This window comes from Aegilops tauschii, chromosome 4, assembly GCF_002575655.3.
Source record: "Aegilops tauschii subsp. strangulata cultivar AL8/78 chromosome 4, Aet v6.0, whole genome shotgun sequence".
Taxonomy (NCBI): Eukaryota; Viridiplantae; Streptophyta; class Magnoliopsida; order Poales; family Poaceae; genus Aegilops; species Aegilops tauschii.
In genome coordinates, this window is record NC_053038.3 from 412,054,175 (window position 1) to 412,126,263 (window position 72,089).

General features: G+C 44.7%; 2 protein-coding genes across 7 annotated transcripts; one reads left to right on the plus strand and one right to left on the minus strand.

Annotated features, from left to right (window-relative positions):
• The first annotated feature begins 18,427 nt into the window (after positions 1-18,427).
• On the plus strand, positions 18,428-27,845 carry LOC109738630 (uncharacterized). 6 transcript variants are annotated; one of them, XR_002226848.4, is made up of 14 exons: positions 18,428-18,716; positions 18,790-18,838; positions 19,534-19,711; positions 21,534-21,856; positions 23,990-24,089; positions 24,169-24,472; positions 24,551-25,042; positions 25,128-25,223; positions 25,320-25,368; positions 25,453-25,575; positions 26,505-26,606; positions 26,691-26,782; positions 26,924-27,019; positions 27,240-27,845. XR_002226848.4 is itself a non-coding variant. In XM_020297726.4 (14 exons), exons 1-14 carry the CDS (start codon positions 18,562-18,564, stop codon positions 27,483-27,485), a joined length of 2,463 nt encoding a protein of 820 aa, XP_020153315.1. In that variant the 5' UTR covers positions 18,428-18,561; the 3' UTR covers positions 27,486-27,845. The 6 variants fall into 6 exon arrangements, 3 of the variants coding, with proteins under 3 accessions (XP_020153315.1, XP_073352957.1, XP_020153314.1); XR_012182320.1 differs by having other exon boundaries at positions 23,990-24,074; XM_020297726.4 differs by having other exon boundaries at positions 26,866-27,019.
• Positions 27,846-33,243: 5,398 nt separating this feature from the next.
• LOC109738631 (homocysteine S-methyltransferase 1) lies at positions 33,244-36,665 on the minus strand. Its single transcript, XM_020297727.4, has 7 exons — positions 36,326-36,665; positions 34,862-34,918; positions 34,533-34,738; positions 34,299-34,428; positions 34,006-34,209; positions 33,802-33,873; positions 33,244-33,686 (listed from the first exon to the last, which is right to left on the minus strand). The coding sequence occupies exons 1-7, from the start codon at positions 36,479-36,481 to the stop codon at positions 33,537-33,539; spliced, it is 975 nt and encodes a 324-aa protein (XP_020153316.1). The 5' UTR covers positions 36,482-36,665; the 3' UTR covers positions 33,244-33,536.
• Between the last annotated feature and the right edge of the window lie 35,424 nt (positions 36,666-72,089).

Sequence of the window (72,089 nt, forward strand, 5' to 3'; positions counted from 1 at the left end):
ATGGTACCAAAGAAGGACAAATCCTGGCGCCTGTGTGTCGATTTCAAAGACCTCAACAAGGCTTGCCCTAAGGATCCCTGACCCTCCCCCGCATTGATCAAATCATTGACGCCACCGCAGGACACGACTCACTGTGTTTCCTCGATGCATATTCTGGATACCATCAAATCAAAATGAAGGAGTCCGATCAAGTTGCAACAGCATTCATTACCCCATACGGGCCATTCTGCTTCAACACCACGCCCTTCGGGCTCAAGAACGCCGGTGCCACATACCAACGCATGATTCAAACATGCCTGGAGAAGCAGATCAGCAAGACAGTAGAAGCCTACATCAATGACGTCGTCATCAAAACTAGGCACGTCGAAACACTAATAGACGACTTATGTCTTACATTCGACAACCTCCGTGCGTATGACATTAAGCTCAACCCGGAAAAGTGTGTCTTCGGCGTCCCCGCTGGAAAATACTGGGCTTCATCGTTTCCAATAGAGGAATCGAAGCAAATCCAGCCAAAATTCGAGCTCTGTCACAGTTGGCTACGCCAACAGACCTCAAACAAGTCCAAAAACTAGCTGGTTGCATGGCAGCGTTAAGTCGCTTTAGCTCCAGATTAGGAGAAAAGGCACTACCACTCTATCGCCTCTTACAGCGCACCGATAACTTCGAATGGACAGACGTGGCGACTGCCAGACTGGAGGAAATAAAGGCCCTCCTAGCAAGCAACCCAATCCTGGCCGCACCAAACGCTGGCGAACCCATGCTGCTATACATATTGGCAACACATCAGGTGGTGAGCGCCGTGCTCGTCGTTGAACGAGAACAGGACGGACACAAATTCCCGCTTAAAAAACTAGTATACTACGTATGTACTGTCCTCACACCATGCAAATCTCGGTACCCCCATTACAAAAAGATAGCATACGCGGTCTTCATGGCATCCCGAAAGCTACGACACTACTTCCAGGAGTGTCCAATCACGGTGGCTTATGAAGTCCCACTCAATGACATAATAAACAACCGCGACGCCACGGGACGGATCGCCAAATGGGCCATAGAGCTACTTCCATTTGACATAACATACAAGCCACGTTGAGCCATCAAATCCCAAGTACTGGCTGACTTCGTCGCCGAATGGACAGAGGCCGAACTCCCTAAAGAGTATGGCGCATATTCCAATTGGGTTATGTATTTTGACGGCTCCAAAATGCTGGCGGGGCTAGGAGCGGGAGTCGTGTTAACATCCCCCACTGGAGATGTCGTCCAGTATGTACTCCAAATACTATACACAGACTCCAACAACGCAGCCGAATACGAGGCCCTATTGTATGGTCTTCGGATGGCCGTATCCATGGGCATACAACGCCTAGAGGTGCACGGGGATTCAAACCTCGCAATATCTCAAATAAACGGAGACTTTGATGCCAAAGATCCAAAGATGGCAGCTTATCGTAATGTCGTCTTAAAAATGTCGGCTCGGTTCGAGGGGCTCGAATTTCATCACGTCGCCCGGGAAAGAAATCAGGCAGCGGACGTCCTTGCTCGCATTGGCGCCAAGCGCGACCCCGTCCCACCCAACATTTTCCTGGAAAGGCTTTTCAAGCCATCCGTGGTGTGGCAAGGGGAGGGCGGCAACAACGGTCCAGATTCGAATACAACCCCAAATCCCGAACACACCGATAGTATCGGGGGCTTAGCCACCGAAATAACACCGTCGGCCCATCTCATTATGGCAGTCATTGCCCCATGGACCGAACCCTTCTTGGCCTACATTAATAGGAAGGAGCTTCCCGAAGACCAGAATGAGGCTCGCCACATTGTCCGGCGTTCAAAGGCCTACAAGGTTCACGACGGAGAGCTCTACAAGAAAAGTACTACCGGAGTACTTCAAAGATGTATCTCCGAGGAAGAGGGGCGGCAGCTTTTAGCGGAAATTCATGCTGGTCTCGGCGGACACCACGCCGTAGCTCGGGCCCTTATTAGCAAGGCCTTCCGTAGTGGGTTTTATTGGCCGACAGCCCGAGCAAACGCGCAGGACCTTGTCCAACGCTGTGTCAGATGCCAACTCTTCGCCAACCAAAGCTACATGCCCCCAACTGCCTTACAAACTATCCACATTACTTGGCCTTTCGCGGTCTGGGGACTGGATATGGTTGGACCCCTTAAAGGGGGAAGCCATAAGAAAAAATATCTGCTGGTCATGGTGGACAAATTCACTAAGTGGATAGAGGCTAAACCGGTCAAAACAGCTGAGTCGAGCCCGGTGATAAAATTCATATCCGGTGTTGTGCACCGTTATGGCGTCCCACACATCATCATCATCGACAAGGGCTCTAATTTCACAGCCGACGAGGTAAAAACCTGGTGTACTAATCTTGGCATTAAACTCGATTACGCCTCCGTCTACCACCCACAAACCAACGGTCAAGTCGAACGAGCCAATGGTCTTATTATGAGCGGCATCAAGCCCGGACTAGTGCGGTCTTTGAGAGAATCGGACAAGCACTGGGTTGAGGAGCTCGACTCCGTACTCTGGGGGCTGCGGACCACGCCCAACCGTACTACCGGATGCACACCTTTCTTCATGGTGTATGGCGCAGAGGTTGTATTGCCCTGCGATATTATCCACGACTCACCTCGAGTGCGTATGTACGAAGAGAGAGAAGCCGAGCTTGATCGGCAGGACAACCTAGATGCCCTGAAAGAGGAGCGCGATGTCGCAAAAGCCCGTTCAGCATTTTACCAACATCAGGCTCGAAGATATCAAAGCAGAGAAGTACGGGCCAAGACCTACAACATTGGCGAACTCGTTCTACGCCAGCCAGAGAAGAAAAAGGACAAACTTAAGCCCAAATGGGAGGGTCCCTTCATAATTGATGAAGTTCTCACTGGAGGGGCGTATCGTCTTCGCGATGCATCAGACAATCGCCTCGAGCCGAACCCCTGGAATGCGGCCAGACTCCGAAGATTCTATGCCTAGCGTCGAACTCCTTGTTCGTCTCCTTCTCCCCTGTAGTTTCCATTATTTTTTCTCTCTTTTCCGATTACTTTTTTCTTTCCCGCTTTAAAGCTTTCGTACGGCTAGACCGCACACCCCTGACGCATACATCTTTAAATATGTATGTCCATTATACCTGTGGGCTTCTTGGACAGAAGTTTTTTATTATTATTCCCTGAGCATCAAGCTCTTCACATATGAGTTTTTCCATATGTACCTTTTCTTTGCGACTATATGCATCCGTATGACTTAAGTTTTGGCCAAGCTGGGTTGCCTGGCTCCTGTGCTTATGCCCTACGTTCCCGTTAGTTCGGCTAGGTCATAAAGGGAGCACCTCTGCGATTGTTACTGTCGGGTCATCCGGATGTGTACCTCAGACAGGGTGAAGCAGAAAGCTAGCGTTCTTAAGGGAACATTCGGTTGGTGAATTAAAGATGTTTTTCGCACTCACTCCATTGTGAACCCCCAGAAGCTATACACACTGTGATTTTCACATCACAATTCGGACATGTACACTAATGCATGCACACCCAGGGAAAGGAACCCTTAACGGAACTATTCTCTTTAGAAGATGTTTCTTACAATCTCAATGTAATATAACATAGCTAGCCGGATACTGTTAGGGATCGTAGCAGAATTTAAAATTTCCTACGCATCACCAAGATCCATCTAGGGAGTATACTAGCAACGAGGGGAAAGGAGTGCATCTACATACCCTTGTAGATCGCGAGCGGAAGCGTTCCAATGAACGGGGTTGATGGAGTCGTACTCGTCGTGATCCAAATCACCGATGACCGAGTGCCGAACGGACGACACCTCCGCGTTCAACACACGTACGGAGCAGCGACGTCTCCTCCTTCTTGATCCAGCAAGGGGGAAGGAGAGGTTGATGGAGATCCAGCAGCACGACGGCGTGGTGGTGGAAGTAGCGGGGATCTCGGCAGGGCTTCGCCAAGCTTCTGCGAGAGGGAGAGGTGTTGCAGGGGGAGAGGGAGGCGCCAGGGGCTGTCATGCTGCTGCCCTCCCTCCCCCACTATATATAGCCCCCCTGGGGGGGCGCCGGCCCTGGATCCCATCTACAAGGGGGGCGGCGGCCAGGGGGGAAACTTGCCCCCCAAGTCAGGTGGGGCTCCCCACCCCTAGGGTTTCCAACCCTAGGCGTAGGGGAGGCCCATGGGGGGCGCCCCAGCCCACTAGGGGCTGGTTCCCTTCCCACTTCAGCCCATGGGGCCCTCCGGGATAGGTGGCCCCACCCGGTGGACCCCCGGGACCCTTCCGGTGGTCCCGGTACAATACTGGTGACCCCCGAAACTTTCCCGGCGGCCGAAACTTGACTTCCTATATATAATTCTTCACCTCCGGACCATTCCGGAACTCCTCGTGACGTCCGGGATCTCATCCGGGACTCCGAACAACTTTCGGGTTTCCGCATACTAATATCTCTACAACCCTAGCGTCACCGAACCTTAAGTGTGTAGACCCTACGGGTTCGGGAGACATGCAGACATGACCGAGACGCCTCTCCGGTCAATAACCAACAGCGGGATCTGGATACCCATGTTGGCTCCCACATGTTCCACGATGATCTCATCGGATGAACCATGATGTCGAGGATTCAATCAATCCCGTATACAATTCCCTTTGTCAATCGGTACGTTACTTGCCCGAGATTCGATCGTCGGTATCCCAATACCTTGTTCAATCTCGTTACTGGCAAGTCACTTTACTCGTACCGTAATGCATGATCCCATGGCTAACTCCTTAGTCACATTGAGCTCATTATGATGATGCATTACCGAGTGGGCCCAGAGATACCTCTCAGTCATACGGAGTGACAAATCCCAGTCTCGATCCGTGTCAACCCAACAGACACTTTCAGAGATACCCGTAGTGTACCTTTATAGTCACCCAGTTACGTTGTGACGTTGGGTACACCCAAAGCACTCATACGGCATCCGGGAGTTACACGATCTCATGGTCTAAGGAAAAGATACTTGACATTGGAAAAGCTCTAGCAAATGAACTACACGATCTTTTATGCTATGCTTAGGATTGGGTCTTGTCCATCACATCATTCTCCTAATGATGTGATCCCGTTATCAACGACATCCAATGTCCATGGTCAGGAAACCGTAACCATCTATTGATCAACGAGCTAGTCAACTAGAGGCTTACTAGGGACATGGTGTTGTCTATGTATCCACACATGTATCTGAGTTTCCTATCAATACAATTCTAGCATGGATAATAAACGATTATCATGAACAAGGAAATATAATAATAACCAATTTATTATTGCCTCTAGGGCATATTTCCAACAGTCTCCCACTTGCACTAGAGTCAATAATCTAGTTCACATCACCATGTGATTAACACTCACAGGTCACATCACCATGTGACCAACATCCAAAGAGTTTACTAGAGTCAACAATCTAGTTCACATCATTATGTGATTAACACTCAATGAGTTCTGGTTTGATCATGTTATGCTTGTGAGAGAGGTTATTAGTCAACGGGTCTGAACCTTTCAGATCCGTGTGTGCTTTACGAATATCTATGTCATCTTGTGGATGCTACCACGTGCTACTTGGAGCCATTTCAAATAACTGCTCTACTATACGAATCCGGTTTACTACTCAGAGTCATCCGGATTAGTGTCAAAGTTCGCATCGGCGTAACCCTTTACGACGAACTCCTTTTCACCTCCATAATTGAGAAAATTCCTTAGTCCACTAGATACTAAGGATAAGTTCGACCGCTGTCATGTGATCTATTCCCGGATCACTATTGTACCCCTTGACCAACTCATGGCAAGGCACACTTCATGTGCGGTACACAGCATAGCATACTGTAGAGCCTACGTCTAAAGCATAGGGGACGACCTTCGTCCTTTCTCTCTCTTCTGCTGTGGTCAGGTCTTGAGTCTTACTCAATACTCACACCTTGTAACACAGCCAAGAACTCCTTCTTTGCTGATCTATTTTGAACTCTTTCAAAATCATGTCAAGGTGTGCGTTCTTTGAAAGTATCATCAGGCGTCTTGATCTATCTCTATAGATCTTGATGCCCAATATGTAAGCAGCTTTATCCAGGTCTTCCTTTGAAAGACTCTTTTCAAACAACCCTTTATGCTTTCCAGAAATTTTACATCATTTCGGATCAACAATATGTCATTCACATATACTTATCAGAAATGTTGTAGCGCTCCCACTCACTTTATTGTAAATACAAGTTTCTAACAAACTTTGTATAAACCCAAAAACTTTGATCACTCCATCAAAGCGTATATTCTGACTCCGAGATGCTTGCTCTAGTCGATGGAAGGATCGCTGGAGCTAGCATACCTTTTAGCATCCTTAGGATCGACAAAACCTTTCTGATTGTATCACATACAACCTTTCCTTACGAAAACTGGTAAGGAAACTTGTTTTGACATCCATCTGCCAGATTTCATAAATGCAGCTAATGCTAACATGATTCCGACGGACTTAAGCATCGCTACGGATGAGAGAATCTCATCGTAGTCAACTCCTTGAACTTGTGAAAATACTCTTTGCCACAAGTCGAGCTTCATAGACGGTAACATTACCTTCCATGTCCGTCTTGTTCTTAAAGATCCATTTATCTCAATGGCTTCCCGATCATCGAGCAAGTTCACCAAAGTCCATGCTTTGTTCTGATACATGGATCCTATCTAGGATTTCATGGTTTCTAACCATTTGTCGGAATATGGGCCCACCATCGCTTCTCCATAGCTCGTAGGTTCATTGTTGTCTAACAACATGATATCTAAGACAGGATTACCGTACCATTCAGGAGTAGTACATATCCTTGTCGACCTACGAGGTTTGGTAGTGACTTGATCCGAAGTTTCATGATCACTATCATAAGCTTCCACTTCAATTGGTGTAGGTGCCACAGGAACAACTTCCTGTGCCCTGCTACACACTAGTTGAAGTGACGGTTCAATAACCTTATCAAGTCTCCACCATTCTCCCACTCAATTCTTTCGAGAGAAACTTTTCCTCGAGAAAGGACTCGTTTCTAGAAACAATCACTTTTGCTTCCAGATCTGAAATAGGAGGTATACCCAACTGTTTTGGGTTTTCTATGAAGATGCATTTATCCGCTTTGGGTTCGAGCTTACCAGCTTGAAACTTTTTCACATAAGCATCGCAGCCCCAAACTTTTAAGAAACGACAACTTAGGTTTCTCTAAACGGTGTCGTCTCAACGAAATTGCGTGGTGCCCTATTTAAAGTGAATGCGGTTGTCTCTAATGCCTAACCCATAACCGATAGTTGTAATTCGATAAGAGACATCATGGTATGCACCATATCCAATAGGGAGCAGTTATGATGTTCGGACACACCATCACACTATGGTGCTCCAAGCGGTATTAGTCGTGAAACAATTTCCACAATTTCTTAATTGTGTGCCAAACTCGTAACTCAGATATTCATCTTTGTGATCATATCACAGACATTTTATCCTCTTGTCACGACGATCTTCAACTTCACTCTGAAATTACTTGAACCTTTCAATAATTCAGACTTGTGTTTCATCAAGTAAATACACTCAGCATCTACTCAAATCATCTGTGAAGTAAGAACATAACGATATCCACTGCATGCCTCAGCACTCATTGGACTGCACACATCAAAATGTATTACTTCCAACAAGTTGCTCCCTTGTTCCATCTTACTGAAAATGAGGCCTTTCAGTCATCTTGCCCATGTGGTATGATTTGCATGTCTCAAGTGATTCAAAATCAAGTGAGTCCAAATGATCCATCTGCATGGAGTTTCTTCATGCATATATACCAATAGACATGGTTCGCATGTCTCAATCTTTTCAAAAACGACTGAGTCCAAAGATCTATCTACATGGAGCTTCTTCATGCGTTCTATACCAATATGACTCAAATGGCAGTGCCACAAGTATGTGGTACTATCATTACTATTTTATATCTTTTGGCACGAACATGTGTATCACTGCGATCGAGATTCATTTTAGGTGCAAGACCATTGAAGGTATTATTCAAATAAATAGAGTAACCATTATTCTCCTTAAATGAATAACCGTATTGCGATAAACATAATCCAATCATGCTCAACGCAAACACCAAATCTCGATGGTAGAGGGAGCATGCAATGCTTGATCACATCAACCTTGGAAACACTTCCAACACATATCGTCATCTCACCTTTAGCTAGTCTCCGTTTATTCCGCAGCTCTTATTTCGAGTTACTAACACTTAGCAACCGAACCGGTATCTAATACCCTGGTGCTGCTAGGAGTACTAGTAAAGTACACATTCATATAATGTATATCCAATATACTTCTGTTGACCTTGCCTGCCTTCTCATCTACCAAGTATCTAGGGTAGTTCTGCTTCAGTGACCGTTCCCCTCATTACAGAAGCACTTAGTCTCGGGTTTGGGTTCAACCTTGGGATTCTTCACTAGAGCAGCAAATGATTTGCTGTTTCATGAAGTATCCCTTTTGCCCTTGCCCTTTTTGAAACTAGTGGTTTTACTAACCATCAACAATTGATGCTCCTATTTGATTTCTACTTTCGCGGTGTCAAACATCGCGAGTTGCTCAAGGATCATCATCTATCCCTGATATGTTATAGTTCATCACGAAGCTCTAAGAGCTTGGTGGCAGTGACTATGGAGAACCATCACTATCTCATCTGGAAGATTAACTCCCACTCGATTCAAGCGATTGCAGTACTCAGACAATCTGAGCACATGCTCAACGATTGAGCTTTTCTCCCTTAGTTTGTAGGCTTAAGAAACTTGTCAGAGGTCTCATACCTCTTGACATGGGCACTAGTCTGAAATCCCAATTTCAGTCTTCGGAACATCTCATATGTTCTGCGATGTTTCAAAACCGTCTTTGGTGCCACAATTCTAAACCGTTAGCATTACGCACTGAACTATCACGTAGTCATCAAAACGTGTATGTCAGATGTTCCACAACATCTACAGACGACGCTGAGGTTCAGCATACCGAGCGGTGCATTAAGGACATAAGCCTTCTGTGCAGCAATGAGGACAATCCTCAGTTCACGGACCTAGTCCGCATAATTGCTACTTTCAACTAAATTTTCTCTAGGAACATATCTTAAACAGTAGAACTATAGCGCAAGCTACGACATAATTTGCAAAGACCTTTTGACTATGTTCATGATAATTAAGTTCATCTGATTAATGAACTCCCACTCAGATAGACATCCCTCTAGTCATCTAAGTGATACATGATCCGAGTCAAACTAGGCCGTGTCCGATCATCACGTGAGACGGACTAGTCATCATCGGTGAACATCTCCATGTTGATCGTATCTTCTATACGACTCATGCTCGACCTTTCGGTCCTCCGTGTTCCAAGGCCATGTTTGTACATGCTAGGCTCGCCAAGTCAACCTAAGTGTATTGCGTGTGTTCCGAGGCCATGTCTGTACATGCTAGGCTCGTCAACACCCGTTGTATGCGAACGTTAGAATCTATCACACCCGATCATCACGTGGTGCTTCGAAACAACGAACCTTCGCAACGGTGCACAGTTAGGGGGAACACTTTCTTGAAATTATTATAAGGGATCATCTTACTTACTACCGTCGTTCTAAGCAAAAAAGATGCAAAACATGATAAACATCACATGCAATCAAATAGTGACATGATATGGCCAATATCATTTTGCTCCTTTGATCTCCATCTTCGGGGCACCATGATCATCTTCGTCACCGGCATGACACCATGATCTCCATCATCATGATCTCCATCATTGTGTCTTCATGAAGTTGTCACGCCAACGATTACATCTACTTCTATGGCTAACGCGCTTAGCAATAAAGTAAAGTAATTTACATGGCGTTATTCAATGACACGCAGGTCATACAAAAAATAAAGACAACTCCTATGGCTCCTGCCGGTTGTCATACTCATCGACATGCAAGTCGTGATTCCTATTACAAGAATATGATCAATCTCATACATCACATATATCATTCATCACATCTTCTGGCCATATCACATCACATAGCACATGCTGCAAAAACAAGTTAGACGTCCTCTAATTGTTGTTGCAAGTTTTTTTACGTGGCTTGTATAGGTTTCTAGCAAGAACGTTTCTTACCTACGTAAAACCACAACGTGATATGCCAATTTCTATTTACCCTTCATAAGGACCCTTTTCATCGAATCCGTTCCGACTAAAGTGGGAGAGACAGACACCCGCTAGCCACCTTATGCAACTAGTGCGTGTCAGTCGGTGGAACCTGTCTCACGTAAGTGTACGTGTAAGGTCGGTCCGGGCCGCTTCATCCCACAATACCACCGAAACAAGATAAGACTAGTAGCGGCAAGAAGAATTGACAACATCTATGCCCACAACTGCTTTGTGTTCTACTCGTGCATAGTAACTACGCATAGGCCTGGCTCATGATGCCACTGTTGGGGATCGTAGCAGAATTTAAAATTTCCTACGCATCACCAAGATCCATCTATGGAGTATACTAGCAACGAGGGGAAAGGAGTGCATCTACATACCCTTGTAGATCGCGAGCGGAAGCGTTCCAATGAACGGGGTTGATGGAGTCGTACTCGTCGTGATCCAAATCACCGATGACCGAGTGCCGAACGGACGGCACCTCCGCGTTCAACACACGTACGGAGCAGCGACGTCTCCTCCTTCTTGATCCAGCAAGGGGGAAGGAGAGGTTGATGGAGATCCAGCAGCACGACGGCGTGGTGGTGGAAGTAGCGGGGATCTCGGCAGGGCTTCGCCAAGCTTCTGCGAGAGGGAGAGGTGTTGCAGGGGGAGAGGGAGGCGCCAGGGGCTGTCATGCTGCTGCCCTCCCTCCCCCCACTATATATAGGCCCCCTGGGGGGCGCCGGCCCTGGATCCCATCTACAAGGGGGGGGGCGGCCAGGGGGAAACTTGCCCCCCAAGTCAGGTGGGGCGCCCCCCCTAGGGTTTCCAACCCTAGGCGCAGGGGGAGGCCCATGGGGGGCGCCCCAGCCCACTAGGGGCTGGTTCCCTTCCCACTTCAGCCCATGGGGCCCTCCGGGATAGGTGGCCCCACCCGGTGGACCCCCGGGACCCTTCCGGTGGTCCCGGTACAATACCGGTGACCCCCGAAACTTTCCCGGCGGTCGAAACTTGACTTCCTATATATAATTCTTCACCTCCAGACCATTCTGGAACTCCTCGTGACATCCGGGATACACGTACGGAGCAGCGACGTCTCCTCCTTCTTGATCCAGCAGGGCGGAAGGAGAGGTTGATGGAGATCCAGCAGCACGACGGCGTGGTGGTGGAAGTAGCGGGGATCTCGGCAGGGCTTCGCCAAGCTTCTGCGAGAGGGAGAGGTGTTGCAGGGGGAGAGGGAGGCGCCAGGGGCTGTCATGCTGCTGCCCTCCCTCCCCCCCACTATATATAGGCCCCCTGGGGGGCGCCGGCCCTGGATCCCATCTACAAGGGGGGGGGGGGCGGCCAGGGGGGAAACTTGCCCCCCAAGTCAGGTGGGGCGCCCCAGCCCACTAGGGGCTGGTTCCCTTCCCACTTCAGCCCATGGGGCCCTCCGGAATAGGTGGCCCCACCCGGTGGACCCCCGGGACCCTTCCGGTGGTCCCGGTACAATACCGGTGACCCCCGAAACTTTCCCGGCGGCCGAAACTTGACTTCCTATATATAATTCTTCACCTCCGGACCATTCCGGAACTCCTCGTGACGTCCGGGATCTCATCCGGGACTCCGAACAACTTTCGGGTTTCCGTATACTAATATCTCTACAACCCTAGCGTCGCCGAACCTTAAGTGTGTAGACCCTACGGGTTCGGGAGACATGCAGACATGACCGAGACGCCTCTCCGGTCAATAACCAACAGCGGGATCTGGATACCCATGTTGGCTCCCACATGTTCCACGATGATCTCATCGGATGAACCACGATGTCGAGGATTCAATCAATCCCGTATACAATTCCCTTTGTCAATCGGTACGTTACTTGCCCGAGATTCGATCGTCGGTATCCCAATACCTTGTTCAATCTCGTTACCGGCAAGTCACTTTACTCGTACCGTAATGCATGATCCCGTGGCTAACTCCTTAGTCACATTGAGCTCATTATGATGATGCATTACCGAGTGGGCCCAGAGATACCTCTCCGTCATACGGAGTGACAAATCCCAGTCTCGATCCGTGTCAACCCAACAGACACTTTCAGAGATACCCGTAGTGTACCTTTATAGTCACCCAGTTACGTTGTGACGTTGGGTACACCCAAAGCACTCATACGACATCCGGTTGTTACACGATCTCATGGTCTAAGGAAAAGATACTTGACATTGGAAAAGCTCTAGCAAACGAACTACACGATCTTTTATGCTATGCTTAGGATTGGGTCTTGTCCATCACATCATTCTCCTAATGATGTGATCCCGTTATCAACGACATCCAATGTCCATGGTCAGGAAACCGTAACCATCTATTGATCAACGAGCTAGTCAACTAGAGGCTTACTAGGGACATGGTGTTGTCTATGTATCCACACATGTATCTGAGTTTCCTATCAATACAATTCTAGCATGGATAATAAACGATTATCATGAACAAGGAAATATAATAATAACCAATTTATTATTGCCTCTAGGGCATATTTCCAACAGATACAACTTGTCTGTTCAAGCAACTATGACCCCTACGCCTAGTTTCCGCGCATACCCCGGTCTATTCGGCCGTGCGGGTATTTGGAAACACTCCGCACCTTCGGGTCCGGAGGTTGAAGTGAAAAGGTCTGCCATGACAAATGCTATACAATTCAGCTAGAGTTACATATATCAAGGAAAGTACATAGTCACTTGGACTCAAACACTTCCTCCTCTACACCGTCCAAAAGGCGGTCTAACTTACAATCCTGTTGGGAATATTTGGCGGCCACCTCTACTTGGTCATATACTAAACTAACGGGAATTTCTTCCCCATTCGACCCTAGTGGTCCGACACGGGCCATGTGATTAGGATCCAGCTTGGTATATCGCGTCTTCACCATGGCCCAGGCCTCTCGCGCACCCTCTCGGCAGGCCGATATCTTCCATAGTCGGATACGCCGCCGCGCTCCTTTGAACAGCTCTACAAGCTCCTCCATACTTCCTGGAGGGGAGGCGGATGGCCATAGGGCCTTGGCAACACTCCGCATCGCCAGCCGAGCCTGTTCGTGCACTTGCGACAACCCTTGCAGCAGATCACTTGATGATTTGGACACCTCCTCTTCAGGACGGCCCATTAATATACCTGCAATCATAACTATATCAGTTCCATTTATCTCCGAACTACTTTAAAAATAGTTCAGACACATACTGAATATGCCGCCCCGCAGCTTCTTGTTCTCCTTCACGGAGTCGGCTAGCTGGGCTCGCACATCTTTCAATTCTTCACCCAATGTAGTGTTGGAATCCTGTAGCGTGTTTTTCTCCCCTCTGACTCGGGTCAGCACACGCTCGCCTGCGGCGTGTAGCCTTTTCGCCTCTTTTTCTCCCTCTTGGTCGATCTTCAACTTCTCTTCAAGTTGATCGGGCGATCCTATTATGCGATCAACAACAGTATTAGTACAGTTGGTATACAATTATTGTTCCTCGATGGAGGGGAATGTTACCAGAAGACGCCTTCTTGAAGTTTTCCAGTTCGGCGGTAGCAGCATTTAGCTGCGCCCGACACTGCTCCAGCTCTTGGGCTAGCAGGCCATTCTTCTCTGTAAGGACCTGGTTATACAATGATCCTTAAATCAGTTGTACCAACTGTTTTCAGTCTCGGGGGCTACGAGCATATGGTTATCCTTTTTCGGACAAAGAAAAACTTACCTGCACATATGTCAAATGTTGCTTTGTGGCTTTTCTAAGCCCATCTCGAGCAGCTCGGATGTATGCGTCAGCCGAGCTGAAGGCATTGAATGCCTCTCCCGAGAACTTGGGGTCTCGTAAGACAGCCCTGAAGCGCCGATGATTCATGGCGCTCTCTACTTCCGAGTTGGTAACGGACATGTCCTCCGAACCCTCGGCCGAAGGATAGTCCGACATTGTCCCCATAGCGGCCCCCACCTCTCCGGTGGGATCTAAATCCCGGTTGTTGCGAGTGCGACCGGCCGAATCCCCGGACATAGTCCTGCGAACCTTTTTCCTGATACAGGACCAACATAACAATCACGGTTGGGTACGACTGCCAAAGCATACCTTCAAATCCATACCTCTTCGACGAAGGACCGGCCTTGTCTTTGCCGACCTTCCTTTTAGAGGCCTTGCTCGGCGCGGGAGCCGCTCTTCTTGGAGTCATCCCCGGCGTAGCATGACGTGCCGAACGCCTCCCCTTTGAAGCATGGGACAGTGCGGTGGGTGAGGCAGTGCAAGGAAACTCTTTCGAGGGGAATTTCTCCTGATTACTTACGTGGGAAGCTGGAAGAAGACCAGGATAATCGGCGATGATGGCCACTTCTGTGCCGTCATAGCTCGCCTGGTAAAACACCCCTTTCGCGAGTACCACGAATATATCCGGGTCCTCTTTGAACCCAGGATCAAGCTCCCGGTCGTGGTTCTCCGGCTGTGGGGCAGGGCTATTAAGCCCCTCGGTTACCTTCCGCCAGTGCTGTTTCAAAATAGACGGATTCGGAATTCGTTAAATATGGCTAAGAGAGCGGAGTGAATAAAAGCAAAGGGGTTAGGAATTACCCAGCTGGGAGGGTTGTACATGGAGTACCCGTCTCTGCGATTAATGCGGAGAGATTCTTCTTCCTCCCCTTTAAACAGCTCGGCCAGAATCTTGGCTAGAGCGGCGGGGGTGTCCGGACCTTTCCGACCACAACGAGAGGCATCATCCTCCCCATTGTAGTGCCACATTGGGAGCCCTCTGTATTGAAGTGGTTGAACCCCTCGCACTATGGAGGTCACCATTATCTCTACTATTGTAAAACCAGACTGGGCAAGCATCCTTATCTTGCCCAGGAGCTGACGAACCTCCGTGCTGTCCTCCTCTTCAAGACTTCGGGGACGCCAGTTGTGACGTTTCTTCAATGGAACGCTTGCAAATTCTGGGAGACCCTTGCAAACTGGGTCAGGAAGAGCGACATCTTCTATATAGAACCATTCGGAAGGCCATTCTTCAGATGCCTTCCTTGGTGTGCCGGACAGGTATCCGGTATCGGCGACGCGCCATACTTCGGCTCCGCCCACTTCAAATATTGACCCCTCGTGGTTGCGCGGGACAAGACAGAACAACTTTCTCCATTGTTCGAAATGGGCCTCAATGCCCAGGAACAGTTCGCACAAAGCGACGTAGCCCGCAATATGCAGAATGGAGGCGGGAGTAAAGTTATGCAGCTGAAGGCCATAGTATTCCAGAAGCCCCCGGAGGAACGGATGGATTGGAAACCCAACGCCCCTTAGTAGATAAGGGACGAAACAAACTCACTCCCTCCCGGATGGATTGGGAAAATCCTCCGCCTGGGTCTCACCGTTAAGGGAAGCTTGCCCTGCTCGAACAGGGACTAGATCTGCAGGGGGAGGAATCCCTGCATTTGGAGCTTCTCTAATTGGCTGTGGGCCACTGAGCACCTCTCCCACTCGCCTCTCTCTGAGTCGAAGGAGGAACTGGGAATGCTAGCCATGTTGGAATGGCTTCTCCTAGTAGTCTTTGGGGATTTTTCTCCGCGAGATATTGAATGGATCTAAGATCCGATCTCTTTAAATAGGCGCTCTTCCTGGCCTGAACGGGGTGTTATTTGCAAAAATACCCTGACCCCCACATTCGCTCGACACGTGGAAGACGAGGTTATTAACGTGCAGAAGACGAGGGGAGACATTGAATCTACGGCCGAATACACTACTTGAAAATCATTAAAGGAGGAACCCGCCTTGCAATGCCGAGGACAATTTGTGTGCCGAACACCTCGCTATTGAAGACTGGTTCGGGGGCTACTGAGGGAGTCCTGGACTAAGGGGTCCTCGGGCGTCCGGCCTATCATCAATGGGCCGGACTGGTGGGCTGTGAAGACATGAAGGCCGAAGACTCTACCCGTGTCCGGATAGGACTCTCCTTGGCGTGGAAGGCAAGCTTGGCGACCAACTATGAAGATTCCTTCTTATGTAACCGACTCTATGTAACCCTAGAACCCCCCGGTGTCTATATAAACCGGAGGGTGTAGTCCGGAAAGGATATATACTCATTACCATAGTCATACAGGCTAGGCTTCTAGGGTTTAGCCATTACGATCTCGTGGTAGATCAACTCTTGTAATACTCATATTCATCAAGATCAATCAAGCAGGAAGAAAGGTATTACCTCCATAGAGAGGGCCCGAACCTGGGTAAACATCGTGGGCCCGAACCTGGGTAAACATCGTGTCCCCTGTCTCCTGTTACCATCGACCTTAGACGCACAGTTCGGGACCCCCTACCCGAGACCCACCGGTTCTAACACCGACAGGGGGCACCCCATAGACACACAAGTTGATTAGTTGATCTTTTAGCCGTGTGCGGTGCCCCCTCCACCATAATCCACCTCGGTCATATTATAGCGGTGCTTAGGCGAAGCCCTGCGTCGGTAGCATCATCATCACCGTCATCACACCGTCGTGCTGACGGAACTCTCCCTCGAAGCTCTGCTGGATCGTGAGTTCGTGGGACGTCACCGAGCTGAACGTGTGCTGAACTCGGAGGTGTCGTGTGTTCGGTACTTGGATCGGTCGGATCGTGAAGACGTACGACTACATCAACCGCGTTGTCATAACGCTTCCGCTTACGGTCTACGAGGGTACGTGGACGACACTCTCCCCTCTCGTTGCTATGCATCACCATGTCTTGCGTGTGCGTAGGAAAATTTTGAAATTACTACGTTCCCCAACAGGGTCTGGCCCGAGTGAGAATTTGAGGGGTTGTTTGATTCCTAGCAACGATTCCATACGTTGTCACACCTCAAATTAGGGATGTTTTGCAAAGTCGGATGGGAGTTCGATTCTGGCCACATGTATGCTAAAAACTTTAAAAAATGGCAGCACTCTCTTAGGCAAGCTAAAATGTGGCTAAGAATTTCGGCACTAAGCATGATAAGTTTAGCAAAATTCATGTGGCAAACTATGACTAAGCATCCAAGTAGGATATGGTGGACAGAAGCACGGGCGTGAGGAGAAGTTTAACATGTCCAGATGCTTGGGTATTAATTTTCGTTTTCCAACCATGAAAAGTGGACGCCATTAGCCATGGAGTAACTGGATTAACCCCCTCGGTGCGGTACCGTTAGGTGAGAGGATCACAAACTACGTGGCCAGGGAACAACATGGACAATTGCATGAACCATTAATGATTAATTTCAACTATTGCAGGCAGTTGCAAAGCGTCCGAGACCCCCTCCCCTTGAGTTTTTTTGGCAAGCCCTACTGCTAAACTCCATTTTAATCTCCCTAGCATGCCCAATAAACGTTTGACATTTAAACAATGATTAATACAAAGGGAGTGCTGTTGCCGAGGAGAAAGAAGAGGATAAGGGAACAAGAAAACTCATTCTTTGACTCGCTAACTAAAGACATGGAGTCTAAGGGAACATTTGGATTTGTACCTATCCTAACTTTGCTAGGCTAAGCTCATCCAACTAGGTTGAGTTGTAGCCCACTAGAGCATGATTCATTGTTTGGTTGTAAGACAACGGAGCCCATTCTACTCAGTTGGTTGTGATATTTTAAAATAGGAAAAAAACTAGAAATACACGTAAACAACTATACACCTTCCTTGGATAGCGGGTTCATTAGCGAGTAGTTTGCATGGTGAAACCGCATAATTTCTTCATGCTTGCCCACCTGAGAGAGCCACTTTGGCTTGCCTCCATCGGTAAGCCTTCGTTTTTGCGGGGAGTTGGTAAGACTTTCCTTGTAGTAGTGACCAACAAAATCACCACTAAAAGCTAGGATTTTTCATATTTTCCAACAATACCAAACGACAAACTTTGCATGGCAAGTCTAATCTTTGCCATACATCCAAACACGGTACCCTTGAACTTCCGGTGGGAGTTGCTGCGTGTGCGTATCATGCATGCATGGGCGCACCCATGGGATATATGTGCTCTCTTCATAGATCCAAACGTACCCTAAAATACTTCCAGCAAAACCCACTGAATAATTTTTGCCTTGTTTCAGGCCTCTCTTCATCTGAACCTTCTGTAGTTTTTTGTTTTGTTTTTTAAGCTGCAAATCTTCGTTTTACAACAAAACAAGATAGGGAGTACATTTTTTTTTTAGACAAAGTACATTTTGTTTATGACGATCGGGGATGGAGGGAGTACATGAAAACCGATAACAGCCCACGTGTAATCTGATCACGGGCCAAAATGGACAAAACCAAAACCCTAAATTTCATCAGAGGCCTGCCTGACTAGCCCAACTTTGGGCTTGTTGGGTGGGATTGAGTTGAGTGAGCCCTCCACGATCCTATCGCCAAAAAGTCGATCTACCCGCAGTATCACAGTTCTCCTCGCCTAAATCTCCCTCCTTTCTCCCGCTCTAACCCTAATCCGACAATGGCCTTCGACATCGACTCCCTTCCTCCCCTCCTCGGCCCCGACTCCGACTCCGACTCCGACTCCGACCACCTCCCCCCGGCCCCGCGCCGTGGCCGCCCTCTTCGGCCTCCACCGGCGCCGCGGGTGGAACCCTCGCCTCCGGCGCCTCGCAGGTACGTGCGCGCCTTGTTCTTGCCCTTCTGCCGTGCGAGATTTTTCGTGTCGTGATCCCTGTCTGGTTTGCAGGTGCGAGGCTACCCCCGCCCCGGAGGGCACCGGTGGAGCGGCCCAGCAGGTGCGGTTCTTCAACGTCTTATATGCGTGGTTATTGGAAGTTGCAAACTTTGCAGATTCCATCTTCCTGGGTCTCGGGGATGGGTTTAGGCTTTAGAACCACATTTCTTGTTAAGCCTTTCTTTCGTGGATGTGGCAGTGCCCATGAATTCGCTTATCTCGAAAGGAAATTTTGTTTTGAAGTTTGGCAAGTGGATAATTGTGGTCAGCACGGGATTTCCCCAATTTTGGCAACCCTGCATCATCTGTGGACCTAATTCCGTCCACATTTTTAGCCATAAAGATTACTCCATCCGTCTTATAATCCATGCCTGTCAGGGCACGACCTTTACTGTTACAAACACTTAAGATGGAGTATCTTTTTTTTGAAGTAGGGAGGGAGCAAATATGTCATGTATCCTGATACTGCACCCACATTGTCATGCCCTGCTTATCTAGCAACCCATTTCCATGCAATTGCTTTTACTATGCCTATGAACCTTCTTTTATCACCTGATAATGAAGAGAACTTTGTTCTACGTGCGCACTTGCTGAAATTGGTACCATACTATTCATTACCAAGTCGAGCCATTCAATGATCTGCTCTTGTAACCTTTAAATGTGCCAAGCCCTTTCCTACGAAGCAATGGTAGTGGAGCTGCTTAGCAACATGTTAAATTACTTATTGACTTTTGAATCGTGCTTGTCATATTGCAGAGTTGGCCAGGGTTACCAAGGGGTGTCGAATTTAATCCTAGCGACAGTGATCTTCTATGGCATCTGGCTGCAGAAATGGGGAATGGCCTGGCTCATCGTCATCCATTCATCAGTGAATTTATTAAATCTGGTGATGAAGGTGCAAGATTTGGCTGTACCCATCCTCGAGATATGCCAGGTATGTTTACTCTTTATGGGATGTATTTACCGAAAATGCACCTTGAGACATGGTGCCAGGCAATGTCCATATCTTCACCGTTCAATCCTCTAAGGTTCATGCTTTATTCATACAACGATTCACGTATAAACTCAGAGAGAAATGGAACGATGGTGTATTAAGGTTGTATTCCACATCGCAGTAATGACACAGACCCACCTCATTTACCCACTGGCGACACACTCTCATTTAAGCTTAGCAGCTGTTCAACAGGTTTATGCACCAGGGATTTATTACCTCCACCTCGCAGCTCCCCCTCTCTCATTCAGTCATTCTTCTCCCCTCCCCTTCTTCCTCCTCTTGTTTACCCTCGTGCTCATGTGCTGCTGTATGCATATGCACAATAGTTCACCGGCTCCTCCATGGTATCTGAGATCCAATCATAATGTGTGTACAATGTTGTGTAGGATCATTTGATTGTTGTTAGCGGGATATGTCAATTTTGTCGGGCATTTCATGTTTACGGTATGTATTAACATCGAATAGGGACAATGCTGAACAGGACCGCCTTCATTGCTCTCCTCGCAGCAAAAGCATGCCAGCAGATTAGTGCCTCTGATGAATCAGTAGAGCACAGTGATGGCCTAAGGTCTGGCCATGTAATCTTTTGACCAAGCAATGACTAAACAACGCTCCCAGTTCCTAAATTCCAGCTCTGATCTCTCTGAAATCCTGCTACACTATATTTCTCTCCCAGTTGGTTCAACCTCTTAGTCATTTGCATGGTCCTCATCCATCTCCACTGAAGACGGCTACTACCCTAATGGCCTAATCAAGAATCCATCGATCTATTAAGAGGATAACTATGTAAAAGACAATAGATTATATCTCCCTCCTCTATGTAGTTTATTTCTTCTTAATCAGCATCAATCCATAGCGTGTTATTAGCTTTAATTATACATAGTGGGTTATTAGTTTTAATTATGCACACACTGCCAGAGACAGAATTTATGTACCAACCGTCTGGACAACTATTAATTAGTACATAGAACTTTTTGTACCCCATTATTTCCTCTCTCACTTATTACTCTCGTTAGCCGGACGTAACAAAGACCCCATCGACGTTGCGCATACTAAATATTGTCAGTGCATGCACTATCAATGCAAATCGTACATGTTGCTGCTCAGTCGCCAGTGTCAAGGTGCTTTGTATAGACCACCCTCCGACGAATCCTCCTCTGTCACCTCAACCACAGTGTCTAATCGAGTAGTATCAGCACTGAAAACAACTAAATCCTGGAACTGAGCGCAACTCCACGATCCAGATGGATTACCATCTGTCCATCTTCTCTCCTGCTAGAAATTCCAGAAAATTTGTGCAGGATTGTTAGAGAGAGATGCAATCCAGTTAATGCAGACCGTTGATGTGTCCATTAATGGTAAGCGTGTACTCAAACCAGTTAATCCAGAAAATTTGTATTGACGGTCTGCATTGACGGTTTGGATTGGTAGAGAGAGATGCAATCCAGCCAGAAAATTTGTATAGGATTGGTAGAGGGATTACTATCTGCCATCGATCTTTATTTGGATTCCAGTTAATGCAGACCGTCGATGTACGTATTGCGCTGTTTGCCCAGGTATTACTTATTTGCATAACAATCGGCTCCGCGTCGTATTCACTAAGCAGCTATATTAAGTAGGAATCTGCATGCACTGGGAGACAGACTTGATATCATCCTCGCTTGCCGCCATGTCCCAAAAATCCACTCTGATGTATTTACATCTCTTGTTTTGCTTGTTTTGTCACTAACTAGCAATTGTACATTTGGCTGCAATCCTACAGGTATGAGGCAAGATGGACATGCATTGTACTTCTTTCACAAAAAAGTAAACTTAGACAACAATGAGAATGACAAAGATATCAGCTGGCAAAAAAGTGCCCCCTCTAGATCTATTATCTTGGATGGGGGTCTACGAGGTTGCAAGGAAACATTTGCCCTATACGCCTTCAAGAACAGCCCTCGGAGAACTGATTGGGAACTACATCGATATTATATCAAAAACATAATGGAGAATGAGGGCGAACTAGTGCTTTCAAAGGTATTCTACAAGTCGCAGAAAGGTCATTGTGAATGCGCTGCAAAAGCTTCTCTTCAATCTGCACAGGTATTATTTGTTCTTACTTCCATTGGTACATCACAGTTAAATTTTCTCGTGAGGGGGTGACCATTATTATCTACACCATTTTCATCTAGTATTTTGGTTACACAGTATCATCACGCACTGGAAACTGAAAAGTTCCCCTTTCAAGTTGGTGAAAGTGGCACCATGAAATTTACACAGTAGTTAAAAAGAAGAAGAAACGAGTTGCTATTTATGATTGTGCTCAACAGTCAATTAATGGTGGGTTTCAGTATTTGACTGTTCACATCATAATTATATGCATAGTTATTTTTCAAAGATACCAGGAATACATACCATAGTTACCAGATTCGCTGGGAGAGGCCTCGAACTCCGATCTATATCGAACGATCCAGATCGGAGTTCGAATTCGCTCGGTTCGATCTGAAATCGCTGTCTGAATTGTCAAACGCCAGCGGGGACTAGATGGCAGCCTAGACCCGGTGGTTGGCGCAGCAGACGGTGGTCTGGCAGTGGCCAAGATCCGGTGGCCGGTCTGTCGTTGTCATGCAACAGCAGCCCCTCCTGCTCTCCGCGGATGCACGGCGGAGGACATGCTACTCTCCATCTACAGGATTGTGAGCAGGAGGGGATTACAGGAGAGATCAGCGGCGACTTCCGGTTGTTGGGAGCTAGCAGGGAGAACGAGCAGCATACGCCGAATCGCATGGAGGCGGTGGCGCTGGCTTAAGCTAGAGGCTATCGGGAACTACTGGAGCAGGTCGTCACCTCGTGGGCCTGTTTGTGCTGGGCCAACCTACATTCTTTTCTATTTTTCATTTAGTATCGATCTAGGATCTTTTGTGGCCATTTGCATGCGAATCTTAGTAGCCTTTTCTGAATCCAAGATAACAAGTATGCTAACCGGGGCTAGGATCTTCTGTGGCTATTTGCATGCGGATCTTATAGTAGCCTTTTCGAAATCCAAGACAGCAAGTTCGCGAACCGGATCTCCAATTTGCGGATCAAAGATATACCCTCCCATCATGGTTTTTTTGAGTCGCGACTAGTCAAATCGCCGCCAGCCCTGCGGCTCGGCGATTAGTCGACCCAAGTCGCTGTATAGTCGCCATAAGTCGCTGTATAGTCGCGAGTCGCCCTGATTTCTAGAAAACGACTTGGCGATTAGTCAGCGACTATACAGCGACTCAAAAACCATGCCCCCCATCGAACCTGATTCATAGGATGTAGCGAATTCGAATTGTGAACCGAATGAACCGCGAATCAGGTAACTATAATACATGCTATTTATTATCCCGACAATTCTCCATGCAGGGTAATGTTATGCCGATAAGTTGTTACTTTTGATATTATTGTCTAGCTTTTTATTATTATCATGTAAACGTTGTTGCGAAGATACTTTCGCCTATATAGAGATAAACACGACATATCTCCTCATTCTTTTTCTTAGAAGCTAAAAACTTATATCATTCTTTTTTGATGAAAGACCACAAGGTATATCTTCCCATTCTATCCCTGGCTTAGCCAGCTAGGGCGGGATAGATCTTTATGTTATATTTGTTCACTGATAACCTGTTCTCACTAAACTGCCTGTTAGGCTTCATTTTCGGGCCATATTGCAGATTTTTTTGTTTTTTATACAGAATGACATAATTTTGACCCTTTGGCCATTGTCTGGTTCTTTTGAAATGTTCTCTTGTTGTTTTATGTTTACTTTATTTGAACCTTATTATCCTACTTGAAATTGAAAGATGAACTTTTCAAAGTAATGTTGCTCCAGCACTACTTAGAGAAGTAATGATATTGTATTTGGACTTTGGAGCTTTTTGTATCAATACCTGCTCTTTCTCCTATATTTTGTTTTGGCATCAATTTGATTGTCGTTGCACTAGTTATTATTTCCTGTTCTGCATTCCTTTTGTCATGTTTAATGCCTTGTGTCTTAATTTTTCAGTGTAGTTAAAGTTTCATTATTACCCTTAAAAAATTCGTTGTAGTTTATCTGACTGTGGTAAGAGCAACTCTTATGTATTTATTACCATTTCTTGTTAACTTTTAGAAATCATCAGGCTTCCTACTTTCTAAAGCTTACAATGCTTGGTTTTGTAGGTTGTCATTTGTAAATAGATGGTTAATTCTTATGGGGTATATGTGCAGGATAATTCTGTGACTGATGATGATTCAAGAGAAGAAAAAGAGGACACACAATTGGAAAAACTTTCTGTTAATATGGCTACTGAAAGTAATTTTGTTGAAGGTTTTGATCTTCATTTGTAGTTTTCTTATTTTAAATGTACTTTCCGTGCCAAAGATTGTGACAGTGATTTCCTTTCCAGGCAATGGAAACAATCAGGAACAGATGCTGGTTGAGATGTATCCTGATCAGGACAAACCATGTTCCCTCAAACATGTTTTGGATACCGCAGATGTTAATCATGAAAACCAAATTAATGATCAGGCTGAAACTGAGCTGGATCACATGTCTCTGCAAGACCGCTACCGAATCCTTCTAGCAGACATGCGTTCTTGCTCTGCTAGGGCATCTGCTGAAAAGTGTGCTTTGAATGATATGGGAAATTCATCCATGCAAATGGATGCTGAAACAAGTGGGCCAGTTCCCAAAAGTGAGATTGACGAAATGTATGGATCTTTTTTAGCTGTCTATGTCTTTATCCCTGTTACGTTGATTAATTTTCTGTTTTGCAATGTTGGTTACAGAAATCATGAAGGAACAGCCTACAGGGAATGTTCTGTGAATGGCAAGGAAATTCCAGTTGAAGATACTGAAGGTCCAGTAAATGACAAGGCTTTTAATTCTAGTGCTGAGCTCTTATTAAGTCAAACACCGGCTTGTGGAGATGAAAACGTTCAGCTGGCACCGAGAAATTCTGGGACCTATTTGGTTGATGTAAAAACGGAGCCTGCATTGGACGGTTATGCGATTTATCCTTCTGATTCTCCTGTGAAATTTCACCACTCAAACAACGATGGCCTGAAGGTCTCTGGTTCTATTCTGGAATGTGTGCCAAAAGATGCTGAAGACTCACTACCATCTTTAGGAGTAAAAAGTGAACTAAGTGGGTATGAGTTGCCTGGCTTATGTGAGAACAGCTTTATCAGTAGTATGGAGCCTATTGTGAAAAAACTTCACACCAGAACTCTGAACTGCAATGGGGGCCTTGCACCTTGTTCTCGACAAAGGAAAAAGAGGTAAATTGCAATGTACGCAGTATGAGTACTTTTTTTAATGTTCACACAGTTTCATATTTATGCTTATAAAAAATGACATTCACAGGGATTCAAGTGAAAAGGTGCTTGAAGAAGATGGTTACAAAAATGATGAGGGTATTCCTTACCCTTCTAGGCAAAAGAGGAAGAAGAAAACTGCGACGTATGTTACATGGTCTAATTGTTTGGACTGCATGGTCTATTTGTTTGTACGTTAATGCTATCTTTGAAATTATGCTTACAGAAACTATGTGTGCAGGGATTCGATTGAAACAGCTCTTGAAGAAGATGCTCCAGGACTTCTACAGGTACCTTCCCGCTACATACATAATTCTATCTAAAAGCAATAATGTCAGCTTTGTGATTCTTTGTGTGTCCTTTCCTGCCTGTAGATTCTTCTGGACAAAGGAATAGTGGTCAAAGAGATTAAACTTTATGACGTTGTAGAAGACGATGAAATGCTTCCAGATTGCACAGAAAGTGACTTTCAAGACCTTGAAAATGTGATTACAAAAGTAAGCTGTTCTAGAGTGCTACTTAGTATAACACGAACTGATGCTTCTTTTCTTGAAAAGAAAACAGCACTTCAGTAAAACATAGTATATAAAATATTTTTACTTATGATACATAATTTAGCAAAAGGAGGGCGCTTTTTGAACTGCAAAGTCACTTTGCTGAGGGGCGGTAGCAAAAGCCAAATTGCTATACTTACGATTGACTGCTGCAATACCTACTCACCTTACCTTACAGAAGATCATGTGGTTTTCTAATAAATGGCCTGTGAACAAATCCAGAAAAAGAATTGTTGCATGCTATTTCTTTTGTAAAAAGGTTAATTTTCTTATCTTGAATTAATTGTTCTCTGAGTTTAAAAACTCAGTCTCTGAAAAAATGGAAATCATATTAATTATATCCAGCATACATTGATGTTGAAGCTTCCTGTTAGCAAATGCTGTCATTCGCAAATACCAGAAGTACAGAACATTGAGGAGCTGCCAGGTGCCCATCTGAAATTCTTCAGCTTATAGGGAGTGGGACCCTAAACATAAAGCAGTTTGAGAAAGAAGTCTATACCGCTGGCACTGTACGGACATATTGATCTGAAAACATAAATACAACAACAAAGCCTTTCAGTCCCAAACAAGTTTTGGAGATCTGAAAACATAAATGTACTGTAGAATTCCACAAATGGACAAGTGATCTCTTGAATATACTGTTTTGAATAGTTCCGCATTTACCATCGTGTACTCTTCATTGAGGTAGATGCTTCCACGAGTTAATTTATGTAATTGGTAAATTAGTAAACGGATACAGCTCTTGTATATGCATTCGTTGCTGCTGCAGTTGTATCTTGGTATGATCTAATGTATGAAAAGTATTTGCTGTGCATTGGTATTGGTAAATTTTTAATGTAATTATGACACTGCTGCTCGTCAATGTGCAGTTGTTTCCACAAAGAACATCCTTGTTGAAGTCCGTAGCCAAGCATGGGAAGGGGGGAAAGGCTATTTACTGCTTAGCTTGCTTAATTTCTCTCATTGAGCAGGTATGAATCCATCTCCCTGGATAATCTGTGCATTTTCCAGTTGATACAAGCTTTTTTAGCTTGATACAGCGCTATCTCTTGTAGTCACGCTATCTTCAGTTCCGTGATTGTCCTGTGGAGTGGGGATGGTGCAGGGATTTGCAATCCTTCATTTTTGTATTTAAAAGCCATAATAGGTGAGTTTTCTTACCTTGTATGCTAGTCAACATGGTGACTTAAGTGTATGGTTATGCAACTGCTTTGTAATTTTGTTACACAGGCTAGTTCTTGAGCGTCCTGAATATGGTTATGCAACCTATTTCTTTGAAATTCTGCAGTCAGTGCCAATAGAATGGCAGATCCGAAGGATGGTTACTGCTATGAAGCTTAGTAGCTGTGGCAGGACCGCTCTTATTGAAAACAGGCCACTATTGGTAAGCTTTTTTGCTCCCTGTTTCTTTCACCGTCTTGTGCAGCAAAACTGGTCGCTGACAGTGTGTGTACAAATGCTTATGTATATCTTCAACCCATGAAAGCAAATTTAAGGTCGCCATCACCCATGAGTTGTTAACTGTGTGTCCAGTTCCAGCAAATCTTATGTTTATGATGTTCGTTCTGCTTCCATTGGTGTAATCTAATTATCTTTTTGTCCAGATTGGTGAAGATTTATCAGAAGGTGAGGCGAAGGTTTTGCAAGAATATGGTTGGATACCAAACACTGGGCTTGGGACGTTGCTGAACTACCGGGATCGGGTGGTTCATGACAGGTGGAACGAGAAGTACAGCACAGATTGGAGGATGAAGATTGGAAAGCTTCTAATGAATGGTTATTCTGAGGGGGAATTGATCATAACTCATGTTCCGCTGAATTCAGAAGAAATCAAGTCGGAGAATCCTTGATGAGATCTCCACTGTATACATGGACTTGGTGGCGTCCATAGACAACCTTCCTCTCGGTGGGTGTTGTAAAGTTGTAGTGTCCACCATGGATATGTCAAGAACATGTTGTGAGTATTCATGTGCACCTGTATGTATGACATAGTGTTCGTTTAACAGGCGCTGCAAAGATGGGGTAAGGCCAGCAGTCGCCATGTGAATAACCTTGTGTCATAGGAACATGGAGAAGGCTGCTAGCTAGTACTTAGCTGGTCTCATCGAACTGAAATGGTGTACTGTAGCGTTTGGGTCCTGGAATAAATGAACAGTACTGTATCAGCTGTAACAAGAAGATGGTATATCCATGATGACATTAACTTTCAAGTGTTTTGGTGTCCTTGTTGAAACGGCGATGTTAACCATCTGACGTTAGCTGGTACGGAGGAACTGACCCGCCGCCGCACGGGGGCTGAGCCGTGGCAGCGACCTTGGGGAAGTTCCTCTTTTTCTTTTTTAAGTTCATTTCGTGCTGGAGTTATGGGGGATCATCGCAGGTATTGGTTAGTGTGGGATTGACTAGTTCTTTTGGCAGCTTAAAAAAATAAGCCGTCTCTTTGTCAAAAAAATTCATAATTCGTCTTTTTATTTATTAAGACTTCTAAACTAGTTATAGAATAACTAATTTAAGTCTTAACAAATTTTGAGGCTGATTATTTTTGAAGTTAGGAAGAGGCAGCTTACTTTTTAAACCGTCCAAAAGAATTGACCTATGTCTTAGCAATGGTTTGTGCTTGATTTTGATCAAAGGAGAAAGCAGGGTGTGGTCATGTGTTGATGAATCCCATAGGATTGTCGTCCTACTGATTACGACAGAGGGGATCCCTACTGATTGTAACAGAGGGGATGATGAACATTTGCCATGTTCATCATTGTTTGTGTATTCATCACGGCAATCATTGTGTATTCATGACGGTAGTTTCCCTTGTTCATATAGGTGTTGCCTCCTGCTGATTGCAACAGAGGGGACAAGGAAGATCTGCCATGTTCATCATTGTGTAGTCATCATGGCAACCTTTGTGTATTCATGACAGCAATTTTCCTTCTTCATATACCCCCTCCATCCAGATTAAATGACACATTATTAGTACACTAAAGTTATACTAAAGCTGCATCAATTAATTTGGATCGGATGGAGTAGGTATTACCATGGCAAAATTTTGTGACTTCTTAATGCTGGGAACTTGTGGTTTCAAAGCCTTGTTTTCATCTATTTCCCCTTTGATGGCCAAGTTTAGTTGGCAACTTTGGAGTAGATCTATTGTGTATTTGATTGGGTTACGTAGCAATAATAATGTTGCATACATACGCCAAATTACCAACATAGTTACCATACATGATAGTCCATTGTAGCTCCATTTTAACTTAGCTTGGCAAATTTTTTTGCATAGGGGGTTAACACTTTACTATGACTAGTTTTAAACTCTATTATATAGGTTGTCAAGTTCTCCTCACCTAACCCTAGGTGGGTAGGGCAAACTCTTCCCTCCAGACTCCACTGGTGAGTCCGTGGATTCGCCTCCCCTTTGCCAGTTGCTCCGACGGCCGGTGGCAGGGAGGGGAATCCCGATGCCTTCGCATCGGTTAGTAGTTTAGATTAGGTTTTTTTTAGTCCTTGCAAGTGGAGCGCTCGGGCGGATGGCAGCGCTTTTTCTTCAAGTTCGTGTTCCAGTCTCGAATCCTCCTTGAGTTCGTCCGTCCGGACATAGTGGGCGGAGCTCTGACGTATATTCATGTCGTCTCCTTGGGGCGAGATTTGGTGTCCGGTGCTTCAGATCTATCCATGGGTTCAATGGCGACGACTGCAGCTCCAGGCCGATGATCCTTAGGGGCGCGTGCAGAAGACTTTCCGGCTGTCATCGACAAGGTCAAGCCGGCTCTGGTAGAGGAGTGGCGACAATAGCGCGTTCTGGCGGCAGTAGTGGTTGTTCGGTAGTCTCGGAATCTCGATGTAGTTTCTATTATGTTTGAGATGCTTTGTACTTTCGGTGAACTTTTGCAATAGATCTGATCCTTTTCGCAAAAAAGTCTCACTTGGCAAATGTTTGTACTGGTCACATGACAAATGTAGAAAAGGTTTTGTTTACTACAACATAGCAATGTTCAAGAAAAAATGTAGTTGTAACATGGCAAAATTTATGAAGATTCGTTATCTGGAATATGGAAAATTTTGAAAAAAATTTGTAGTGATCACATGGCAATTTTTTTTTTAAAATTTTTTGGTCTCTTATTGTCATGGAAAAATTAGGAAGATTGTAATAAGTCACATGGCAAGGTTGTGAAGAATATTTTAGACCGATCACATGCCAATTTTTAGGTGGAAGTGTGTTCTGTATAACATGACAAATGTAGAAAACTTTGTGTCATACATCATGGCAAAAATTAGAAAAATGTAACAGTCACATGGCAAATTTATGAAAATGTGTTGTTTAGGACATAGCAAGTTTTTTTGAGAGAACGTTGGTCTTTATTGATCAAGCAACGAAGTTACATAGAGTCTCCCGGATACAATCCGGAGCAGAATGGAAAATACAAAGACTCACAGAGTTCAAACTAGATCTAGCTAAAACATGAGCTAAAACATTGCATTGCCGACGAACATGCTTGAAAGTCACAGAAGACAGAGCCCCACACGCCGTCTTGATATCAACGATTATAGAACCCACTATGGAGCGGTCACGTGCAGCCTTTGCACCACCGAGAGACAATCGGATTGGAAAATCACATGCATATAGTTCTCTTGGCGAGCCAAATAAACTGCACGATGAAGAGCCATCACCTCTGCCACTTCCGGGGATGAAACACCCGGCAAGGGTTCTGAAGCAGTGGCAACACACTGGCCCGAATGGTCTTGAATCACCACGCCTATTGCTGACGAGGCCCGGTCCAAAGAAACAACTGCGTCTGAAGACACCAACAAAGAACCATGAGGTGGCGGAGACCAATAAGAGCTAGAAGCAGGGGTCTCACATCCGCATGGTGAGTTTTGAACAGATGCTGGAAGATCAAATCAAGTAAGCACGCGCCCTCGCAGCCGTATGCTTCGGGAGAGGTGCAACAGGTTCATTACGAGTAGAATTCCGAGCCTCCCAAATGTGCCAAAGAGTGACAGTCAGAATAGAGACATCTCGATCAGAACCATAGGATAGGAAATTGAAAAGCCATTGCTTTGGAGATGTAAAGGATGAACGATATAGCTTGATCCCAAAAACATCCTTAATCTCCTCCCAGATAGCACGAGCATGTCCACAAAAAAGCAAAGCATGCTCAATGCCTTCCGATCTGCCACAGAAATAACAGTCAGTCCTCGTTGGCACCTGGCGGCGAAGAAGTTGCTCTCCCGAGGGTAGACAATTGTGAGCAAAACGCCAAAGCATCACTTTCATCTTATTTGGAGCCTTAATATTCCAAAGCTTCTTCCATAACTTCTCTTCCAAAGACCAACTGGAGTGTTGCCCCCCCCCCCCCCCAGCATTTCCACTCCGATCAGACAAAAATCGGTTCGTCCTTGCCATGTTATAAGCGGAACGGACAGTATATTCACTGAACCTAGTGAAAGGCCAGCGCACAAAATCCGGACCGCCCGTCAAGTTTATTGGAATTTGAAGAATATCATTGGCTACCTCCTCCGCGAAGAAAGCTCTCACAGTATCCACATTCCTACATCCACTATCCTCATCAATCAAGCAATGAACCTTGGCAGACTCTGGTATAGGACATAGCAAGTTGTCACGATGCTTGGACTAATCACATGGCAATCTAAGGGGATGGTGTGTTCTGTACAACATGCCAAATTAAAAAAAGTTTGTTACATATGCAAAAATTAGAAAATTTGTAATAGTCACATGGCAAATTTATGAAAATGTGTTGCGTAAAACCTGGCAAATTTAGAAAAAGTTTGTTTCATACATGATGGCAACAAATTAGAAAAACTGTAATAGTCACATCACATGGCAAATTTCGTGAATATGTGTTGTGTAGAAATTGACAAGTTGTGAATGTGTATGGACTGATCCCACGGCGATTTTAGGGGGAAGGTGCATTCTATGAAACATGAGAATTTTTGAATTGTTATGTTTCATACATCAGCCTAATATTTTTTTATTTTTTTGTAATAGTCACAAGGCAAAATTGTGAATGTGTGTTGTGTAGAACATGGTAAGTTGTGAATGTGTTTGAACTGACCACATGACAATTTTTAGAAGGAAAGTGTGTTCTGTACAACATGGAAATTTTTGAATTGTTTTGAATAGATCACACGGCAAATTTTAGAGAAAAAAAATCTTTCACGACAGTTTACTTGTATGGTTGCCATTATCTAACATCCTGAAAACATGACAGTTTACTTCTATGGTTGCCATTATCTAAAATCCTGAAAACACGACAGTTTACTTGTATGGTTGCCATTATCTAAAATCCTGAAAACATGACAGTTTACACATATGTGTATGTGAAAATCCTGGAAACACGGTAACATGGCAAATTTTGTAACTTTTAGAAATTTGTGTCATGGCAGTTTAATTTTGTTTCACGAATTTTGTTCTCTCGTACACGTCAATTTAGATATCATGGCTAATTTAATTCGGAGCCATGGCAAATTACTTTCCTGGACCATAGCAAGTTTAATTACTGAGCCATGGCACATTGCATTGCTGGACAATAGCAAAAAATTAAGAGCCATAGGAAATTTCAGAGCACGTCAAAGTTTTGCCACTCACATGACAATATTTTTAAGAGTCATGGCAAATTTATTATCTACAACACGAAGACTCTTTTGAATTTTTCAACAATATATCCGTGTATGAATGAAATCATGGATATGTGGTACTTTTTTTTGCGAAAAAGATCAGATCTATTATAAAGATTCACCGGAAGTACGAAACACCTCAAACATAATAAATGTTACATCGAGGTCCATGGACCACCGAACGACCATTGTCACCGTTAGAACGAGCCGCCAACGTGCTGCTGTTGTCGCTCCCATACCGAAGCAGGCCTAACCTTGTCGATAACAACCGAGAAGTCTTCATGCACGTGCCTCTAAGGACCAGCGCCCCGGAGCCGCAGTCGTCGCAGTTGAATCCTTAAATCGATCTGAAGAACATGCCACCAAATAGCGTCGTGGCGTACACACGGCAAGAAACCGTAACCTACGCCGGAGTGCCGCCAGTGGCGTGAGGAGAATCCTGGTGTATCAGCTCCCGCTAGTAGATAAGGGGTTTAGTCCTCGCAGAGGCGGGATCAAGGGGAGAAAGGCTTTCCCAAGTCCCCTTGGGAGAGAGGAAAGAAAAGTACGCTAATTGACGCTGATGGATATGTCTTTATTACTTAGAAGCACGACAACTTTTGATCGGTTCTTTTGGAGCCAGGTAGACAGTCGAAAATCGTCGTGCTAAGACATCATAGGACCAACACACGTAGACTGAAAGCATCAAACCTGTAAACATTCAAAAGAAGACGAAAGAGAACCAGATCCAAACAAATCCACTAACAGAATCCCGCGAGATATCACGGAGACACACCCCCACCACGTCTAACTTGATCCAAAAGTTCATCAGATTGTCGCTTTGGTGGTTAGTAGGTGGTAGTCATCAAAGGTGAAATATTCTATGGAAGCGCTTCACTAGTTAACTAGTTTCAGTATGTAACGAGTGCTTTTAATATTTGCATCACAGTCATATTTTCCAAACGAGGCAACGGTTTGTCATTTTCAAACGAGGCTAGGTTAATCAGGTGAAACTCATGATTACTGATTACAGTACATCATAATCTTCTTAGACAACTAACTGATGGGCAAAATATTGCTGGAGCAGCTATCTTAGAACATCCTGAATTCCTGATCGACTGATTTGGTAAAGAACCTGACACCCAAGCGATTAGTAATATACCCGAACCCATGATGACTGGATAAACAGTGCCCAAATACGATTGGTGCACGTCAGCGGTACACATCATGAAACGTTCTACACCTCCTCGGGACTCAAACGAAACCGCGACTCTGAACTTCTGAAGAAGATATCACTGGCCGTTCCTGCTCTTGAGCGCATTGGAGACCGCCCGGATGGTCGACGGCGTCGTCCGGCAGCACCCTCCCACGAGGCTGGCGCCGGCCTCCTGCCACCGCCTCGCCATCACGTCGAAGCTCTTCCGCCCAAAGCACTCCACCGGCTGTGTGAAATTTCGCATCACAAAAGGCATCAGCCGCTCGTTAAAGAACATCATGTGTCAGTAAGTAATAACTGGAATGAAGTACAGTACGACGTAGCGTCAGTCGTCTACTCACCAGCCACCTCTTGGCTCTCCCGTCCCAGACCTCGCCGCTGTTGGGGTACACCGCGATCGCCTTCTTCGTTTGCTGTTGGAGAATCAATCACGAGCAAGATACATTATATTTGAGGTTTCAGACTACCGTAGAACAGGTGTACATTGTGGAGAAAAAGGTGAGCGGATGTATAATTGCTGAACAAATAAGGAAGAAGCTGCGGACCTTCTTGAAGTCGCGTATGATGCCCTCCACGAACTGAGGCGGCGTGCAGTTGACCCCCACGATGGCGACCTTCTCGCTGGCGTTGAGGATCTGGAGGCAGTCCCCGAAGCTCTCACCTGAGCAGAGGTGCTTGCCGTCCACCGAGCTGAAGCAGATCCACGAAGGCACCTGGATGTCCTCCTCCTCCAGAAGCTCAACCAGAGCCTACAAAACGTGTTCTTTCCTTTCAGCAAACGAACTTGACAGGCCTTTTTAAATCAGTACTCTTAGGATCACATCAGCACAAAGCCTACCTGAGCCTCCATCTTGTTGGGAATGGCCTCGAACGCGATCAGGTCGGGCCCAGCGCTCGCCAGGACCTGCAGCCGGCGCCGGTGGAAGTCCTTGAGCTTCTCCGCCGTCACGTCGTCTCCATACGATCCACTGCAACAACGATCACCATGTATATAAAACGCGCGTGCTTCTCAGGATGTTTCAGAGTTCATTAATTTGCAGTGCTCCTACGATGGCGCTGGTGTGTTATCTACCTGTACTCTGATCCATCGGCTAGGTAAGCTCCGTAGCTCCCGATGGACGCGGCCACAAGGGCGCGGTTGTAGACGGGCTTGGAGCTCCGCAGCGTCGACTTCCAGAACTCGTCTCGGGCCTCCCGTGCCAGCTGGACGCTGGTTCGCAGTAATCCTTCTGCCTCCTCGAGGAGCAATCCTCTGGCCAAGAACCCTGGGATAGTTGCCTGCAGAAAATGGAAGATGATAGATTCAGAGAGTTTTTATGGACTATTCATCTGTGTTTGAACTTTGAACTTGGAAGCTATAGAAGACCAGCAGCGGTAGAATAACGGCAATGATGATAGTACCTGGTAGGACGAGGAGATGATGACATCGGCACCAGCTTCAAGATACTGCATATGGACCTGCACTTGTAAAAAAGATGATGTTAGGTTCTTCACACCAAAACTTCTATCTGACGTTTTTGCAGTTCAAATTTGAACTACAAAAACTTCTTATATTTTGGTACGGAGGTAGTAAATTTATATGCATGAGGAACTTTTCCCGTTAATTTTTTTCCTCCTAGTGTCTATTGTGGATCTGGACCATCTGCACACAGCACACACACTAGTGGAATTCCGTTAAGAAAACATATATGTGCCGTTGGACTCAAAGCTAATTCAGTTTTTTTGGGCTAACTACAGGTTTATTTTAAGCATTACTTGCTATCTGTCACTGCTACGGCCGGGTCAAGCTGTTTGATAATCTCCTACAAAATCTATTTTGGTGATGTAGCCATGCAAAAGTACACAAATACCCTTGGCACACTCTTTCTTCCATGCAGCAAAAATATGAAGCCCATTGCAAGCAAATGTCGCCCAAATAAGTTTTTGTAATATAGGCTTGTTATACAAAACAAAAATTTATTAATACTTCTCCCTCAAAAAATAATAATGAATATTTCAAACCGGCAAATATTTATTTGTTTCTTGTTGTGTTGGTGGCTGTAACGAGTGGCTATTGCTTTATATATAAAGTGGGGCAAAAGTTTTTTTCTTTAATATTTATTAGTTTTCTGATGGTCACTTTTTTCTCAATATTTTTCATACACTATTCGTTTCTAAATCAAGTTGTCGGCGGCGGATGGTCATTGACGTGCCGCCGACACCAGAGCAAGTTGTCGAACGTGTAAACGAAACTATCAGGACAGTGGTACTCAACAAGCAATGGCTGAAGTTGAGTTAGCTTAGAGATTCATCTGAAGTTGACGTTTTGCAACGAAATTCACGTGTACGCACTACGAAAGTCATGCGATGAAGCAGTCGAGTCAAATTGGTGAAGGTACTTGGGCCTAAATCTGAACAGCGCGCGAGAGAATGTTGGACTCTCAATCGTTGGTAAAAGTGGGTGATCTCTTTTCCCCTTTAACCTCTGCCCGTCAAAAGAGGCAGGTGATCTCCTCTTCAATTCGTTTTTAAATGCTATATGAAAGGTAGGTAGGAAAATGAAAACAGCGTTATTGTCCTTGTCATCACCAAGATTTGTTCTACTTTTGATCTGCAGATATTAGCTGTAGAGATAGAGTTGACCACCAGCTAATATAACCTTAAAGCAAAAGCCCTGATCACATGCCAAACCGCGTCAGACACGATACTAAGTACGCTACCATTAACTAGGACTAGTAATTTATCAGCTGGTGCATCATATTGTGATGTTGCCGCGAGCACGACGAGAGACAGATCATAGACATGCCTGCCGGCCGGTCACGAGGAGGCATTGTGCAGGCAGGCACGTCTGCCGGTTGAGTGAATGGGTCGGGTTGCGGGCGTTACCTCCTTGATGAGGTGCGGCTTGGTGATGAGGCAGGCGGCGCTCCAGAGAGGGTCGTTGATGTCGGCGCCGAGGGCCTCCAGCTGCGTGGCGAAGCCGCCGTCGATCACCGCGCACCCGCCGGCCTTCTTCACCAGCTCCTCCACCACCCCGGCCATCGTCGCACGCGCGCCGGGACGATCGACGACACGACTGCACAGCTCTCAGCACCAACCGCAGGCCAAGACTCGAGGAGGGCGATGACAAATGGGTACGAGAAAACGGGCAGGGAGACGGGGCGGTATATATAGCGGCGGGCGAACGGCGGTAGCTAGTAGGCTGGCTGGCTGGCTGGCCGGGTGGAGACGGGGATGGAGGGAGGGAGGGATTGAAAGGAAAGGTTAGGTGAGGGGCGACTTAATTTGGGCGGAAGCAATGCAGCAGATCGCGCCATCAAAGGCCCAACGCACGCGGACCGGTTCGTGGGGTAGGTGCAGTCGCGGGCCGGTTGACGTCCAGGTTACTCCCAGGCGTTGGCGTTGGGTGTTTGAACCGAACCGCGCCCGACGCGACAGGACACGTTAGGCGTTACGCATGCAGTTGATAACGTACGGCCGCAGCATGAAACCCGCTGTGCGGCGGAGTTAAGGCGTGCATGGAGCTGCAAGGTGTGGTGCAAGAGTTAAAAGCCTGCATGAAACTGGCACGCTGTTTGCAGTGCAGCAGGCGCCAAGGACCACGCCGAGTAATTTTGTAACTTTGGCGAGCAGTCTTGTAGTGTGTGCTGTATTAGTTTATGAAATTCCCCTTTCATTGTACTTACTCCAAAAGAAAATATTATACTGCTACGAAAATACGTCTAGTTTACTCTTGATAGTGCAAAGGGTGTTCCGGTGCAGTACTTTGTCAGGAACCACAGTTGCTCATGGACGATCACACCGACACGGGGAAATGTTGGGCAGGCCCGAGTATGACCAAGTTTGGTGGTGGTGCCACCAACTCACTCACCAAGAATCTGTTTATTTGTCAATAAGTACACCGTGTGAAGATGGGAAAGAATCTGTTTTATTTGTCAACGATCAACGGTCCAAGCTTGAATCGGTTCACTTTTGACACGGACTGATTAACCAATCAGTCATGGCGCCACACTACTACTCCCTCCGTTCGTAAATATTTGTCTTTCTAAAGATTTCAACAAATGACTACATACGGAGCACAATGAATGAATCTACACTCTAAAATATGTCTATATACATCCATATGTGATAGTTCATTTGAAATATTTAAAAAGACAAATATTTAGGAACGGAGGGAGTACATAGTATTTTCGTCCGGTGAAGAGTGTAGGTTTGACTTAAAATTTATTCATAAAAAAGTATAAAAACATATCTCTCTTTCATTACATGATAATTAAGATCAATAACATTGTACACATGGTCTTTTTAATTTTTTACATGCATTTAGTTCATCAGGGTTGAGTAATTAAAGAGAAGAGATATGATGATTTGCACATTTTCAATGCATTTTTTTACTTTACTTTATAATTTGTCTTAATAATTTTATATGTACATTTTTCACCGGATGAAGGGAGTATTACTCCCTCCGTCTAAAAATACTTGTCATCAAAATGGATAAAAGGGGATGTATCTAGACATATTTTAGTTTGAGATACATATCTTTTTATTCATTTTGATGACAAGTATTTTCGGACGGAGGGAGTACTTGGTAGAGTTTCCATGCGAACCTGATCCAGGAGAAAGACTTTTACCGATCGTCGCGATGTCGATTGTGGTGCGCCTGGTCGTCGAGGAACAGCTATGTGGACTCTCTGAGTTGAATGGAGTAAGAGTCGGTCTGTCATTGGATTTTATTAACGAAACATGGCACCCTGGAGTTGCCGGTACCAACCAACATGGATGGGTTGCCAACGAGAGCTCCGAGGAATGCATGCGCCTTCGGTGTTGGACGGAGGGTTTCCAGCCGGGACAAGAGCCGTTGGTCAGGGGCACACCAACGGAAGCAGACTTTGTTTTGTTTTAGCGATGCGGCAAACCGCACATGCCGGGCGTAGGGCTTTGCGATGTGTGGTACGTTTGGTCCTCGAGGAATATTTGTGGAGTCGTGATTGACAGAGGGGCCTTGAACGAGGTATGTGTCGGCGGCTGATTTTATCAAAGGAATCCATGGTGGCTCGCCGACCCTGGCGTTGCCGGTGCAACGTGGGTTGCAACCAGGGCTTCGAGCAGTGCACCCTGGTTGAGGGCTTGAGGCCAGCTGTATGCTGTACAGTACTACTATCTTCGTCCGGGTTTATTAGTCCTCTTCGTATTTTGTGCTCAATTTTAATCGTATATTTGACCATCAAAATTTAAGTTGTAGCCATAAAATTTATATTGTTGAATTCATATTTAAAAGAGTTTTTGAATGATACTATTTTTATAGTATATAACTTACTTTTTAGTAGTTAAATCGAAGGTCAAAATTTGACCCAAAATACATTTTTGGAATCTTGGTTTTATGCAGACCACAGCCACTGTCGTGCCAGCCATTACTTCTGATCATACACCCATTTTGGTTCAATTCTCTGCGGATGTAACAAGAAGCAGCTTGTTTAGGATGGAAGATCATTGGCTTGAGATAGAGGAAACAAGGAACATCATTGTTGACAATTGGACCAGGGGGCACCGAGCTCTGAATTCCTCTGCTTATGTTTTCAGCTTCAAGATGAGGAGAGTTAGAGCTGCCCTCCGTGCTTGGAGCAGAAAAAAAATCAAGCCTCAGGCTCTACACTGACAACAATAAACACGTGGTAAACTTCCTAAATGCAGTGGAAGAAAGGCGCTCCCTCTCTGTTCTTGAAGTTGTGCTTAGAGAAGCTGCTTCTGCTAAAGCCGAGCAACTAATTTTGTGGCAAACTGCTCTCTGGCGACGTCGCGCTAAAGTGCGTTGGTGTGTGTCGGGAGACGAGAATTGCAAGTTTTTTCACGCTGCTGCCAATTGCCAGGCACGAAGGAATAAAGTCAAGGTCCTTGTCCAGGATGGGGTTGAGTTTTTTCAGAACAACTTGAAGCTAGCACTGGCCGCTCGCTATTTCAAGAATTTGCTGGGATAGGCTGCTGTGTCCTTGCCTACGGTACAACTCAGCTCCTTATATACGCCTTCAGATTTGACTGAACTTGCGGACGATTTCACTTGGGCAGAAATTGTGACTGCCATCAACAAGGCTCCAAATAACAAGAGCCCTGGCCCAGATGGGTTTACAAACGAGTTCTACAAGGCCTTTAAGCTTATACTCAAAGATGACATTCTCAGGTTCTTTGCTGATTTTCATGCAAACACTGTCTCCCTTGAGGGCATCAACAGAGCTTATATCACCTTGCTGCCCAAAAAGGACACCCCTCTTGAGATGGGTGACTACAGACCTATTTCTCTGGTTCATAGTCTGCCTAAGTTGGCCTCCAAGGTCTTAACCAACCGGTTTCAGCGCAGAATTCCAAAGCTTGTGCACCCTTTACAGTCTGGGTTTTTGAAAGGGCGCTCGATCATTGAGAACTTTGCTTTAGCCACCGAACTGGTTCAAACTGCTCACAAAAGAAGGCTGCCGGTTATTGTTTTAAAGCTAGACTTTCAGAAAGCCTTTGATAGTGTGAGCTGGAGCTGCCTCTTCCAAATCTTTAAAGCTAGAGGCTTTCCGCAGAGGTGGATTCAGTGGATCTCCTCCTTGCTTTCCACTGGTAAATCACAAGTGCTAATGAATGGAGAGCTTGGGGATGCTTTCTCCGCTAAGAAGGGATTTCGTCAAGGGGACTCTCTGTCTCCATACCTTTTCATCTTGGTTGCTGATGTGCTTCAGCAACTATGCTGCATGCATTTCCAGGCTGGCAGTTTGTTACACCCCCTTGGCTCGGATGTTTTGTTCCCAGTTTTGCAGTACGCGGACGACACTCTGCTCATCTTCCAGGGGGATTTGCAGCAAGCGCAGGTTATCAAAACCATCTTATCTGCTTTCTCAGATTTCTCTGGCCTGCAAATTAATTTTCACAAAAGTACGTTGGTCCCGGTTTCAGTTGATGCTGATCTTGCGTTAGATATTGCCCGTGTCCTTGGCTGTCCCGTCTCCTCCTTCCCGTGCACTTACCTTGGCTTACCTCTGTCTCTGAATAAGATTACGCATGGTATGCTCCTGCCTGTTATACACAGAGTTGACAAGAGGCTGTCAGGCTGGTTAGCTACTTTCCTTTCATGGGGAGGCAGACTTACTTTGCTTAACTCTGTGCTTGCCGGCATTCCTAGCTATTTCATGACTTGCTTCCCATGGCCAAAGGAGTCAATTAATAAGTTGGAGGGGCTCTTGCGTGCTTTCTTCTGGCAAGGCAAGAGCAAAACCTCGGGAGGTCACTGCCTTGTAGCTTGGGATAAAGTTATCTTGCCACGGTACGCGGGTGGCTTGGGAATCAGGGATCTTTCAGCTTACAATCAGGCTATGATATGCAAGTTCGTGGCCAGAGTTCTTCAGTTTTCTGATATACCTTGTTATCAGTCGTTCGCCTCACAGTACTGCAGGAATAACTTACCTTGTGGCACTCGTACAAGAGACACTGCCTTCTGGAAAGGACTCAAATCTTGCATCCCGCTGGTCATGTTTTCTACCAGTTGCTCGGTTGGTTCAGGGGCTCTGGTCTCCTTTTGGCAAGATCAGTGGCTAGAGGTGGGGAGGCTTATGTTTGTGCTGCCAGTCTTATATTCTTTTGCCAAAGATAAATTCTGTTCAGTTCAGTCGCAAATATCCCCAGGTGGTTGGGATATCCAGTTATACCCCAATTTATCGCACACGGCCTTGCAAGAGCTGCAGGTCCTACATGCCCTCGTTGCGCATGGCAACTGGAGCAGTGATGCCATTGTCGACCATCGTTTCTCCTCTCTGTCTCGAAAGGAGCTTACTACAAGCAATTTCTACAAGCTGATCACGTTCCGAGGTGGGAGGTGTGTTTTTGAAAAGTGGATATGGGATGCGATCATTCCAAGCAGGCACAAGGTCTTTCTTTGGCTGGCTTTCTATGGGCGTCTGAATACCAAAGATAATATGTTCAGAAAAGGCAGGTCTGCACTTGTCTCACATTCAGATTGTGATATCTGTCCTGCTGTGAAGTCAATTGCTCACCTTGTTTTGAGGTGCCGGCCTGCTGAGCATCTCTGGGGCAAGCTGCAATTGGACACGTTGGTGTGCGTTTCCCCTAACCTGCTGTCCTTCTTTGAACACGCTGCTCAACAGCTCACTCCCAAAAGGAAATGGAATGTCGCTTTCGCAGCCTGCGCCGTCACTCTATGGCATGCTCGGAATGATCGAGTCTTCAACAATAAGGTTTGGTCTGGCCCTTACACAAGGTTCTACGCTGCAGATTTGCTTCGTCTTTCGCTACACAGAGCTATGCGGCAACAAGCCAGAGATGATCTAATGACCTGGGTGCATAATTTGACAAGCTAATTCTGTTGTAATCCTGACATTCTCCTTTCTCCCCCGTCCCCTGTTTCTCACGCACTTTTGGTGCGTTTTCTCCTGGTTCATGTAATGGACTTTGCGTCCCCAGGCTGCGGCCTGTTTGAAATATATAAGGTAGAACGATCTCTACCTTTTATTTTCAAAAAAAATAAACCTGGACGGAGGTCTCCATGCTATAGGGTCCTCGTAATACCGTGAATGAACGCAGGAGTACATACTTACTTCGTCAGTTTAAATTTACAGTATATTTTTTTAAAGAATCACATGTTCTTACAAACACACATATACAAAAAAAAGTTACATTTAAATCCTTGGGTGTCAAAGTCTTCTTCCTCCTGCATCCATAGACAACGCGGCGTGAGCATTGGCGGAGCCTCTTAGGCCTTGTACAATTCTAGATGCTTATGGAGGTGCTTAGAAAACTAAACATGATTTTTCCGAAGCACCGGTGCCTATTTCTACAGGAGAGACGCCTAATTAAGCGTCTACCCTCTACAAATAAGCGTCAACCCTCTACATGAGAGACTGATTTATTTTTCTAAGCACCTCACCTAAGCGTCTTGCGGTTCCAGCCAGCCGCGAGATCGTGACGACGCGGCTTCTGGTGAAAGCCACGCCTGACTGTGGTCTTGGCGGACGATGGCAACATCTGTGACGTCGTTTCCTTCTCGAGGCATCGTTGTTGCAGGTTACGTCAACTCGATCGGGATGTTCCAGGGGAAACCCTAGATCTGGGTCTACCAGATCGGAGATGACAATGCCTTTTGGTGTCATTCTCCCTCCTGGGGCATTTTGGAGCAAGTGCTGGCTGAAGGGGGCAACATGAGGAGTGGTGTTACATCTACCGCAATGCCGGTGGTGGATCCCGGCGGCATGGCGCTGTGGAGTTTCGATGACGGGCGCGTGTGTGGATGGATACGTGCAGGATGGTGGCGTTGTCTGGCGCCGTGGTGGCGTCAACGGCAAGCCTGGCAAGGTCGGTGCGTCGGTACCTGCTCTAGAGATGGACTGGTGGAAGATGGCGGCGGCGGCCTCTGAGAGTGCATCGGACTGGTGTGTGACTCAGTCCCGGCATTGTGGCCTGGCTGGGGCATCCGACTTTAGATGTTAGGCTTTGGTGCGATATGTAGGGGAACGCAACAGAAAACAAATTTTTTCCGACTTACGCACCAACCCAGGACCACTATGGAGACTGCATACAAGGTTTGATCTTTTTCGTTACCGACTCGTAGCGCAGCGGGAAGTAGAGTCGATGACGATCGGCGGTGCAGATCCCCGCAGCTAGGATTTTACAACCTCCCAACCGCGAGGATGTATACCCTCATCTGCTCCTCAGACAGCCCTCCGGGAGGCGGTCGAACAGCCCCCCGGACGGTGTCGCGGACAGCCCTTCGGGAGGACCTTCGAAACTCGAACGGTCACTCGGACAACCCTTCGGGAGGACCTTCGAAACTCGGACGGTCACACGGACAGCCCTTCGGGAGGCACTCACGAACTAAGACCGAAACCACGATCTCTCTACAGAGTTGCACACATACGGTGTCATCTATCCGGCAGGGCTTCGCCGTCCAGAACTAGTTCCTGCCGGAACCCAGACAACCTTACGGCTCTACGAAACTCTTTTCGTGGGAGGGAGAGAAGAAGCCAGATAATGCATGTCATGTGTATGAGAGCAAGGGATGAGAGTGGAGGGCTGCTCCTCCACCTCTATTTATAGGAAATCCCAAGGGGTAGGGTGGTTTTACAAGAAAACCCAAAACCCACATGAAATGAAGTCCTTCCCAAGGACCTAAAGAGTGAAAACAAGGGACAAGTGGGGCCCCATGGATGAGCTGCACCCATGAACGTCCCACCCCTTGTGGGCCCCCCCAAAAGGAGGTTCCCACCCTTCCATGTCATCCCTAGATCTTTTGGGCAAAGCCCCAAAAGGTGGCTTTCCATAAAATATCCCAAAAAGCACTTTCACTATTCACGACGACATTTTTCAGCGTCCGTTCGAACTGAAAATATTTATGCGGGCTTAGAACATTTCCAGTACCCACCATAATAATTTTCAACGCGTTCTGGAACATTTCCAGTTTAGTGATTTTCATCCGCGAAAAGCATCTGAACCGGTTCCTGCAGCTCCGGAACATTTCCGGTTTTTATTTTTGAAAATTCCAAAAAGTTTCCAGAATGATTCTAGCACCCTCCAAGAATTATCAGGCATGTGCCGAAACCATTTTGACTTAATGGCATACCCCAAAACAACTATTTCGGTTTCACCGAAACTCATCCGGTGACCTCTCTCTGCGGAACTTTTCCGCTGTCCGAAACTTTTTCGATGATTTTCTCTCAGACTCCCTGTCTAGTATTCAGCAGATAGATGACCCTTAAGCGTGTGACCCTATAGGTTCGGTGAAGTATAGACATGACCCGGAACCCCTTCCGATCAATGATCAACATCGGAGCCGTTGACACCCATATTGACCCCTATACCCACACGAATGAATATTCGAGTGAACCTCCAGTTGCCGTGTGCTACTCCTGTTGCTTCGTGATATGTTACAAATACCCGAGGTGAGATTTACTTGCATCCCTGTGGATCAACGACTTGTCCACTATGCTAGTTACCTCGTTACCGATTTTGTTCTCTTTTCTCGTTTCTGTGTTGCGGCATCCCTGTGATCAAATCACACTGTGTCTGGCCAGACGATGATGGATACCGTAACACCGAGAGGGCCCGAGAATATCTCTCCATCGTCGGAGGAGCAAATCCCAATCTTGAGCTATCAAGTTACTTGACACACTTTTCCATGAACCCGTAAGCCGCCGTAATAGCCACCCATTTACGGATGACGTTTAACAAACCCCAAAGTTCATGAAGCAAGTATGAAGAAACTCGATACTCTCATGGTCTAAGGAATTATGCAAACGTTAACCATCTCTGTGTTATGTATCATTAACTTGTGACGAACGAATCTCATAGCATAACATCAATCCGGGTCGATTCAACACAAATGTTCTCTTAACATTGTGCCCTCAAAGTTGCTGGCATATACATGCCCATGACTAGTGTCGGGGGTATACCCCGCGGCGTAAACCGGCCGGAAGTATAACCCGACCGGACTTGGCAGTTTACTTGAGACCCGGCTGAGAATTGACGATCCACTGGCGACCCGTTTGGACCTGTCGGTTTACGATTCATTGGTAATCCGGCAGGCGGGTCAGAGGAGCGACAAGACCCGATGGCGGGCCGGTTCATGAAGGCCGATTCGTACTATGGTGGGCCGGTTTACAAGGAAAGGTGTGAGGAATATTTGTCTTACAAGGAGTTAAGACCTGGACTTGTATCCGGTTTGTATTAGAGATAGACTAGTCCTAATCCTAATAGGACTCCACATGTAACCCGCCCCTTCAACATATATAAGGAGGGGCAGGGCTCCCCAAAAAGGGACAAGCAAGAAGAAACAATCTCTAGGGCTAGACACAATTAGAGGAGAGCCGGTTTACGGCTACTCCCTCATGAGCGTAATGAGATCTAGCCTCAAACAGCATGTAGGGTTATTACCGGATGATGTTTCCCGGGGCCCGAAGCTGTCTAAATCCTCGTCTTGTGTTGCGTCTCTCGATTCCGCTCAACCCCTCTCAAGCTACTACATAGATGCACTGGCCTCACGACTAAGTCCTCACCCTAGGACATCTGCCGTGACAATTCCACGACAGTTGGCGCCCACCATGGGGCCTGTGCACGGTGGTGTTGAGTTCTTTAAGGGATCTCATCTAGGGTTTCGAGAAGTTCGCAAGTTTCCGGATGAGAAGGAGCCGGTTTGGAAATTCATCAATTCAGCGGGTTTCTGTTACGGACGCACGAGTCAAACAGCAGCAGTCACATGCGCTTCGTCGAATCATTTTCTGTCATGGAGGCAATAGGAATTTTTTCCGCAGATTTAAAAACAAATCCGGCGACTTATGTTTCTGATTGGAACATGTAACACTGATCAGCCAAGTACCAAAGCCGAAGCATGCAAAATAATTGGAAAATTATGCCCGCATATCGTCTAAACGGTAGCATAAGGAGAGGAGTCAAGCAAGTCAATGCAAGTTTCGTAACAGGGGCACGTATACGTCCAAAGTCCCAAGCATGCATACTAGTACAGCCAAGCAGTGTACACACGCACATCCTCCAGGCAAAGTCAAATCAAAGAGGGAAAGGAACAAGCCAAGTACATCCACTCAACGTGGAAATCAAAAAGAAGGAAAAGAAGAGGGTAGCTATTATACCGGTTTGGACACTTGATCGGATGAGAGTTGGAAAGCCAAGTCAACTACGACCCGGACTCTACTGTCGCAACTGCACATTGCTGGCCTGTTTTCCGCCTGAGCCGATCTCCGTTGGCAAGCGGCCACTCCGTCCTCAAGTCGGCCTCTGCTAGTGCCTCGTCTGTAGGTTGCGTCAGCACGCTTTGCCAACTGCCGCGCTGACCCAACTCTGCCTCGGGTTCTACCTCCAAATCACCACAGTCTCCATGATGACTTGCATCTGTCGCTGCGACTCACCTACCAGGACACCTCCGCGGTCTCGGTCTCTATTGTAGCTGCGGCTACGCCTCGACCCGCCTAGTTGGCCTTGGCCGTCGACCCGCTGCTTCACTCCGCGGAGCCGCCGTGCCGTTCTAAGCAGCCGATGTGTTTTTTGGCCACGGCCCACGGCCCTGCCTTCACAAGCCGCCGCAACATTGTTTCACGGCCGGCATTGTTCTGAGTCGCCGCGTGTCCGTTGCAAGCTGGCCCATCATCACTGCACGATACTACGAGGTGCTACCCTTCCTATATATTTTATTAGCACAATTTTTTTTCCAAGAACAATTACTCTGGGCTCTGGTATTTTTTTCGCAGGACCATTATTTATTACAAAGGTGTCGCAAAGGAGCGCACGCCAATATTATTGCACTAGGGCTTGTCCGTGCCATACTGCTGGACGAATACGTGAGCAAGTCGCCGCCCCCCGCTTCATCAACACACGGGACTGACTCGTCGTCCGTGCCCGCGGCCGGCTCACCCGTGTCCATGACGTTTTTCCAACACCGCTGGGGACTCACCCATCCGTACCGGTTTACAACGCCGCGGCCAACTTATTTTATCAGCACATATTAAATCATTTGAGAAACAATTACTCTGGTCTGTGATATTTTTTCGCAGGACCATTATTCCTTACAAAAAGGTGTGGCAAAAGGGGCGTGAGCAAATATTATTTTTGCACTAGCGCTCATCCTGCGCAGGTTGCCACCCCCGCTATATCAGCACACGCGATTGATTTATTGTCCGCCCCCGCGGCCGATTCATATGTCTGCTCCCGCGGCCGATTCATATGTCTGCTCCCGCGGCCGACTCAGCCGTGGTTGATTTCAGCTTCAACGCGGTGATCATCAACTCCGCGGTGGATTATTTTCGGGCTAAACACATCAGGTGATATCCGTCTAAAACATATTTTATTAACACATTTTTTTAAGAGCAGTTTATCTTTGCCTTGGTCTGCAATATTGTGTATGCAGGACAATTATTCACTGCAAAAGCTATGGCTGTATCATGGATGAATAACTCACGCCACCATAAGGCGCTAGTATCTTACCATGCCATCAAGCTCGATGAATATATGTGCAAGCCGCCATTTTGCAGACCGGTTTACATCAATATGATGTGGCTAACTCGCCCATCCACGCCGGTTTTCAGCGCCGCGACCGAGTCATGTGTCTATGCCGCCTGTGAAGCCGCGGTCGTCCTTGTCGTCCGTCTCTCGCGGCCTGGTCTACATCGGCATACCGGGCCGCACCTGTCTGCATGAGCTGTTTATTAAGTATGAGCAAGTCACAGCTTGGGTAGCCCGGTTTTCTTTCAAACAAAATGGAGGCAAATTATCATATACTATCAACCGCCGTCTGCACTGGGTGGCTCAATGGGCAGGCGCACAAGTCGCCGCCACTACAGTTTGGTTAACTTCAAATCACCAGTTGGAAGGAACCATTGGCCGAGTTGCTGACACGGCTCGTACAGGATCATTTACAACCCGCTGCAGTCACCTCAACCTTCTGTGGATTCACATCGTGCTATCAACAACAATGATATACAAGTTATGCCGGTTTATATCACGGTCAAATATGGAGAATCTCAAGCCAACTCCTCGAGTCACTTTGAGACTCGGGGGCTACGATGACATGACTCAGCAAATCTTGCCAGTTTCAGCAAAATTAAGAACCCCAGGACGATGGAGGGAAAGATAACCCGGTCCCAGAGGCTACTGTTATATTGATGAAAATTTAAAGGCCGTCAGAAAATTTCCGGTTTAGAAAGTATATGACAGTTACAAAATCCCGGCTCAATGAAGAAGTCCCGGGTCATCAGAAAGGATTCTAGTTTAAAATCCGGCTCAAGGGAAGTCAGTCTCACTGAAGCTCTCAAATATCCGGTTTACAATTCGGTTCAAGGGAAATCTGTTCTCCCACAAAGCTCTGAAGCGCTCAAATCCGGTTTAAAAATGTCTGGTTCAAAAAGGAATTAACTTCTCGCAAGTTCGAGGTGAAAGGCCGTCAGAAAATTTCTGGTTCAAAATGAAGAATGCCGGTTTGCAATCCGGCTCAAGGGAAATCTGTTCTCCCACAAAGCTTTGAAGCTCTCAGTATCCGGTTCAAAATCCCGGTTCAAGAAGAATTTATCTCTTGCAAAAAGTGAAAAGTTGCCGAAGAGGACCTGCTGCCATGGTGCACGGTTCAAACATGGGTATCATGCCTTATTGGCTTATTATATTATTGATCACTTGGGGGCTTGGTCGTATCCTAACCATAGCTACACCTCTTGATCGGCGCAATGCCACAACATCACTTGGGGGCTTGGTCGTATCCGAACCATAGCTACGCCTCTTGATCGGCGTAATGCCACATCATCACTTGGGGGCTTGGTCGAACCCGAACCATAGCAACGCCTCTTGATCGGCGTAATGCCACAGCATCACTTGGGGGCTTGGTCGAACCCGAACCATAGCAACACCTCTTGATCGGCGTAATGCCACAACATCACTTGGGGGCTTGGTCGAACCCGAACCATAGCTACACCTCTTGATCAAATTTGGGGCCTGGCAGCCCGTGAAAAGCCTCGACTACAATGGTTTTTATTTGCCTTTTGCTGAGTTTTCTTCGTTTTCATAACATTTGTGACGTTTTCAAACCGGCGTTTATCAACCCGGTTATCAAGTTATAATCCGGAGACTATCAGCCTGGTCTGGTTTGACTACAAGTCGCCAGTATTATATATGGTTAATCCGGTGTTTATCACAACCCGGCACGGTTTTATCATAAACCGGCACAATATGAAAGGAGTTATCAGTACTCAAGATTGGGGTTATCACCTTTACTACAGTAAAGTTGGCCAACCAATGATGTGATTTAATGTCACAGGTATGATATATTTCATATTTGATTATTCTTAAGTGCAGCCTTGGTTATCAACCCAGGTTATATGTTGGGCATTATGACCCGTCCGGCGGCAAACCGCCAGGACACTTTAAACTTGTTGTATGCAGAAACAGGTTGAATAAAGCGTGATTATAAATCACCGGCGATTATTAACCCGGCCTGGCTTTGGACTATAAGTCGCCAGTATATATTTGGATTGCGCGATTGGAATCATGCGCTTATAAATCATTGGGTTATATTATTCAAATAGCCAAACTTGGCTGAATTTTCATTATGATACTGAATGAATAAGGTTTTCATACCGGATTATATTATCTTGAATAGCCAACATGGCTGGATTTTTATTATGGTTATTAGTAACCGGTATTATTGAGGTTTTCAAAGTCGCTTTAGCGCAATGGCTATTATTTTATCAAAGGATATGATTTATTCTACAATGGAAGGAATAGTCCCGAGTCGCTGCAGGCTTACGACCCGGCACTTGGGGGCTACATTATTCTAATTGAGATTACATGCAAGTCTCATGTCGCTGCAAGCATGCACCATGACACTTGGGGGCTAATGCAAAGTCATTTTTTATTGGCCTTATTGAAGACCCGACTCATCACATCATAATGAACCGGCCCTTGGGGGCTACCAATTGCTCCTGTCAAACATTCAAGGTATACAAGCCTTAATCCATTATATTAAAGGGTTCATTGCTCAGTTGGTAAAGCACAAAGCTCTTAACCTTGTGGACGTGGGTTCAAGCCCTACGATGGAGCTACATTATAAGATGTTATTTTCATTGAAGTATATATCAAGTCCTGGTTCAGTATTATCTTACTAAGCCGACCCTTGGGGGCTACACTGATTGAAGTTTTTATAAGCAATTACAAGTCCCAGGTTGCTGCAAGCATGACAACCCGACACTTGGGGGCTACATATATGGAGTATTCAGTTTATATGATTGAGATGAACAAACCGGATTTCTTCAAGGTTGAAAATGCTTATTGGAGCAAGTCTTAAGTTATCACTATGTTCTCCTCTTAAGACTTGGGGGCTACAGGTATTATGCATATAAAGGAGGAACGTCTTTAGTTTATCAGTTTTGAGCAAATCAGGAAGATCAATTACATGACCCGGTGTCGACAACAATTATGACCCGGTGCCATCAATATTTATAAACCGGCAATTTTGACAATGACAAACCAGCAAGTTCTACATTTTCAAACCGGCGGATATCAGTTGAATATTTGAAGACCAATATTTTTGTCAAGTCGGAGCATTGAAGGCCGATTCAAATGGATTCTTTATTTACAATATTTATTCTACAAGTAAATTGATTATGAAGCTGGTCTATTGACCCGGATTTTCTAGAAAGAGGAAATGATAAGGACTTAAGGATGATCAGGTGCCGGTCTACAAGAATTCTTAACCCGGAGCACAACCTGTCAAATATGTTCTTGTGTTTGTTTTACAGGATCAGTTTAACATGGATAAATCCAAATTAAACTGGGGGCTAATGTCGGGGATATACCCCACGGCGTAAACCGGCCGGAAGTATAACCCGGCCGGACTTGGCGGTTTTACTTGAGACCCGGCTGAGAATTGATGATCCACTGGCGACCCGTTTGGACCTGGCGGTTTACGATTCATTGGTAATCCGGCAGGCGGGTCAGAGGAGCGACAAGACCCGATGGCCCAACGGGCGGTTCATGAAGGCCGATTCATACTATGGTGGGCCGGTTTACAAGGAAAGGCGTGAGGAATATTTGTCTTACAAGGAGTTAAGACCTGGACTTGTATCCGGTTTGTATTAGAGATAGACTAGTCCTAATCCTAATAGGACTCCACATGTAACCCGCCCCTTCAACATATATAAGGAGGGGCAGGGCTCCCCAAAGAGGGACAAGCAAGAAGAAACAATCTCTAGGGCTAGATACAATTAGAGGAGAGCCGGTTTACGGCTACTCCCTCATGAGCGTAATGAGATCTAGCCTCAAACAACATGTAGGGTTATTACGGGATGATGTTTCCCGGGGCCCGAAGCTGTCTAAATCCTTGTCTTGTGTTGCGTCTCTCGATTCCGCTCAACCCTCTCAAGCTACTACATAGATGCGCTGGCCTCACGACTAAGTCCTCACCCTAGGACATCTGCCGTGACAATTCCACGACAACCAGGAAGACAGAATCATCATGCAACACTTGAGCTAGTCTTAGAGGCCAGACTAGGAATACTTCTTACCGTTTATTATTGCACACATGCATATGAGTCTTCCTCCGAGCCTCGTGTTATTGCAGACTCGAGAACCATAGCAGTTATAGCATGGAACATAAACATAATTATGAACATGGAGATAAGTAATAGCATTTATTATTGCCTCTAGGGCATATCTCCTACACGATATCTGTTTGATATTCGGCTCGGACATTCGGCACCCCTTCATCAAGGGGATGGGAGTAGCGACAGGTGTTGGCAAGATGGTGGCTTCAGACTTACTGGTGTATTATTTTGTAAGATCATTGCGAATAATTAATAAAATGACTGCATGCATCGCCCCAGATGCAGAGACCGGGGATATATCGTCCTTTTCTATGCATTGTACAAGGCCCTAAAGGCTAAGGGGGTTGCAACCCCCCCTCACCCCCTAGCCCTAGTAGGAATGTTAGCCCGTCCCTACTAAGAGAATCTCCACTCGTTCGCCCCCCAGGGGCTTGAAATAGCGCCGTCTGGGGGCGCGTCGGCGAAAAAATCAGCGTGGGGGCGGTCGGTTTCCCAAGCGCCGACCCAAGGTCGTCCCAGACGCCATTTTTTAAAAACCAAACTCGGCCAAAATTCTGCCAAACACGATACAAATTTGGAGGAAATTTAGGCGTTTCATTGAAATTTGTACAAAATTGAAAACATAATTAAAAAACTAAAATCGACTACTAATGCTACTACTACACCGCCGCCGCGACCTTGAGCCTTCTACACGCCGAGGAGGTTGTAGGAGTTGGTGTAGCCGCCGCTATCGTCGTCGTCGCCGCCGCCATCCCTGCTACAGCCCTGACCTGCGCCGCCAATGCGTGGGGGTTGGACGGCCCGGGCGCCTCCTCGTCGCTGTCGCCGAGGATGACCACGCCGCCCTCCTCGGGGCCGCGGCACCGGGTGACAATCTCCTCGAGGGCGCGACGCTAGCGCTCCATTTCCTGCCGGACGTAGTTGTCCTGCGCCCATTTCAGGCCGGTCTCCGCGTCGGCGACCATGGCCTCGTGCTCCTTCTTCACGGCGAGGAGCCCTGGCTCGGTCTTCGGTTTGACGAGGCAGGAGGAGGGAGGAGAGGGGCCACGGCCGCCCTTGTCGATGACAAGGGCACCGCCGCGGGTGCGCCACCCGAGTGACGTCTCCCGTGGCTCCGGCTTGACAGTTGTTCTAGTTGTGCCTATTGCTTATATTGAAAAACCACCTTTCCCTATTAGGATAAAGGAACATGCTAAGGTATCAACTGTGGTTCGCAAAAGTAATATTAAAACACCTAAACTCTCTGAGCAAATTAAAGTAGAACCTAGTGTTGCTATGGTTAAAGATCTCCTGGTAGAAAATATTGATGGGCATGTTATTTATTTCTGTGTTGAAGCTACTAGAATTGCCAAACCCCATGAAAAATACAAGCATAGACCTGTTGTTGGCATGCCTTTTGTCTCAGTTAAAATAGGAGATCAATTTTTTCATGGTTTATGTGACTTGGGTGCTAGTGTCAATGCTATTCCTTTTACCTTATATCAAGAAATTATGGATGAGATAGCACCCACTGAAATAGAAGACATAGATGTTACTATTAAACTTGCTAATAGAGACACCATCACACCACTTGGGATTGTTAGAGATGTTGAAGTCTTGTGTGGGAAAACAAAATACCCTACTGATTTTCTAGTTCTTGGTTCCCCACAAGATGACTTTTGTCCCATTATCTTTGGTAGACCCTTCTTGAACACTGTTAATGCTAAAATAGATTGTGAGAAACAAACTGTCCGTGTTAGTTTTGGTGATGAGTCTCATGAGTTTAATTTCTCCAAGTTCAATAGACAACCTAATAAGAAAGAATTACCTAGTAAGTATGAAATAATTGGTCTTGCTTCTATTGTTGTGCCTCCTACTGATCCTCTAGAACAATATTTGCTAGACCATGAAAATGATATGCACATGCATGAAAGAAATGAAATAGATAGAAAATTTCTTTGAACAACAACCTCTGCTTAAACACAATTTGCCTATTGAAACTCTAGGAGGTCCTCCTCCACCTAAAGGTGATCCTGTGTTTGAATTAAAACAATTGCCAGACACTCTAAAGTATGCTTATCTTGATGAGAAGAAGATATATCCCGTTATTATTAGTGCTAACCTTTCAGAATGCGAGGAAGAAAGATTGTTGAAAATTCTGAAGAAGCACCGAGCTGCTATTGGATATACTCTTGATGATCTTAAGGGCATTAGTCCCACTCTATGTTAGCACAAGATTAATATGGAACCTGATGCTAAACCCGTTGTTGATCACCAACGACATTTGAATTCTAAAATGAATGAAGTGGTAAGAACTGAAATACTAAAGCTTCTGGAAGCAGGTATAATCTATCCGATAGCTGATAGTAGATGGGTAAGTCCTGTTTATTGTGTCCCTAAGAAGGGAGGTATTACTGTTGTTCCTAATGATAAAAATGAATTCATTCGACAAATAATTATTACTGGCTACAGAATGGTAATAGATTTTAGAAAATTAAATAAAGCTACTAGAAAAGATCATTACCCTCTGCCTTTTATTGATCAAATGCTAGAAATATTATCTAAGCACACACACTTTTGTTTTCTTGATGGATATTCTATTTTTTTCTCAAATACCTGTTTCACAACCTGATCAAGAGAAGACCACTTTTACTTGTCCTTTTGGAACTTATGCTTATAGTCGTATGCCTTTTGGTTTATGCAATGCACCTGCTACCTTTCAAAGATGTATGACTGCTATATTCTCTGATTTTTGTGAAAAGATTGTTGAGGTTTTCATGGATGATTTCTCTGTTTATGAAACTTCTTTTGATGATTGCTTAGGCAACCATGATCGAGTTTTACAGAGACGTGAACAAACTAATCTTGTCTTGAATTGGGAGAAGTGCCACTTTATGGTTAATGAAAGTATTGTCTTGGGGCATAAGATTTCTGAATGGGGTATTGAAGTGGATAAAGCTAAAGTTGATTCAATTGAGAAAATGCCTTGTCCTAAAGATATTAAAGGTATTCGTAGTTTCCTTGGTCATGCTGGTTTCTATAGGAGGTTTATTAAAGACTTCTCTAAAATTTCTAGGCCTCTTACAAATATTTTACAAAAGGATGTTCCATTTGTTTTTGATGATGATTGTGTAGAAGCCTTTGAAACACTTAAGAAAGCCTTAACTTCCGCACCTATTGTTCAACCACCTGATTGGAACTTGCCTTTTGAAATTATGTGTGATGCTAGTGATTATGCTGTTGGGGATGTTCTAGGGCAAAGAGTTGATAAGAAATTGAATGTTATTCATTATGCTAGCAAAACTCTATACAATGTCCAAAGAAATTATGCTACTACTGAAAGAATTTTTAGCAGTCGTGTTTGCTTGTGATAAATTTAGATTTTACATTGTCGATTCTAAAGAAACGGTTCACACTAATCATGCTGCTATTAAATATCTTATGGAAAATAAAGATGCTAAACCTAGACTCATTAGGTGGGTTCTCTTGTTACAAGAATTTGATTTACATGTTACTGATAGGAAAGGAGTTGAGAACCCCGTAGCTGATAACTTGTCTAGGTTAGAAAATATTCTTGATGACCCACTACCTATTGATGATAGCTTTCCCGATGAACACTTGTTGCAATAAATGTTTCTCATAATACTCCTTGGTATGCTGACAATGCTAATTATATCGTTGCTAAGTATATACCACCTAGCTTCACATACCAACAAAAGAAAAATTCTTCTTGAAGGAAATATGCCCTAGAGGCAATAATAAAGTTGTTATTTTATATTTCCTTATATCATGATAAATATTTATTATTCATGCTAGAATTGTATTAACCAAAACTTGATACATGTGTGGATACGTAGACAAAACACCATGTCCCTAGTAAGCCTCTACTAGACTAGCTCGTTAATCAAAGATGGTTAAGTTTCCTAACCATAGACATGTGCTGTCATTTTATGAACGGGATCACATCATTAGGAGAATGATGTGATCGACAAGACCCATCCGTTAGCTTAGCATGTTGATCGTTCAGTTTTATTGCTATTGCTTTCTTCATGTCAAATACATATTCCTTCGACTATGAGATTATGCAACTCCCGGATACTGGAGGAATACCTTGTGTGCTATCAAACGTCACAACGTAACTGGGTGATAATAAAGCTTCTCTACAGGTATCTCCGAAGGTGTTTGTTGGGTTGGCATAGATCGAGATTAGGATTTCTCACTCCGAGTATCGGAGAGGTATCTCTGGGCCCTCTCGGTAATGCACATCATAATAAGCCTTGCAAGCAATGTGACTAATGAGTTAGTTGCGGGATGATGCATTACAGAACGAGTAAAGAGACTTGCCGGTAACGAGATTGAACTAGGCATGAATATACCGACGATCGAATCTCGGGCAAGTAACATACCGATGACAAAGGGAATAACGCATGTTGTCATTACGGTACGACCGGTAAAGATCTTCGTAGAATATGTCGGAACCAATATGAGCATCCAGATTCCGCTATTGGTTATTGACTGGAGAGGTTCTCGGTCATGTCTACATAGTTCTCGAACCTGTAGGGTCCGCCCGCTTAACGTTCGATGACGATTTGTATTATATGAGTTATGTGATTTGGTGACCGAATGTTGTTCGGTGTCCCGGATGAGATCACGGACATGACGAGGAGTCTCGAAATGTCGAGAGGTAAAGATTCATATATAGGACGATAGTATTCAGACACCGGAAGTGTTCTGGGGGTACCGGGTACATATCGGGTCACTGGAAGGGGTTCCGGGCAACCCCCGGCAAGCTATATGGGCCTAATGGGCCAAGAGGGGAAACACACCAGCCACAAAGGGGCTGGTGTCCCCCCATATGGTCTGGCCAAATTGGAGAAGGAAAGAGGAAGAAGGAAAGGAAAAAGGGAATAGGATTCCCCCTTCCCCCTCTTCCCTTCCTACTCCGAATAGGAATAGGAAAGGGGGGAGGCCGAATTGGGAGGACCCCAAGTAGGATTCCTCCTACTTGGGGCACCCCCTTGGCTGCCTCTCCTCCCATCCAACCTATATATATGAGGGGGGGGGGCATCTCTAGAACACACAACAAACATTGTTAGCCATGTGCAGCGCCCCCCTCCATAGTTTACGCCTCCTGTCATATTCACGTAGTGCTTAGGCGAAGCCCTGCGCGGATCACTTCACCATCATCGTCACCACACCGTCGTGCTGACGGAACTCTCCCTCGTCACTTTGCTGGATCAAGAGTTCGAGGGACGTCATCGAGCTGAACTTGTGCAGAACTCAGAGGTGCCGTACGTTCGGTGCTTGATAGGTTGGATCGAGAAGATGTTTGAGTACATCAACCGCATTAAGCTAACGCTTCCACTTTCGGTCTACGAGGGTACGTGGACACACTCTCCCCCTCTCGTTGCTATGCATCTCCTAGATAGATATTGCGTGAGCGTAGGAAATTTTTGAAATTGCATGCTACATTCCCCAACAGTGGCATCCGAGCCAGGTCTATGTGTAGATGATATGCATGAGTAGAACACAAAGAGTTGTGGGCGGTGATTGTCATACTGCTTACCACCAATGTCTTATTTTGATTCAGCGGTGTTGTTGGATGAAGCAGCCCAAACCAACCTTACATGACCACGTTCATGAGACCGGTTCCACCGACAGACATGCAACTATTTTTGCATAAAGGTGGCTGGCGGGTGTCTGTTTCTCCAACTTTAGTTGAATCAAATTTGACTACGGCCGGTCCTTGTTGAAGGTTAAAACAACAAACTTGACGAAACACCGTTGTGGTTTTGATGCGTAGGTAAGAACGGTTCTTACTAGAAGCCTGTAGCAGCCACGTAAAACTTGCAACAACAAAGTAGAGGACGTCTAACTTGTTTTTGCAGGGCATGTTGTGATGTGATATGGCCAAGACATGATGTGATATACGTTATTGTATGAGATGATCATGTTTTGTAAAAGTTATCGGCAACTGGCAGGAGCCTTATGGTTGTCGCTTTACTATATGAAATGCAAATGCCATGTAATTGCTTTACTTTATCTTTATGCGTTAGCGATAGTTGTAAAAGCAATAGTTGGCGAGACGGCCACGATGCTACGATGGAGATCAAGGTGTCAAGCCGGTGACGATGGAGATCATGACGGTGCTTTCGAGATGTAGATCAAATGATGTGACCCCTCGTAATATAAATACCAAGGTCGTCGATGTTGCACCTGAATTTAGTGTTGTCCAAAAATACGGTACATATACACCGGATTATGTACGGCCAAGTTACAAACGTGCATGCACGTACGCATATGTTGGAGGGCTCGGTTTGCATGGTATTGGTGCACGTCAAGAATCCATATTTTTAGCAGATGCTCAAGGTGATAAGGCAAGTGACTTTCTGTTTAATTATTTGTTAGTTGCGGCGGGAGATAAGTCAAGTACATTTGAATACAAACAAGAGCATCCTGGAACCGTGTGCTATCCGGATGGAGAAGATGAAAGTAGAATTCAAATAGAGATGTCCTTCCTATTTTTACCAAAGAAAGAGAAGGTTTCTTGTCATGGTAGGAGGCTGCTACGTGAGTCATTCTCGTTAAAGGACATGGGCTGGGGTCCACCTGCAGCAGTACTGCCTTTGTTAAAGTATATGCCGAGATGTAAAAAGCATCTTAATTAGATAAGAGTCTAGTTTGCTTTATGTACTTGAATTTTTATATCTTGTAGGTCAAGTTAGAAGGAGCCTGACTACTATTATAAAGTCTGGCCGCTAGTCCTATAATAATTAGGTTATTTTGAGATGAGTTAGACACGTGTGTGTTTTTCGGCCGTCGGCCATTATCGAGTTTAGAGAAACCTTGTCAAAAATCTCTGTTGGCGTGTGAGTTCCTGTGACGTGGCGCGTGGGAGATTACAAGTTGAGCCTATACGGTTCATCCACGTTATTCCTGCGGATCGAGAGGTTGGCGTGTTGTTTCCGGTGGGATTTGCAAACACCTTCGTAAACCCGCAACTTGTTCTTGCTGCGATGGAGGTTTGTGCCGTGAAAGATCGGGCCATCAACGGATCGACCCTCACCTCAAGGTTCGCTCCTCATCATCAAAGGCACAAGATGATGATGGCCATATCATGTCACATATTTTGATTGCATGTGATGTTTATCTTTTATGCATCTTATTTTTCTTAGTATGGCGGTAGCATTATAAGATGATCCCTTACTAAAATTTCAAGGTATAAGTGTTCTCCCTAAGTATGCACCGTCGCGAAAGTTCTTCGTGCTGAGACACCACGTGATGATCGGGTGTGATAGGCTCTACGTTCACATACAATGGGTGCAAGACAGTTTTGCACATGCAGAATAGTTGGGTTAAACTTGACGAGCCTAGCATGTACAGACATGGCCTCGGAACACTGGAGACCGAAAGGTCGAACGTGAATCATATAGTAGATATGATCAACATAGAGATGTTCACCATTGATGACTACTCCATCTCACGTGATGATCGGACATGGTTTAGTTGATTTGGATCACGTATCATTTAGATGACTTGAGGGATGTCTATCTAAGTGGGAGTTCTTAAGTAATATGATTAATTGAACTTAATTTATCATGAACTTAGTCCTGATAGTATTTGCATATCTATGTTGTAGATCAATAGCTTGCGATGTAGCTCCTCGTTTATTTTTTATATGTTCCTAGAGAAAAATAAGTTGAAAGATGATAGTAGCAATGATGCGGACTGCGTCCGTGATCTGAGGATTATCCTCATTGCTGCATAGAAGAATTATGTCCTTGATGCACCGCTAGGTGACGGACCTGTTGCAGGAGCAGATGCAGACGTTATGAAAATTTGACAAGCTCGGTATGATGACTACTTGATAGTTTAGTGCACCATGCTTTACGGCTTAGAACCGGGACTTCAAAAATGTTTTGAACGCCATGGAGCATATGAGATGTTCCAAGAGATGAAAATGATATTTCAGACTCATGCCTGTGTTAAGAGGTATGAGACCTCTGACAAGTACTTTGCCTACAAGATGGAGGACAATAGCTCAGCTAGTGAGCATGTGCTCAGAATGTCTGGGCACTACAATCGCTTGAATCAAGTGGGAATTAATCTTCCAGATAAGATAGTGATTGACAGATTCTCTAGTCACTATCACCAAGCTACTAGAACTTTGTGATGAACTATAATATGCAAGGGATGACAAAAATGATTCCCGAGCTCTTCGCGATACTGAAATCAGCGAAGGTAGAAATCAAGAAAGAGCATCAAGTGTTGATGGTTAAGAAGACCACTAGTTTCAAGAAAAAGGGCAAAAGGAAAAGAAAGGGAACTTCAAGAAGAATGGCAAACAAGTTGCCACTCCCGTGAAGAAGCCCAAAGCTATACCTAAGCCTAAAACTGAGTGCTTCTACTGCAAAGGGAATGGTCACTGGAAGCAGAACTACCCCAAATACTCAGCGGATAAGAAGGATGGCAAAGTGAACAAAGGTATATTTGAAATACATGTTATTGATGTGTACTTTACTAGTATTCATAGTAACCCCAGGGTATTTTATACCGGTTTAGTTGCTAAGATTAGTAACTCGAAACAAGAGTTGCAAAATGAACAGAGACTAGCTAAAGGCGAGGTGACGATATGTGTTGGAAATGATTCCAAGGTTGATAAGATCACCATCGCACACTCCCTCTACCTTCGGGATTAGTGTTGGACCTAAATAAATGTTATTTGGTGTTTGCCTTGAGCATGAATATGATTGGATCATGTTTATTGCGATACGGTTATTCATTTAAGTCAGAGAATAATTGTTGTTCTGTTTACATGAATAAAACCTTCTATGGTCATACACCCAATGTAAATGGTTTATTGAGTCTCGATCGTAGTGATACACATATTCATAATATTGATGCCAAAAATGCAAAGTTGATAATGATAGTGCAACATATTTGTGGCACTGCCGTTTAGGTCATATTGGTGTAAAGCGCATGAAGAAACTCCATGCAGATGGGCTTTTGGAATCACTTGATTATGAATCATTTGATACTTGCGAACCATGCCTCATGGGCAAGATGACTAAAACTCCGTTCTCCGGAACAATGGAGCGAACCACTGACTTATTGGAAATAATACATACCGATGTATGCAGTCCAATGAGTGTTGAGGCTCGCGGCGGGTATCGTTATTTTCTGACCTTCACAGATGATTTGAGCAGATATGGGTATATCTACTAAATGAAACACAAGTCTGAAACATTTGAAAAGTTCAAAGAATTTCAGAGTGAAGTGGAGAATCATCGTAACTTGAAAATAAAGTTTCTATGATCTGATCGTGGAGGCGAATATTGGAGTTACGAGTTTGGCCTTCATTTTAAACAATGTGGAATAGTTTCACAACTCACACCACCTGGAACACCACAGCGTAATGGTGTGTCCGAATGTCGTAACCGTACTTTATTAGATATGGTGCGATCTATGATGTCTCTTACCAATTTACCACTATCGTTTTGGGGTTATGCATTAGAGGCAACTGCATTCACGTTAAATAAGGCACCGTCTAAATCCGTTGAGACGACACCGTATGAACTGTGTTTTGGCAAGAAACCTAAACTGGCATTTCTTAAAGTTTGGGGTTGCGATGCTTATGTGAAAAAGCTTCAGCCTGATAAGCTCGAACCCAAATCGGAGAAGTGTGTCTTCATAGGATACCCAAAAAGAAACTATTGGGTACACCTTCTATCACAAGATCTGAAGGCAAGATATTTGTTGCTAAGAATGGATCCTTTCTAGAGAAGGAGTTTCTCTCGAAAGAAGTGAGTGGGAGGAAAGTAGAACTTGATGAGGTAACTGTACCTTCTCTCGAATTGGAAAGTAGCTCATCACAGAAAACCGTTCCCGTGATACCTACACCAATTAGAGAGGAAGCTAATGATAATGATCATGAAACTTCAGATCAAGTTACTATCAAACCTCGTAGGTCAACCAGAGTATGTTCCACACCAGAGTGGTACGGTAATCCTGTTCTAGAAGTCATGTTACTAGACCATGACGAACCTACGAACTATGAGGAAGCGATGACGAGCCCTGATTCCGCAAAATGGCTTGAGGCTTTGAAATCTGAGATGGGATCCATGTATGAGAACAAAGTATGGACTTTGGTTGACTTTCCCGATGATCGGCAAGCCATAGAGAATAAATGGATCTTCAAGAAGAAGACTGGCGCTGATGGTAATGTTACCGTCTACAAAGCTCGACTTGTTGCAAAAGGTTTTCGACAAGTTTAAGGGGTTGACTACGGTGAGACTTTCTCACCCGTAGCGATGCTTAAGTCTGTCCGAATCATGTTAGCAATTTCCGCATTTTATAAAATCTGGCAAATGGATGTCAAAACTACATTCCTTAATGGATATCTCAAAGAAGAGTTGTATATGATGCAACCAGAAGGTTTTGTCAATCCTAGAGGTGCTAACAAAGTGTGCAAGCTCCAGCGATCCATCTATGGACTGGTGCAAGCATCTCAGAGTTGGAATATATGCTTTGATGAGGTGATCAAAGCATATGGTTTTATACAGACTTACGGTAAAGCCTGTATTTACAAGAAAGTGAGTGGGAGCTCTATAGCATTTATGATATTATATGTGGATGACATATTATTGATTGGAAATGATGTAGAATTTCTGGATAGCATAAAAGGATACTTGAATAAAGAATTTTTCAATGAAAGACCTCAGTGAAGCTACTTATATATTGGACATCTAGATCTATAGTGATATATCAAAACGCTTGATAGGACTTTCACAAAGCACATACCATGACAAGATTTTGAAGGAGTTCAAAATGGACCAGTCAAGGAAAGGGTTCTTACCTATGTTACAAGGTGTGAAGTTTAGTAAGACTCAAAGCTCGACCACGGCAGAAGATAGAGAGAGAATGAAATTCATTCCCTATGCCTCAGCCATATGTTCTATAAAGTATGCCATGCTGTGTAACAAACCTGTTGTGTACCTTGCCATGAATTTGGCAAAGGGGTACAGTAGTGATCCAGGAGTAGATCACTAGACAGTGGTCAAAATTATCCTTAGAGGACTAAGGAAAAATTTCTCGGTTATGGAGGTGATAAAGAGTTCGTCGTTAAGAGTTACGTTGATGCAAGCTTTGACGCCGATCTGGATGACTCTGAGTCTCGATCTGGATACATATTGAAAGTAGGAGCATTTATCTAGAGTAGCTTAGTGCAGAGCATTGTAGACATAGAAATTTGCAAAATACATACGGATCTGAATGTGGCAGACCATTGACTAAACCTCTCTCACAAGCAAAACATGATCACACCTTAGTACTCTTTGGGTGTTAATCACATGGCGATGTGAACTAGATTACTGACTCTAGTAAACCCTTTGGGTGTTGGTCACATGGCGATGTGAACTATGGGTGTTAATCACATGGTGATGTGAACTATTGCTGTTAAATCACATGGCGATGTGAACTAGATTATTGACTCTAGTGCAAGTGGGAGACTGAAGGAAATATGCCCTAGAGGCAACAATAAAGTTGTTATTTTAAATTTCCTTATATCATGATAAATGTTTATTATTCATGCTAGAATTGTATTAACCGGAAACTTGATACATGTGTGGATACATAGACAAAACACCGTGTCCCTAGTAAGCCTCTACTAGACTAGCTCGTTAATCAAAGATGGTTAAGTTTCCAAACCATAGACATGTGTTATCATTTGATGAACAGGATCACATCATTAGGATAATGATGTGATGGACAAGACCCATCCGTTAGCTTAGCATGTTGATCGTTCAGTTTTATTGCTATTGCTTTCTTCATGTCAAATACATATTCCTTCGACTATGAGATTATGCAACTCCCGGATACCTGAGGAATACCTTGTGTGCTATCAAACGTCACAACGTAACTGGGTGATTATAAAGATGCTCTACAGGTATCTCCAAAGGTGTTTGTTGGGTTGGCATAGATCGAGATTAGGATTTGTCACTCGGAGTATCGGAGAGGTATCTCTGGGCCCTCTCGGTAATGCACATCATAATAAGCCTTGCAAGCAATGTGACTAATGATTTAGTTGCGGGATGATGCATTACGGAACGAGTAAAGAGACTTGCCGGTAATGAGATTGAACTAAGTCTGAAGATACCGACGATCGAATCTCGGGCAAGTAACATACCGATGACAAAGGGAATAACGTATGTTGTCATTACGGTACGACCAATAAAGATCTTTGTAGAATATGTGGGAACCAATATGAGCATCCAGGTTCCGCTATTGGTTATTGACCAAAGAGGTGTCTCGGTCATGTCTACATAGTTCTCGAACCGTAGGGTCCGCACGCTTAACGTTCGATGATGATTTATATTATATGAGTTATGTGATTTGGTGAACGAATGTTGTTCGGAGTCCCAGATGAGATCACAGACATGACGAGGAGTCTCGAAATGGTCGAGAGGTAAAGATTCATATATAGGACGATAGTATTCGGACACCAGAAGTGTTCTGGGGGTACCGGGTACGTATCGGGTCACCAGAAGGGGTTCCGGGCAACCCCCGGCAAGCTATATGGGCCTAATGGGCCAAGAGGGGAAACACACCAGCCACAAAGGGGCTGGTGCGCCCCCCATATGGGCTGGCCAAATTGGAGAAGGAAAGACAAAGAAGGAAAGGAAAAAGGGAATAGGATTCCCCCTTCCCCCTCTTCCCTTCCTACTCCGAATAGGAATAGGAAAGGGGGGAGGCCGAATTGGGAGGACCCCAAGTAGGATTCCTCCTACTTGGGGCGCCCCCTTGGCTACCTCTCCTCCCCTCTAACCTATATATATGAGGGGGGGGGCGCTAGAACACACAACAAACATTGTTAGCCATGTGCGGCGCCCCCCTCCACAGTTTACGCCTCCGGTCATATTCACGTAGTGCTTAGGCAAAGCCCTGCGCGGATCACTTCACCATCATCATCACCACGCCATCGTGATGACGGAACTCTCCCTCGACACTTTGCTGGATCAATAGTTCGAGGGACGTCATCGAGCTGAACGTGTGCAGAACTCGGAGGTACCGTACGTTTGGTGCTTGATCGGTTGGATCGAGAAGACGTTCAACTACATCAACCGCGTTAAGCTAACACTTCCGCTTTCGGTCTACGAGGGTACGTGGACACACTCTCCCCCTCTCGTTGCTATGCATCTCCTAGATAGATCTTGCGTGAGCGTAGGAAATTTTTGAAATTGCATGCTACGTTCCCCAACACTTCTATGATTTATGACATTACTTTTGGGATGACCCACATATTTATAAAGAAGGAGTAGATGGTATTATTAGACGTTGTGTACCTGAGCATGAACAGGAACAAATCCTACAAAAATGTCACTTCGAAGCTTATGTAGGGCATCATGCAGGAGATGGAACTGCTCACAAGGTATTGCAATCTGGTTTTTATTGGCTTACTCTCTTCAAGGATGCTCGTAAGTTTGTTTTATCTTGTGGTGAATGTCAGAGGATAGGTAATATTGGTAAGCGTTAGGAAATTCCTATGAATTATTCACTTGCTGTTGAACCATTTGATGTTATGGGTTTTGATTACATGGGACCTTTTCTTTCCTCTAATGGGTATACACATATTTTGGTTGTTGTTGATTATGTCACTAAGTGGGTAGAAGCTATTCCAACTAGTAGTGCTGATCACAACACCTCTATTAAAATGCTTAAGGAAGTTATTTCCCCAAGATTTGGAGTCCCTAGATATTTAATGACTAATGGTGGTTCACACTTTATTCATGGTGCTTTCCGTAAAATGCTTGCTAATTAAGTATGATGTTAACCATATAATTGCTTCACCTTATCATCCTCAATCTAGTGGTCAAGTTGAACTTAGCAACAGAGAAATAAAATTAATTTTACAAAAAACTATCAATAGGTCCCAAAAGAATTGGTCTAAGAAATTAGATGATGCACTTTGGGCCTACAGAACAACTTATAAAAATCCTATCGGCATGTCTCCTTATTAAATGGTTTATGGAAAAGCTTGTCATTTGCCTCTAGAGTTAGAACATAAAGCATATTGGGCAATTAAAGAACTCAATTACGATTTCAAACTTGCCGGTGAAAAGAGGTTATTTGATATTAGCTCACTAGATGAATGGAGAACCCAAGCTTATGAAAATGCCAAACCGTTTAAAGAAAAAGTTAAAAGATGGCATGACAAAAGAACCCAAAAGCGGGAATTCAAAGTGGGTGAATATGTTCTTTTGTACAACTCTCGTTTTAGATTCTTTGCAGGAAAACTTATCTCTAAATGGGAAGGACCTTATATTATCGAAGAGGTTTATCCTTCTGGAGCTATCAAAATCAATTATGCCGAAGGTACTAATCCGAAGGTAGTCAATGGGTAAAGAATTAAGCACTATGTTTCAGGTACGCCTATTAACGTTGAAAGCAATATTATCCAAACCATGACACCGGAGGAACACATACAAGAAACCTTCCGGAACACTCCAGAATCTTAAAAAAGAGGAGGTACGTGATACAGTAAGTAAACGGACTCCGAAAAATCCGCAAAAATATTTTCTGTCAGTTTTGGAATATTACAAAAATTAGGAAAATAGGAAATAACCAGGAAGGCAACCGAGGAGGGCACAAGACACCAGGGCGCGCCTGCCTTGCCCGGCGTGCCCAGGTGGGTTGTGCCCACCTCGGGAACCTTCCCGACTCTGTTTTCCTCCCGTTTGCTTGTTTCCCAAGATAAAAAATCTCTATATACCCCCCGAACGTATTGACCACTGTATTGCAAAGAAATCCTCTGTTCATGTTTCGTGCTGTTTTTCTGACAGATATGAAAATATGCCGTCTCAAGACTCAGAGGGTGAGAGCTATGTTGCTGATTATATTGCAAACTCAAAGGTTTACAGGGATGCGGTGCATTATGGAAGGACCACGGAGGAAGAAGAAGATTATGATCCGAAAGGAAAAGAAGAGACAAGCTCAGATGAGGATGAAGTTCCACTGCCCCAGCCTAGGGACATGCACGTGGAATTCAAGAAGTCAAGTCTCCCCAATAAAGCAAGGAAACCTAAGATCCAATTTATCCCGTTTCGTCTTCTGCAGGAAAACAAGCAAGAATTATGTAAAAAGATATTAACGCTGGAGCAGGAGATTGATGACTTGAGGGAGGAAAATTCCATCCTTAAGCATAAACTGAGGAGAGAGGACATTACTACCTCATCACCACCACCATCATCATCTTCACCACCAAAGGAGACTTGAGTATCTGGTATGGGCACTCCCCTTGGCTTGTGCCAAGCTTGGGGGAGGTGCCCCGGTATCGTATCACCACTACTTTCTTTGCCTTTATCTATTTTATTTCAATCTTTAGTTATCCTATGATTTAGTTGAATAAAAGTTTAGTTTGATCGATATTCGAGTGCTTGCTTAGTGATCTTTCTTTCTATGTAATTGTGTGCGAGATATATAATAAAGAGTAGTTTGAGTTTTGTTTCTTTACTTTTTGTTTCAATAAAAGGAAAGGGAAATAAATGAAAAATATCATATGCTAATCTTATGGTAAGTAATGGCATCACATAAAGAAAAATGTAAGTGGTAAAATTTATTGGAGATTGACAAACATAACATTGGTCAATGATGCAATTCATGAAAGAATTAATAAGGGAAGAGAAGATTCACATGCAAATACACTATCTTGTACATCTTTTATGATTATGAGTCCCCGTTAAATATTATATGCCAAAAAATTGTTGACATTTGAGAAGGAAGACAACATAATGATTTAAGTTTGTTCATATTCACATAGAAGTTATATTGTCATAGATCCTTTAACATGTGGTGCTTGCTCAATATATTTGCTAGCCAAAAATTCCGCACTAAGTAGATATACTACTTGTGCATCCAAAAACCCTTAAACCCAAATCTTATTTCGAGAGTCCACCATACCTACCTATGGATTCAGTAAGATCCTTCAAGTAAGTTGTCATCGGTGCAGTAAGGCAATAAAAATTGCTTCTAAATGTGTTGGATCATTTAGTGTAAGAGAAAATTGAGCGTTGTACGAACTTGTGATGGCAAAATAATAAAAGCGACAGACTGCATAATAAAGGTTGCTATCATAAGGGGCAATATAACGTGACGTTCTATTGCATTAAGGGATTTAGCATACAAACAAAAAGTGGATGGCAACCTCTGCTTCCCTCTGCGAAGTATCTTTTACTTTTATGTATTTACTTTTTTGCAAGAGTCAAAGTATTCTTCCCTATTCCTTTTTATTTTCTCTTTTTGCAAGCATCATGTGGTGGAGAAAGATCTAGGCACGTACATCCAGTTGGATATGAGCGAGCATGAGTTATTATTGTTGACATCACCCTTGAGGTGAATACATTGGGAGGCGAAACTATAAGCCCCTATCTTTCTATGTGCCTGGTTGAAACTTTTTGCTCATGGGTATGCTGTGAGTGTTAGCAATCATAGAAGATTAAGAGATGGTTGAGTATGTGGACTTGCCAAAAGGCTCTGATACGCGACCCTTCCTAAAAATATGATGAATTGTAGTTGCAAAGTTGATCGAGAACATAGTTTGTTGGTTTTAATAGAGTTTATGCTTTATACGTCGATGTTGTGATGAATTGTTACTTGTTCATGAGAAGTTATATGATAAAAGTTATAGGATAAAAGTTTTATGATAAAGTTTGTTGCTGTTATAATAATATGCATGATGCTTCTATGTCCCTATTTTGTTTTTATCGACACCTCTCTCTCTCTCTCTCTAAGCATGTGGACATGTTTTTCGATTTCGGTTTTCGCTTGAGGACAAGCGAGGTCTAAGCTTGGGGAGTTGATACGTCCATTTTGCATCATGTTTTCCTACTGATATTTATGATCTTTTTATGCATAATAATGCTTTATGGAGTAATTCTAATGTATTTTCTCTCATAATATGCAAGGTTTACACAAAGAGGGAGAATGCCGGCAGCTGGTATTCTGGACCTGAAAAAGCTACGTCAGAGTTACCTATTCTGCACAACTCCAAATGAGATGAAAATTTACGGAGAATTATTTTGGATTATATAAAAAATACTGGGGCAAATAACTACCGGAGGGGGCCACCTGGTGAGCACAAGACACCAGGGCGCGCCAGGCCCCCTAGGCGCTCCCTGGTGGGTTGTGCTCAGCCCAGTGATACGTCTCCAACGTATCTATAATTTTTACTTGTTCCATGTTGTTATATTATCATTCTTGGATGTTTTACCATTATTTTATAGCAACTTTATACCATTTTTTGGGACTAACCTACTTGACATATTGCCAGTTGTTGTTTTTTGCTTGTTTTTTACTTCGAAGAAAATCAATACCAAATGGAGTCCAAACACAGCGAAATTATTTGGAGATTTTTTCTGGACTGGAAGACACCTGGTGGGACAAAGAAGTACCAGAGGGGAGCTCCGAGGGGAGCACAACCCACTAGGGCGCGCTCGGACGCCCAGGCACGCCCTGATGGGTTGTGCCACCTCGGTGGCCTACCGCATCGCCTCTTCGCCCTATAAATTCCCAAATATTCCAGAAACCCTAGATGAGTTGACGAAACACAATTCCAGCCGCCGCAAGTTCCAGAACCACGAGATCCAATCTAGACACCATCACGGAGGGGTTCATCATCCTCATTGGTGCCTCTCCGATGATGTGTGAGTAGTTCATCATAGACCTACGGGTCCGTAGGCAATAGATAGATGGCTTCCTCTCTCTCTTTTGATTCTCAATACAATGGTCTCTTGGAGATCTATTTGATGTAACTCTTTTTTGCGGTGTGTTTGTTGGGATCCGATGAACTTTGAGTTTATGATCAGATCTATATCCATGAATATTATTTGAGTCTTCTTTTGATCTATTTTATGCATGATTATTTATAGCCTCACATTTCTTCTTCGAATATTTGGTTTAGCTAGGCCAACTAGATCGATTTTTCTTGCCGTGCACTACAAAAAAAATACACTTCTGTGATGTGCTACCTCTTGAGCACTGCATTGGTTTTCCCTTGAAGAGGAAAGGGTGATGCAGTAAAGCAGCGTAAGTATTTCCCTCAGTTTTTGAGAACCAAGGTATCAATCCAGTAGGAGACCACGCACAAGTCCCTCGCACCTACACAAACAAATAAATCCTCGCAACCAACGCGATAAGGGGTTGTCAATCCCTACACAGTCACTTACGAGAGTGAGATCTAATAGATATGATAAGATAATATTTTTGGTATTTTTATGATAAAGATGCAAAGTAAAATAAAAGGCAATAAAAATAACTAAGTGTTGGAAGATTAATATGATGGAAAATAGACCCGGGGGCCATAGGTTTCACTAGTGGCTTCTCTCAAGAGCATAAGTATTACGGTTGGTGAACAAATTACTGTTGAGCAATTGATAGAATTGAGCATAGTTATGAGCATATCTAGGTATGATCATGTATATAGGCATCAAGTCCGAGACAAGTAGACCGACTCCTGCCTGCATCTACTACTATTACTCCACACATCGACCGCTATCCAGCATGCATCTAGAGTATTAAGTTCAAAGAACAGAGCAACACTTTAAGCAAGATGACCTGATGTAGAGGGATAAATTCATGCAATATGATATAAACCCCATCTTGTTATCCTCGATGGCAACAATACAATACGTGCCTTGCTGCCCCTACTGTCACTGGGAAAGGACACCGCAAGATTGAACCCAAAGCTAAGCACTTCTCCCATTGCAAGAAAGATCAATCTAGTAGGCCAAACCAAACTGATAATTCGAAGAGACTTGCAAAGATAACCAATCATACATAAAAGAATTCAGAGGAGATTCAAATATTGTTCATAGATAAACTTGATCATAAACCCACAATTCATCGGTCTCAACAAACACACCGCAAAAGAAGATTACATCGAATAGATCTCCACGAGAGAGGGGGAGAATATTCTATTGAGATCCAAAAAGAGAGAAGAAGCCATCTAGCTAATAACTATGGACCCGAAGGTCTGAGGTAAACTACTCACACATCATCGGAGAGGCTATGGTGTTGATGTAGAAGCCCTCCATGATTGATGCCCCCTCCGGCGGAGCTCCGGAACAGGCCCCAAGATGGGATCTCACGGGTACAGAAGGTTGCTGTGGTGGAATTAGGTTTTTGGCTCCGTATCTGGTAGTTTGGGGGTACGTAGGTATATATAGGAGGAAGGAGTACGTCGGTGGAGCAACATGGGGCCCATGAGGGTGGAGGGCGCGCCTGGGGGGTAGGCGCGCCCCCCTACCTCATGCCCTCCTGGTTGATGTCTTGACGTAGGGTCCAAGTCCTCCGGATCACGTTCGTTCCGAAAATCACGTTCCCGAAGGTTTCATTCCGTTTGGACTCTGTTTGATATTCTTTTTCTGCGAAACTCTGAAATAGGCAAAAAACAGCAATTCTGGGCTGGGCCTGCGGTTAATAGGTTAGTCCCAAAAATAATATAAAAGTGTATAATAAAGCCCATTAATGTCCAAAACAGAATATAATATAGCATGGAATAATCAAAAATTATAGATACGTTGGAGACGTATCAAGCATCGCCAAGCTTAATTCCTGCTCGTCCTCGAGTAGGTAAATGATAAAAACAGAATTTTTGATGTGGAATGCTACTTAGCATAATTTCAATATAATTCTTCTTATTGTGGCATGAATGCCCAGATTTGATATGATTCAAGATAAAAGTTTAATGTTGACATAAAAACAATAATACTTCAAGCATACTAACTATGCAATTATGTCTTATCAAAATAACATAGCCAAAGCAAGTTATCCCTACAAAATCATATAGTCTGGCTATGCTCCATCTTCCCCACACAAAATATTCATATCATGTACGACCCCGGTTTTAGCCAAGCAATTGGTTCATACTTTTAACGCGCTTCAGCCTTTTCAACTCTTACGCAATACATGAGCGCAAGCCATGGATATAGCACTATGGTGGAATAAGGTACAATGGTAGGGGTTATGTCGGAAGACAAAAAAGGAGAAAGTCTCACATCAACTAGGCTAATCAACGGGCTATGGAGATGCCCATCAATTGATGTTAATGCGAGGAGTAGGGATTGCCATGCAACGGATGCACTAGAGCTATAAGTGTATGAAAGCTCAAAAAGAAACTAAGTGGGTGTGCATCCAACTTGCTTGCTCACGAAGACCTCGGGCATTTGAGGAAGCCCATCATTGGAATATACAAGCCAAGTTCTATAATGAAATTTCCCACTAGTATATGAAAGTGACAAAATGAGAGACTCTCTATTATGAAGATCACGGTGCTACTTCGAAGCACAAGTGTGGTAAAAGGATAGTAACATTGTCCCTTCTCTCTTTTTCTCTCATTTTTTTAGATTTGGGCCTTTTGTCTTTCTTTTTTTTTGGCCTCTTCCTTTTTTTAGTCCAGAGTCTCATCCTGACTTGTGGGGGAATCATAGTCTCCATCATCCTTTCCTCACTTGGGACAATGCTCTAATAATGATGATCATCACACTTTTATTTACTTACAACTCATGAATTACAACTCAATACTTAGAACAAAATATGACTCT

What these genes read in the sequence shown, in the direction of transcription:
- LOC109738630 (XM_020297725.4), top strand. Translation starts at nt 18,562, where the DNA reads ATGGCCTTCGACATCGACTCCCTTCCTCCCCTCCTCGGCCCCGACTCC. An exon ending in CCGGTGGAGCGGCCCAGCAG is followed by an intron (nt 18,839 to 19,533) that starts GTGCGGTTCTTC and finishes GTCATATTGCAG; the next exon opens with AGTTGGCCAGGGTTACCAAG. An exon ending in AGGAAGAAGAAAACTGCGAC is followed by an intron (nt 25,224 to 25,319) that starts GTATGTTACATG and finishes CTATGTGTGCAG; the next exon opens with GGATTCGATTGAAACAGCTC.
- LOC109738631 (XM_020297727.4), bottom strand. Translation starts at nt 36,481, where the DNA reads ATGGCCGGGGTGGTGGAGGAGCTGGTGAAGAAGGCCGGCGGGTGCGCG. An exon ending in TCATCTCCTCGTCCTACCAG is followed by an intron (nt 34,739 to 34,861) that starts GTACTATCATCA and finishes CATTTTCTGCAG; the next exon opens with GCAACTATCCCAGGGTTCTT. An exon ending in GCCGATGGATCAGAGTACAG is followed by an intron (nt 34,429 to 34,532) that starts GTAGATAACACA and finishes TCGTTGTTGCAG; the next exon opens with TGGATCGTATGGAGACGACG.